At 41.3% G+C, this 72089-nt stretch overlaps 1 protein-coding gene across 2 annotated transcripts; it reads right to left on the bottom strand.

The window, feature by feature from the left end:
- Nucleotides 1-28502: 28502 nt before the first annotated feature.
- Nucleotides 28503-71156, bottom strand: LOC137272618 (nucleoside diphosphate-linked moiety X motif 6-like). 2 transcript variants are annotated; one of them, XM_067805011.1, is made up of 7 exons: nucleotides 71073-71156; nucleotides 70284-70490; nucleotides 67471-67677; nucleotides 66949-67007; nucleotides 65392-65443; nucleotides 57100-57147; nucleotides 28503-29926 (listed from the first exon to the last, which is right to left on the bottom strand). In XM_067805011.1, exons 2-7 carry the CDS (start codon nucleotides 70471-70473, stop codon nucleotides 29592-29594), a joined length of 891 nt encoding a protein of 296 aa, XP_067661112.1. In that variant the 5' UTR covers nucleotides 70474-70490; nucleotides 71073-71156; the 3' UTR covers nucleotides 28503-29591. The 2 variants fall into 2 exon arrangements, with proteins under 2 accessions (XP_067661112.1, XP_067661113.1); XM_067805012.1 differs by having other exon boundaries at nucleotides 71023-71139.
- Between the last annotated feature and the right edge of the window lie 933 nt (nucleotides 71157-72089).

The following is a 72089-nucleotide window of genomic DNA, read 5'->3' as shown; positions in this document are numbered from 1 at the left end:
TCGTAACTTAATCGTAAATCGAAGCTCTGATTGACAAAAAAAATCGGTATTTTATCTAATAAAAAATAAAAATCACAAAAAGGGTAGACCATGAATTCGACTGAAGGCAAGTCTGAAATTCACATCCACAATCATAGGATCCTTCAGATCTAGGGGACACAACTCTGGAGAGAGTTAACTGTGAAACAGAAACTTACAGCTTGAGAATAAAGTTTCCATCAACAACTGGGTCGATTTAGAAAAATAAATATCTACAAAAAGCAAGAAACTATTTTTTTATCTGAGGCATTCCTTGACTTGCGAAATAATCATCGACTTGAGTTTTATTCGTGTTTTAATTTATTGTCCAGGATTCGTGAGACTATTCAACGAACACCGAACTATCGCCAACGTCTCCAACGGCAAGAACAAAACACGTGTTCCCCTCGTACCTAACCCAAGCCTGCCAGGGTGCAACAGCACTGAGTGATACAGTTACGCAAACACCTTTTTTGTTGTTACATAATATGTCAATCAAATATCTATGAAATCGACACACCTCACACCTTCGCGGTTGACTTAACTATCTGTTGCCCTTCCTGCAATTCACACCCTTTTGTCACACCTCTTGTGCCTAGTTCTTTTCTTTTCTTTCTTTTTTTTTGTAGTTGTAAGTACTGCCCTAGAACATCGCACATGCACGTTCGATTTTCTGCTGATCGCAGAGACAGTGTGTAATAATGTGAAACAATTGCCCCGTCCCTGTCACACTGTAGAATAGGTCTTTCTTTGTTCTCAAAGGTGACCACATGTGATTATATTGCTTGGTCCAGGATCGGAAAGGGACACGAAGTGTATGTCAATGAATGAGTGAGTGGAATTGATCACGTCTTTGACGGTCACTACAGAGGATTGTGCTGACAAAAGGTACTTTGGTATTCAAACTATTCGAGTAGTGACGCCGAAGACCCGATTTGGATTCCTCTCATGGGTGAAATGTGTGAAGCTCATTTCTGTCCGCCTTCATACTGATGGGGAAAGCGGCGTAAAACACAATTCACTCACTCATTCGGCGTTATCGTTATTCATTGGACAACGGAAAATATACTACTACTGTAGTTGTCACAGTTCCGAGTCGTTTCACATGGTTCGTTTCACCAGGCCTGTTCAGATCCAAAGCCGGTCAATTCATCCCATAAAAGGGTTGTTTCATCCCAAATCCAAACCCGACCAGTTCATCCCATATAAGGGCTGTTTCATCCCAAATCCAAACTCGGCCAATTCATCCCTTAAAAGGGTTGTTCTGTCCCAAATAAAGAGTTTTTTTTATCCAACTAATTGAGTATACATGGAGAATGGTACTAATGCTTAAAGCTGTTTTCACCTAATTAGGCATTTTTTCGCAATCAGGTAAGTGACAATCTACAACATACTCCTCGGCATACTGGTCTCCCTAGACAACTCAAAACGCTACTCCTGAATAGTGGTCTCCCTGGACAACCGACAACATACTCCTCCTGCATAATGGTCTACCTGGACAACTCACAACATACTCCTGCATAATGGTCTCCCTGGATAACCGACAACATACTCCTCCTGCATAATGGTCTCCCTGGACAACCGACAACATACTCCTCCTGCATAACGGTCTCCCTGGACAACTCACAACATACTCCTGCATAACGGTCTCCCTGGACAACTCACAACATACTCCTGCATAATGGTCTCCCTGGACAACTCACAACATACTCCTCCTGCATAATGGTCTCCCTGGATAACCGACAACATACTCCTCCTGCATAATGGTCTCCCTGGACAACTCACAACATACTCCTCCTGCATAATGGTCTCCCTGGATAACCGACAACATACTCCTCCTGCATAACGGTCTCCCTGGATAACCGACAACATACTCCTCCTGCATAATGGTCTCCCTGGACAACTCACAACATACTCCTGCATAATGGTCTCCCTGGATAACCGACAACATACTCCTCCTGCATAATGGTCTCCCTGGACAACTCACAACATACTCCTCCTGCATAACGGTCTCCCTGGACAACTCACAACATACTCCTCCTGCATAACGGTCTCCCTGGACAACTCACAACATACTCCTGCATAACGGTCTCCCTGGACAACTCACAACATACTCCTCCTGCATAACGGTCTCCCTGGAGAACTCACAACATACTCCTGCATAACGGTCTCCCTGGACAACTCACAACATACTCCTGCATAACGGTCTCCCTGGACAACTCACAACATACTCCTGCATAACGGTCTCCCTGGACAACACACAACATACTCCTGCATAACGGTCTCCCTGGACAACTCACAACATACTCCTGCATAACGGTCTCCCTGGACAACTCACAACATACTCCTGCATAACGGTCTCCCTGGACAACTCACAACATACTCCTGCATAACGGTCTCCCTGGACAACTCACAACATACTCCTGCATAACAGTCTCCCTGGACAACTCACAACATACTCCTGCATAATGGTCTCCCTGGACAACACACAACATACTCCTCCTGCATAATGGTCTCCCTGGATAACCGACAACATACTCCTCCTGCATAATGGTCTCCCTGGATAACCGACAACATACTCCTCCTGCATAATGGCCTCCCTGGACAACTCACAACATACTCCTGCATAACGGTCTCCCTGGACAACTCACAACATACTCCTGCATAACGGTCTCCCTGGACAACACACAACATACTCCTGCATAACGGTCTCCCTGGACAACTCACAACATACTCCTGCATAACGGTCTCCCTGGACAACACACAACATACTCCTCCTGCATAATGGTCTCCCTGGATAACCGACAACATACTCCTCCTGCATAATGGTCTCCCTGGATAACCGACAACATACTCCTCCTGTATAATGGTCTCCCTGGATAACCGACAACATACTCCTCCTGCATAATGGTCTCCCTGGATAACCGACAACATACTCCTCCTGCATAATGGTCTCCCTGGATAACCGACAACATACTCCTCCTGCATAATGGTCTCCCTGGACAACTCACAACATACTCCTGCATAACGGTCTCCCTGGACAACTCACAACATACTCCTCCTGCATAATGGTCTCCCTGGACAACTCACAACATACTCCTGCATAATGGTCTCCCTGGATAACCGACAACATACTCCTCCTGCATAACGGTCTCCCTGGACAACTCACAACATACTCCTCCTGCATAATGGTCTCCCTGGACAACACACAACATACTCCTCCTGCATAATGGTCTCCCTGGATAACCGACAACATACTCCTCCTGCATAATGGTCTCCCTGGATAACCGACAACATACTCCTCCTGCATAATGGTCTCCCTGGATAACCGACAACATACTCCTCCTGCATAATGGTCTCCCTGGATAACCGACAACATACTCCTCCTGCATAATGGTCTCCCTGGATAACCGACAACATACTCCTCCTGCATAATGGTCTCCCTGGACAACTCACAACATACTCCTGCATAACGGTCTCCCTGGACAACTCACAACATACTCCTGCATAACGGTCTCCCTGGACAACTCACAACATACTCCTGCATAACGGTCTCCCTGGACAACTCACAACATACTCCTGCATAACGGTCTCCCTGGACAACTCACAACATACTCCTGCATAACGGTCTCCCTGGACAACACACAACATACTCCTCCTGCATAATGGTCTCCCTGGATAACCGACAACATACTCCTCCTGCATAATGGCCTCCCTGGACAACTCACAACATACTCCTGCATAACGGTCTCCCTGGACAACACACAACATACTCCTCCTGCATAATGGTCTCCCTGGATAACCGACAACATACTCCTCCTGCATAATGGCCTCCCTGGACAACTCACAACATACTCCTGCATAACGGTCTCCCTGGACAACTCACAACATACTCCTGCATAATGGTCTCCCTGGACAACTCACAACATACTCCTCGACAAAGTGGTCACTTTGGAGAACCCACAACATACTCCCTGGACAACATACTCCTCCTGCATAGTGGTCTCCTGGTCAAACCTCAACGTAGTCCTGTTTTAACTCTCTCGTATAAGCTGAGAGACACGCCAGGAACTATTACACTACCAGTCCAACCATGAACACCATTCTTCTAACTGTTGTTGCGACACGTTGTTCCGCCAAAAACGTCACATGACGTCAAGGCGAGATATCACGCCATGAGCACCAGGCGTTACTCCAGTGCGCATAGTTGCCACGTGCCAGACGCAACTTCTCGCCTGTCTCCAACATCGACGTGCTCAGTCAGAATAATTAGTTTTCTCGGCAAATACAGCTTCATCGACGAGAACGGCATCATGAGGACAACACCGTAGGAATTGTGTTCTTTAGATTGGAACAATGAACGTTGCAGCGACAACTGCTGTCTTTGTCCGACCCTTACTCGTCGACGGTAGGGATGCAAAGTCTCCTCGCGGTAGAGATAATACTGAGATTATGAACGATGTCTTCAGCTTTTTGAGGGAGTGTGCGCTAAATGTTAATTTAGTAGAAAGTATGGTAGTCTAACCATCCAAACCCGTGAGTGAGTGAGTGAGTGAGTGAGTGAGTGAGTGTATAGCACTAGATAGACACTACGATAGTGCATAGCACCCTGAAGACGTACGCTACGATAGAATATAACACTACTAACGACAGGAGCTACAATGGGTTTCCGGCAAAAACAAGAACGATCCTGCCACTAAGAGTGGTCTGGCATGGTACTCCTAGTAAGGATATCGTTCCTTTAGAACAGGGTTATATCAAACGAACTGAAGTCATCACTCTGTGGCTAACTGAGTCTGACGAGAACGCCCGGTTTAAGACGGACAGCAAGGGTATGGTGACCTATAGGCGGTGCTCCTACACTCCATAAGCCAGCATGAATGTACCACTGGCCACAGAGTACGTGCAGTCTACTGGAGCAGATGTCTTTGAGAGAACCTCAGCTTCAGGTACCTTCATCGGTCTTTGAAGTGGGGTGGTTGTTTATAGGCTCCTTTCACTCGGTCTCAGATAGCCTTGAAACCTTCAGGGAAGCGAGACTGGGTGATTGGTGCGTTAGAATACAAATGTTTGGCTCAGAATACAGGTTTATTTACTTGTACAAAGCCAATAGTTTGTGGTAATGGCGTGGAATACCAGCTGACTTTTGATTTTACTTCGGACCTGGGTGATAGTGGATAATATTCACTGCACGTGCTGATGTTAGCAATCCTCCCAAATTAATGTTCGAGTGTGATCTTCGCTATGTTATCCTCCGTAGACTCGTGGGGAGGTGTACTCACATATAGCTCACACGTGAGAAAGAAATCACAGAAGGGTATTTAAGTAATACGAGTTCTTTGTCTATTTTAAGTAATGTCTACAACAGAAAGTAAGTAATCATTATCTATATCTTTGTACTCAGCAACGTACACTAGAAAGGGGAGAGAGTTGTTTCTTTTCGTCTGTGGTTTAACACTCAGCAATATTCCAGCAATATGGCGACGGATTCCTGTTTGTAGGGACTCTTCTGACGGGTGTGGGTCTTGACGGTTTGGGTTTGTTTTGGGGTTTCATCAATATGTGTTTCAGCTTTATGAAGGAATACTGCTGAGTGCGGCGTAAAACTAAACTCCCTCCCTCACTCACTTTATGATGGCAGTCTATAAATAATCAAATCTGAAGCCGACAATGATGGAAAGCATGAGTATCGATTGACGCAGTTGGGATGCGATGACGTGTGTCAACCAACACAGCGAGTCTGATCACCCGATGCTATTTATCACCTCTGGTGCTCAGGACCAATTCTAACCTCGATCTTTATCGGCATGGTGGTTTGGGAGCGGGCTAGAAATACGTAAACATGTAGACTAAGTACTTACGACATTTGCTCATGAAACTACAAGGTACAGGGGAAAGAAATGTGACGTGCATTATATCTCCTTTCAGCAGCTACTTCCGAGGTGGATGAAACAGTTTTATCGTACCTCACACATAAATGTGGTTTTCTGATTGGCTGAACGCTTTTCTGTTATTTTCAAATTACCCCACTTACAGATGAGGTACATTGCAACGTACCCCGCGGCCAATGGCAACTCATTCGGTACTTCGTGGTAGCACGGAAATTACCGATGTTTTCCTTGTGCCGCCTGCAAAATCTATCGATGGCTGCGAAAAGATTTGCCTCGCATTCCAATGAATAAATTTTGACAAAACGTTCAAATGTAGTCCCTGTGAATACTGAGAAAGGGAATTACACCGAGGCGATTTTACTAAGACAGTACCTGCGGGAAAACGAGAAAGATGCAAGATCGTTGGATTCACACGGCTTGGCTGAAGTGCACGAGCCAATATCCATGCTTCAAACAGTTAAAACTTAACGCTGAGGTGTTGGGTAAGATAAATACGTTGTTCACTGATCCCTCGGGACCCATGGGTTGATGTACCCTCGATGTTTGTTTATCGAGGGTACATCAACCCATGCCCCCCTCGTGACCAGTGAACAACTTTTATTGTCGACATTGTTTCAGTGAATCGTGATTCGAATCCCAGGTCCACGTGGATGATGATCATTAGTTTCTAAGTTCCATTCACTAGCACCTGTGCGTAATGCTGATAATGATGAAATTGATAACACACCTAACCTAGCAATGTTTCAAACGCTAGCAACTAATGATATCCGATTATATGATGTATGTCAATTTACCTGTTCAAGGTATCCCAGGTAACGTACAGACACAGTCTCACTTTATATAATGGATATCAATTTACCTGCTAAGGATATCCCAAATAACATATATACAGACAATGTCTCATTTTATATGGTGTATAACAATTTATCTGCTAAGTGACAGAGTGAGTGAATTTAGTTTTACGCCGCACTCAGCAATATTCCAGCTATATGGTGGCGGTCTGTAAATAATCGAGTCTGGACCAGACAATCCATTCATCAGCAGCATGAGCATCGATCTGCGCAATTGGGAACCGATGACATGTGTCCACCAAGTCAGCGAGCCAGACCACCCGATCCATAAGCTGCCACTTACGACAAGCATAGTTGCCGTTTATGGAAAACATGGGTTGCTGAAGACCTATTCTACCCCGGACCTTCACGGGTCTTTACCGTCCTGCTTATAGGATATCCCCAGTAGTGAGTGAGGTTAGTTTTACGCCGCTTTTTAGCAATATTCCAGCAATATCACGGCACGGGACACCAGAGAATGGGCTTCACACATTGTACCCATGTGGGGAATCGAACCCGGGTCTTCGGCGTGACGAGCGAACGATTTTACCACTTGGCTACCCCACCGCCCTATCCCCAGTAACATCTAGACATAGTTTCTACTTACTTTATATCATGTATAACAATTTACCTGATTAGGATATCACAAGTAATATAGACAATGTCTCACTTAGTTTATATTTTGTTTTGTTTTAAAATTTTACTGCTAACTAATAACATCTCTAATGAGACTCAGAAAATCTCAAACAATTTTGGGATGTATCAGTTTAAAAGTTAGTTATGTCCCTTTTCACAGAGACAACGATTCAGTTTAGGGCTAAACTATAACATTAATCACGTAATCCAAGCCAGGTATTACAGAATTCAAACTGATTTGAGCTACAGGCATTGACTGCGCGCTGTCGCCCACCTAAGAATACGTCGTCAAAACACAATGATTACCATAGCGTTGACGATCTGCGTTCGAATCCCACGAGGTTGGCGATGGTAAAATTATGTAAAACTCTTCGGATAGACATTGTAATCTGCCATTCAGGTTCAACTCAATAGAAAATCAACATAGGTTATACCCGCATTCAGAAATCTACGGAAAGACATTCCTTATTAAGCTCAAAAACAAATCCCGACACGCTTTTCAGTAATCCTTGTGCCTGTTACAAACACGAACTCAAATCACCTGGTTAATTCTCATGATTGGAGCCGCCCATTTTCAACTTCATGGTCGAAAAGGAACTATGGACCAATTCGTTAAGTAGATTTATGCACAGTAAAGTCATTGTAACTGCAAAACCTGGAGCTTATGAAACGCGAGCGAGACACAGCAGTGTCCTAAGTTAGCTCGGTTCCAGGTTGATCACAATGTTGTGGTTGATTTGGCCAGCTGAATAAATTCCAGCAGATCGTTCAGGTTGTACCGTGTCCGTGAATAAGGGTCTTTGAACATAGACTTTGTGTCAGCGTGAATGTTCACATTATATAGGGAACTCATCGTAACAATAGATTTTTAAAGGCACTATATCATATCACATTTCTCTGAAAATAAGTAAAAGCATTTCTCCCAGTTTTACTGTCAGCCATCGGGGAATCTACCATGTAATGATTCCGAAAACCACTACGTATGTAGATTACAAAATTAAGTAAAAACGTTCGACTGGTTTAATGAAACGTTGCATTAATCAACGCACTCCCGCATCCTCTGCACCATCATTTCAAACAAACTCTATAGACATATGTTATGTCCCTTGGAGCGCTCTTTGCGAATACCCTACAACTTGTGCTTGAAACCAGTTCGGCAAACACCTACAGGACCGCGTGCGACAGTTTTCGATATACGGAGCAAATGTTTACGTTCCATACATAGCAAGTGTTCTATGTTTGGAAGCTGTTCGCCTCGAAGTTTTAATTATCGATTTCAGGCAAGTCGAAAGGGAAAATAAGTATTTTATTGCATCAATAGGTAGCTAAAGTGAGTGCCTAAGCCGCGACATATACAACATTGACCAAAATATTGTCCAAAAAATGTAACATTGTGCCTTTAAAAACAGAAATAAAGGCGCTGTTTCAAATGAGGTCTGAGACAAGGATCATGTTTCTGTAGGCCGTATTTTACGATGTAATTCTACACCAGCAAGTTACCTATTTAATCACAACCGTATACATGCTTCAACTCGAATTTCTACATCATTTCCGATAGACTGTTGTGTCTTAGACAATGTTTGAGCTAATAAATGCTCACATTTGCATAATCACAATGATGAAAAGAGGGTCGCACGTTAAACTCTTTGATAAAATGTTATCGCTGTTCTCAGACAAATGAAAAGATAAATAAATATACCTTTAAGTGTTTTGAGGGTGATATTTCAAAGGATTAGAATGAAGGTTAAAGAGAAACGTTATGTCCTTGCGGTAATTTGAATCTATACAGAGTGAGTAAATGATGATTTCCGTGGAGTGGGATGGCAGGTATACTATGTTTGGTGCAAGTAAAGAGATCCCACTGCTGTACCTATATCAGGAAGCGAACTAGGATTTAGAGGCAACGAGTGACCACTTTAACCGCTAGACTATTCGCACTATTTTTTCTTGTGGTGATTCTGCAGCCTGCAAGAGTGACGAGACGCCCCACCTCCAGGTTACACATCCCACAATTTTATCTCATTTGTTTGAAAACTAATTTACAAAATTATTTCCACCAAAACGGGGCTTTGGAAGTGACAGGGGTGTGTACGTATGCCTTGGTCTCAGTGGCAAATCACAAACACTATTATTCTTTCATCATTGGGATAGTGTTGACGCTGCCCTTCACCCTAAATACCTGTGTTCGATTCTTACATTGTGTCGAGTCCACTGTAAAGTTATCTTTTGATATTGCCAAATGTGGTCTAAATCGACCCACTCAGTTACTCATTCCATTGAAAGAAATGAAAACAGAAAACAAAACAATAATTTGAAAATTTATAGATCTGTCTAAAACCACACCTGTCGAAATGATAGTGATCTGTTGGGTAATAAAAACTCCATCTTGTTGTCATATGTAAAGCAAAAAAGTGCCATTAGAGTACATGGTCGTCTAAAATAGTCTGCTCTTTGACCCATATGTTGCGAAATTTCAATTCTTTGCAAGCCTTTAACAGACCGTTGAACAGCGGTGTGTGTACAGGTATTTAAATTACAGGTATGCCTGGAGCATGTCATCGCATAAATTGGACACGCATGCGTGTTTGTTCTTCACGAAGACACGGCCATGATCTTACATTATTCCTTGGATCAGAGAACCATTAACATTATTATAAACACCACCTTGCGTCAGAATGTCAATCGTAATGTAGGAGCGGACACGACCCGAGTCTAAATCTCACACTATAGGGACTTCGTTTCCAAATATAATATACATAAACGCTTCATGTTCAGAAACTTGTCTCGGAGCACGCGTAGCCTCGTTATGAGTTGTCGCGACTTCTAACTGTCATGTGACCTCTCACGTGACCCGTGTCTTCCTTGAGATGAAAGTTTCAACGGGCTGATGGAGGTATACGATAACTCGTATATAAAATGACGGAATTAACGTTTTCAAGTTTTCATGAAAAAAACGTAACATTCGATAAGCAAGACTGAACAAGAATTTAAACGTGTTCATATCTGGCACGCGGAACCATATCATCAAAGAAGCACGCAAGCAGATAGCGGGAAGAAAGATTAAAAACCTCGATCTATCAGTATACATATCCCGCACAGTGTGTGTAACCACGCGCTGATACACAAAGGAAACGCGGAACAAATATGAGTGAGTTTAGTTTTACGCCGCTTTAAGAACTATTCCAGCAGTACCACGGATGAGGACACCAGAAAGGGACTTCACTCATTATACCCATGTGGAGAATCGAACCTTGGTCTTCGGCTTGATGTCTAACGCTTTAACCACCCCACCACAACCAGAACATTTATTATAGCAAGGTTGATAGAAAATTATGTTCACATTAATCACAGCAAAAGGTTAGGACAATAGTTAACATTATGAAGTATTACATATGAAACTGTTGTTCCACACACTGCTGTGGGGTGAAATGTTCTTTCACGTCGAGGTCAAGGTCGCCGCTCCTCAAAGCAATCATAAAGCAACTAACGTTAGTTGTATGGTTGCACTAAGTTCGGGAGGTCCTCAGCGCTATAATAGCTTCGTCAAACGGGCCTCTGGATGAGGTATAGTTAGTACAGTTTTACGCCGCCTTTAACAATATTCCAGCAATGTCATGGCGGGGGACACCAGAAATGGAACTCGAACGTTGTACCCAAGTGGGGAATAGAACTCGGTCTTCAGCGTGACGAGCGGACACTTTAACCATCAGGCTACCCAACCGCCCCAGAGTGAATGAGATGAACTACGCGTTTCATAGACGCCGTTTACGCGCGAAGTTGTGACGCCTGAAGTCTTTGTCTTCAAAGCTCAATGCTTCTCCTAAAGGCAAGTAAAGTATTCACACGCCATCGTATCCAAGTTCGAAGATCGATACACATGATATCAACCACTGGATCATTTGTTTGTGTATTTATGCCGTATATATGGAAATGTGTGTGAGGCCCAGGGTCATTTCTGACTGGATCTCATCTATACCCACACCAACAATAGCACCAGTGTCGAGCATAATCGGACCGTCTACTTTACTTTTCCTTATATTTGACCCTTTCGGTTCACGGATGTAGCTCTTTTACAAAATACGTATTATTCCACCTTTCGTATAATTAAGTGACATGAAAGTGAACAGCGAATCACACCTGTTCACAATACATCAAACATTACTCATAACAATTCAGAACATTTGACTTCCGTCTCATAAATCGCCCGTACTGGGCGTTAACACAGTCATAGTTACTAGCCCCTTCGGCTAATTACAACGACAACAGACTGACAGGTACACGTGCGATCTGGGCACCTGATTGTTGATTTCACTCTTTCCTGGTTCGATTTGACACCGATCTTGCAGAGTATGACGAATCACGTGACCGCCACATATTAGATCACGAGCAGTGTAGACGAGGTGGCAAGTGAGCGTGAGGTTGAGTGCGACGTAGACTGAGAAGATACACCAAGCAGAATGTGTATACGTGCGAACAATAATGATTGTGTATTGTAAACATAAACCACTCTAACATCCAAACTCAGTTTTACTTTCCTGAATCACGCCTTCTTCTGCCAAACGTATCGTTCCCTCTCACTCTCACTCTTTCACACGCTCTCTCTCACGCACGCACACCCTCTTTCATGCACCCACTCTCCCGCACGCACACCCTCTTTCATGCACCCACTCTCCCGCAGATTCTCTCACACGCACTGTTTTTTTCACACTCTCTCACACTCACGCTCTGTCTCCCAATCGTTCGTTCCCTATCTCACACACACTCTCTCTGTCTCTCACATACTCTTTCTCACCTCACACGCACGTTCTCCCTCACACACACTCTCATTTTCACTCTCACGCACGCTCTATTTTCATCTCTCTCTCTCTCTCTCTCTCTCTCTCTCGTGTTTTTGTGTTGTATGTATAGATAGCACGTAACCACCACCACCCCGACCATAAACACGTCATAAACAAATATTATCAACATTTCAAAAAGTGCTATTCACTCTTCACTAAGTCATTCAGGTTCATACACATCCAAACCTTTCACCCCCAGTAAACACTGATCATGCAGAACTGACACAACCCGGAGTGAACCTCACAAATTAAAATTCCTGACCTATTTGAAATACGTTTGAATTGTTTAAAGTGAAAATATACTGTATTGCCTTTCTGCTTAATCATAATTTATTCTAACACAGTTTCATAGCCAATTTGAACAATGTCAGATCCACCGATCTCTATCTCAACTATGGCTAACACGTGGACAGTGTCGCGTGCCATGATATGATCTGATTGGTTACCAGCATCTGTAACCTACAAGCCTCTCGTCTACAGAGCAGACGACCAGATTTCGCGGGTCGCCTTAGTGAGGGGGTATAGCGTTCTTGTTGTCATAATAAATATTGCACGAGACTCAAATTTTCACAAATCAACACAACCCACCTGTTTCTTCTTGTCACTGGAAGAAAGAAACCCGAGGGGGTTGTTAATAGACCGGCCGGGGGCGACATTGTCACTCTGTCATACAGAGCATGCGGTGAGGAAAGCACTATCCGCATCTCAGATAATATTTTCCTAACGAATTTGCACCCAGAAGGAAACGAAATTCTTCCGTTTTCAGATGTCAAGTTCAGGAATATTTCATACCATTTTTTCCCTGAATCGTTAAGCGTAGACACAAGTGCTGACACCATCAGATATTTCTAGTTATATTATCAATAGCCATGTTTGGAATTTCAGTGTCAAGGACGTGTCAGAAGCGTCATCAGCCAGACACGTCGTCACAACAACATCGCGCATAAACAACTCTGGTCATTAATTAAACTGCGCGTTACACACACATTAAAAGATTTAACATGTCAGACTCAAAACTAATCCAACATCCCCAACCTTAACCCACTACTACCCACCCCCAACATAAAAAAATACAAACCGAAAACCCGGAAAATTACACGTCTTCCATTTAAATTCATTGTGAAAGATCTCAGTTGTGGCAGAGACCATATCGGTATATGGTCCTTGGTTGTTGATATAAAAGTCGTTATAACACAGTTATAACATTTACAGTGCCCAACACTTCTTTTCTTTTTAGTTTTAGCCCAAACTCAGAAGCCCATGACGGTCTGTTATGGGCGAGTGTGTAGGATCGACGCCTCTTTGAACAGGAAGTTTTCTCACCGTCTTTCAGACTGACGGGAGACTCTAGTAGACTCCAGTCTTCTACCGCTTCACTATAGAGTCGGTTACAAACCTATAAGAGGGATTCGACCCCACTGGACACATTACAGACACAATCATGGCGCCGAAAGATAAAACAGTAAAACATCGACGTTTATCAGTACTTTATTTTCTTACAAATACTCTCGAGAGAGAAATGAAATACTATACGTTCATTTGATTGCTGAAAGGCTTAAGAATGCAGAATATATTTCGTGCGTTTGTTTCGTTTCTTTGACTATATACTTTTCCGTAGGTTCATAACGTTTTCATTTGAGTTGTGGACTTTAGACATCAGCATTCAAACAATATTATGTATTAGCATGGGAATGATGGGTGTCAACAACCAGTCTCATCGCAGGTTCTGATGAACACTGAGTTTCTCTAAAGTGGAATAAGGCACAGTTAGTTTTGTTATCCTGTGGCCTAAACCTCTCCCATTCCAACACGCCCCGTACTCGGTTCATCCTCGATATTCACGGGTTTTTTTCTCGCCACATTCTTTCGCCATACGTGTCCTGGACCCATTCGCTGCCATAGCCTGGTATTGAGGGCTATGTCTGGACGCAATAATGGCCATCAAACCCAATTATCCATTTGAGCAAGAGAAGTTATCTATCTCTATCACAACAGACATTAATGACAATGAATGATTAGCTGGTTGGCTGGTTGGTTGTTCAACGCCGCACACAGCAGGCCATGGCGCTTCTTCCGAAAGCAAGGTTTACCTTTGGTCAAGTGTATTCCATCAGGACCGTCTATAATTCATGACTGGGGTAGGGTGCGGGGTGTGATGATGATTTGTACGGGGTTGCATGTACAATGCGAATGACAAAACACACACGCACGCACGCACACACACACACACGCACGCACACACACACACACGCACACACACACACTCACACTCCACACACACACACACACTCACACTCCACACGCACACACACACGCACGCACACACACGCACACACACACACTCCACACACACTCCACACACACACACTCCACACACACACGCACACACACACTCACACTCCACACACACACTCCACACACACACACGCACACACACACACACACTCACACTCCACACACACGCACGCACACACGCACGCACACACACACACGCACGCACACACTCACACTCCACACACACACGCACGCACGCACACACACACACACACACACACTCACTCACACTCCACACACACACACACACACACACACACACACACACACACACACACCACCTCCACCACCCCTGCTTGTCATGGACATAGTCAATGAAACCCCCTGCAGAACGTATACAAAATTGATGATCCCTCTACCAAGAAGAACAAACCCTATAAAAATGAACACCCCCAACCACCATAGACATAAATTGTGATCGGTCCCTCGTGGAAAAATTGATACTTTGTAGATTCCAGTATGGTAATAGATAGATTCTAGATGCGCGAATTGGTACTTCTGAAACCAACAGATTAAACTTTCTTCTCTGTTTAAAACCATGTTCAGGTCGACATTAAACTCTTTTTTATTTCTGCTTAATATCCTGATGTTGAGTCAGTTTTGTTTTGTTTAATTTTCGCAGGCTGGCTTACGATTTCCTGGTTCAGAATCGACTGGAACAAATGTGACGTCATCACTACAGCTTCTTCCTAACGTGATGACTTGATGCACTGGAAGGAGCCGAATGACATTTCCGGGATATGCAAAAGCCCAGGCCAGATATCAGTTGACGTTACGCAACGTTGAGTACAGAGTGTCTTTGGAGGTGACAGTGTTCGCAGCTTGGCTCCTGAGAGTTTTTAGCACTTCATTGCTGTCTCACAACCAAGCATATACATGATACATGTTGTCACGTATGCAAGTGAGTTTGTTAAAAAATGCCTCTGTTCACCCATCTGTGAATGGGTTCCCGGTGGGATAACTCCTATAAATGCCTCTGTTCACCCATCTGTGAATGGGTACCCGGTGGGATAAATCATATATACCTGTTAACCTTCTAGCGCCTTGCAGGCAGCTTAGGTCATATGGCGTAATGAAGTGCAACGCCTTGACCATGCACAGGTGCTTGGAAACACAAGTTTTATAAACAGCCATTATTTTTATATATTGATTATTTGATGTTTTTCTTTTCTTCCTTTTTTTTCTGTCTGACCATATATCCAGTCTGTAACATTGCAAACCGATATCAGTCTAATTTCACGTCAGCGTACTATGTGTAGAAAAAAATATAAAATGGCCCATTACTAGGATTTTGGACACCATTGTGTACCTTTACCACGCCATTACCGTCGCCTGCAGGGGTCAGCGAGGTGACGAGCGGTGAACGGTAATGACCATTCCTCACATAAACTGACCATTAAATCTAATGCCATTTCTCGGTCATCTTCACACGAACCAATAACACGATAAAAAACGGACAAACCTTGCATGTCTGACTCAAGGCGTTTGATGCGTTGGTTGGGTCTGGTTAAGGTGAATGCACCTTTATTTGAAACGTGAGAGGGGCCTCTCTTTCATATATGTATATAAGAATTTCAAGTGGACAGTATGAGATTTAAGGAGGGACTCAATACACCAAACAATAGGCCTTATGACCCCATTGTGTACGTACGGTGAGCCAATATCTCCTAGTATGTTTGACGAGACTTAATTTAGGGTCGACGGATAGACTCCACCGGCGTTAAATACGCTAGAAGCACAGCACTGAGTTGACAGAGGAGCTTTCAAATTTTTTTAAGTCTTTGTTTTACATACCATCTTTAAAACATTTGTCAAGTGTGTAAATATTAATATTCTATTTAATCAAAGACATTTCGCGGCAGTTTCGGAATGTTTCGTGAATTTGTTTTATTGCTGAGAAGGATTTTCAAAATGGGTTGGGTTTTAATTTAATTTTAAAATAAACCCAGGATGTTGTTATCATTGCGGGTTTTCCCATGCCGAGATACGATACATGCTTTGAAGATGGAGATTAGTCTGAATGTAACAAAGCTGTTGTGAATTATGGTAAACTTTAAGTGTCAGCTCTACACAGTACGGATATAGACACTGAGGGGTCAGGTTTACCTTGTGGGGTTTGAACCTGCTGACAGTAACATGTTTATAAACATAGCAGCAAGTTGTCAGGTGCCCTCCATCTTCACAGAACCTACGTCAGGTGACATGTGCAGTATTATACTCAATGTGGTGGAATATGCAGTGTTATCTCAGTCAGGAGAAATATACAGCGTTACAGTCAGGGGAAATATACAGTGTTACAGTCAGGAGAAATATACAACGTTATACAAAAGTATGCTAAATCGGAAGAAATATGCTGCGGAATACTAAGTCGGTTAAAATCTACAACTGCCAAATAGGCCATATAAAATATAAAAAACCACTCAATCTCACACTCAATCAGGTGAAACACACAGCTGTATTGCACATCAGGTGAGGTATATAGCAGTGTACAAAATCGTACAGAACTGTATATTCCGTCAAGTGAAATATGCAGTTACTGTATGATCACGTAATTAAACATTTATTGGGAACAGATACAGATTTTTTAAAAAAAAGTTAAGCATAACAGGAATCAGTACTAATAGATTTATTGGAGGCAATCAGTCAGTAATGACATGCCATGTGTCTGCTGTTCACAGTTCACATGGTATTACAGACACACGCACACACACGCGCGCGCGAAGAGTGTGCGTAATAACATAATTGTGTTCTATGAATTGATTTCCGCAGGTGTTTCAGCAGCAAATATATTAAAGATAAGTCCAGAAATTTCCTTTTGTCAAAACACAGAGACGGAGATTTTGTCTTTATACTGTCTGACATCAATAGGTGATATGCAATAAAAAGGTGTCACAACTATTGATATTTTATATCTCTAATGGCATGTATATAACAGTGTAACGAGGTCATCTGACCTGCACGTGCAGTAGTCGCTGAATGCCAAATGTTTGGTGATTTTGTTAGATGACTGGTCAAAGCGCCCATCTGTCTATCACGTCATTGACCACGATAATTCAAAGTCATTAAAGAGTCGTGTGGATCCTCCCCTATTGTTATGGTCTTGCCGGATTTAACGAGGCATGCTAATGATCAGACGCCAGGATGAGCCCACTGACATTCTTCCTGCTGGATCGCTGTCAAGTTCCCAAGTTCTTGGGAGTGGTCGGTGGTTTTTGACGGAGACATTCGCCGTCCAAGGATACCCCAAATATGATCTATGGATGACAAGTCTGTACTGACTGCTGAGAATTGGAAGGTGGTTTTCCCGAAACACGTGTTCCTCCAGAATGTTGTCTCGGTGGTACAGCTCAGTGATATGTGTCTGAGATGTAAAGGTCATGAACATTCCATTTGTGTAGTCGATTAGGAACCGCCTGCATGCCTGCAAGCTCTCGCACCAATATTCAGGCAACATCACAGCGGGGGACACCAAAATGGGCTTAACATATTCTACCCATGTGGTGAATCGAACCTGGACCTACGTCGTGACGAGCGAACACTTTAACCACCAGGCTACGGAAAGGTTGATGTCACGTATATCATCCAAACCATACACGTGTGGTCATCAAGCCATAGGCTGACCTAGAGATGGGGTGCAGGGGTATGCACCCACCCTTTTGTCCTGACATTTTCGAGGGAAAGTGAAGTGTGCATCCCCTTTTCAATAGTGTTTAAAAAGCCTGTATCCGCTCTTGCAAGCTGTATATATATTAATGCACCGATGCTTTGACATATTGTGTAATAAACTAAAAACTAAAACTCTAAAACTCACTCACTCACATACTGAGTAATGATACCAATACTCAACCCAAGGGCGACCTCTTCGTTCAGGACAGAGTAAAGAATGCCCTTTCACAATCTGTTAGTTTATAACCAAAGCAGGTAAATTTGTTGCAATGGTGTCGTATTCTTCACGTCAGTGAAGGTAATATATTTGACAGATGACTCCCCACAATAATGATAATTACTATACGGGAATGTGTAAACTCATTAACAGTGCCTTAAAATATGTTTTAAAATGTAATTGATGCTCAATGAACACCCGGTGATACTGCTTCTGAATACTCAAGCAGGTATGTCCAAATTGTATATATTTATTGGTACAATACATATATAATTCAGACTTAACCATTTATCTTCCACGGACTAACACGAGAAAGAACTCTGCAGAAAAAAATACTTTTAAATTTACATATTTTACTAAAACTCAGTCTCTGCTCTCCAGACGCTATGCCAATCACATGTTTCCAACGGAAACGAGAAGCTAAACATCATGACAGGGGACGGGTTGTAATTGACATCCCCGGTGACCAACAGCACGGACTCATCGTGGGATCAACCGTTGTTGTGACAGCGGGGAAACCCCCATCACCTCGACACGTGGCCGTTCAGGGATTGTTATGAAAATAGGAAACCACAATTCTGCTTATTCATAAAAAGTAAATATAAATGCATACAAAACATGATCTTAAGTTAACTTTTATTCCAGAAGCAAGTATTTCATGACAGAAACACAACGTGGTTTGGTTTTGTATCAGCTTGCAAACGTAGTTACTCTTACAATTCTTTGTTTCCTTGCTCATGGAAGATTGTCGTAGTCAACAGACTCGTTGTCACCATCGACCTTACCATTGTTACATCAGTAACTGATGAGACACTTTCATGATCAAAGTCTTGTTCACAGTCATTATCACCATTGTCGGTAGCGTCATCATGTATGTCGTTAACATGGTCATTATCAACGTGGCCCTACCTGTAATCATCGTCAGCGCTGGCGTCGTCATCAGCAGCAGCATCGTGATCAGTACCCTGTCACTTGCAACACCTTCCTGATCACTGTCATCATCACCGTCGTCGCCACTGTTGTCTTAACTCTCAGAAGCACCATCATCGTTGGCGTCGTCGTCGATCACCATCGTCATCGTAAAAACTGTCACTGACATCTTCGTCGTCGTTACCGTCATTGTCGCCATCATGGGTCGTCGTAGCAATAGCTACAACGTTGTAGTTGATGCCACCACTCACGTCTCCTGTGTTCTAACTGTCGTTGTCGTCACAGCCATCAAGTCGTATTTGTCTACATGACTAATTTTTATTGCTTTTTCTTTAGTGTGTAACAAAACATTATAGGCACGTTCCTTAAATGTTTGATCAATGCGGACGTACCATACGGTTCTCTGAAGGTTCAACCGTTATGCAAGATTTGACAAAATTCCATAACTCGTTGATATCATGATATAAGTATCCACCACGGTATAGAGTGCAGGGTGGATGAGTACTCGTGTACACCTGGCACATGACCTTCTAGTGATGAACCCACCCCTCATATTTATATCGACTTTTTATCTACCATGCTGCCCGACTTCCTTGGTCTTAGGGGCGGCGCGCAGTCTGAGCACCAAGATGAGGTCACAGTAATCAGTGATGGGGCCTTTCAAACTGAGTTCCAGCCCTGATCGAGTAGAGGCCCACTGCAGTCGATGCACCTTACGTTCATTGGAGAGTTGCACCGATGTCACCTGTTATCTAATCGTTGTGATGTACATACTCGACTACGAACGTCAAGACTCCGTCCAATCACCGTGAAATACTATCGTCATGTGACAGTGTTTGTATGTGTTTTCGTAAATATATGCGTTTTGGCAGAGCAATATTGCTGCTTCGAGTGTTGTTAGATAAACGAATTAATGCGCCTGACATGTTTTCAATATGATTTGAAATGTTCAAAGATTTGGGGTGCAATTATATTCAAGACAGGTGTTACTCTCTTAATGCTATACATTTGTTTTTGTTTCTTTTTTTTTCTTTCGGGTAAAATGTTTTTATTATAAAAGTTGAATGTTAAAGACAAAAGTCTACGTTTTCAACAGAGATAGATCTTAATTTGATGCAGTTTTAAATAAATAAAGTCCAACACCGTTGTGTCGAACTCTGATAACTCGATATCTCGGCTGTCTCGATATAATGTTTCGGTCCCGGCAAAATCCTTCGATATTTATCATTATGTGAACACTTTTATTTCTATACGGATGTCTCGATATTTCGGAGATCTCGATATGATTTCATGGCCCCGACAAGCAAACTTACCCTCTTAACTCGACATTTGCACGTTAAGTCGATATGCACCTACCTTTAAATTTCTCGAACAAATAATCGTCTGACCTGTTACTGTCTCCACGTGTTTACACACACACTGAGGCATGAAGGTAGCGGTGGTGTAAGCTAATTAAGGCTAACTGAGTTGTAGGTGTCACTTGTTTGTTTATCTAATTAGGATGTACTCCCATTTTAACTTTATGCATCAAAAGTGGCTGACCAGTATTGCGTCCATGCCAGCACCAAATGTCCGTCAGTAAAACTAATTTCTTCACTTCGTTTGTAAAGTAAATCCAACTTGTGTATATTTCAAAATGGACACTATGACAATATTATCATGTGTTTTTGCGATCTCTGTGAGGACAACTAAATAATAGGCATGCCCAGATCGGATGTGTCGATATTTGGATAAGTCGATATTTTTTCCTAGTCTCGTAAATGTCGAGACTACGAGGTGCGACTGTATATCAATGGCTGTCAAACAATAGCTATCAGTGCTGATTTTTGTTCTGAAAAACAATTTTCAGAGACTGGGATATAACGAGTACACAACCGGACGAACATCCCCCCCAATCTCTCTCTCTCTCTCTCTCTCTCTCTCTCTCTCTCTCTCTCTCTCTCTTTCTCTCTGTGCGTGTGCGTGCGGATTCGTGCATGACCACTCCAAACTACATCTGCACCTGGCCGCGTCCTGCCAGAAGACTTTAAAGATGGTACTTGTTGTTGTCATGTCTAACGCTCGGTATCAACACGGTAACTCAAGGATCGGTTGGCTCAGGGTCAGTATTCTGACAAAGAAGGGTATCCGTGTAAGAGTCCAACATGATACGGGTGGGTTAGGTTTTGTCTGTTTGTTGCTTAAGGCCGTTTCTGGTGGCGTTTTGTAAATAATAGAGTCTGGACCAGATAACCCAGTGATGAACAGCATGAGCATCGATCTACGCAGCTGGGATACGATGACATGTGTCAACAAAAGTCAACGAGAGTGACCACCCTATACCACAATTTTTAGTCTCTTCTTCGACATGCAAGGGTTGCTGAAGATCAACTGTAACCGGATTTTCACGGGTTATCTGACTAGCACTATACAACTGGGGACAGTCTAGCAAATCAGCCCCACATAAACATGAGTATAACATATTATAAGAGAACTGAAGGCGACGTTAAACGTCTAACCACTCGACCTCTTCTCTCGTATTGACAAAAGATCAGTAGAGAAGATTATTTGAAAAAAATCCCTTACTCCTTTACTTGGGTAAATAGGTTGACACGTCGTACCCATATGGGGGATAGAACCCGGATATTTGGCGCGAGAGGCAAACAGAGAGACAAGGGTCCTGCCGCGTATACCTGGACCCTCTAGGGGTCACCAGAAATAGGCTTCATACCCCTACAAGAGTGTGCCACTTTTAGAAATATTTCAGCAATATCCCGGCGGGGGATACCAGAAATAGGTTTCACACATTGTGCCCATGTATCTAATCGAACCCGGGTCATCGGCGTGATGGGCGAACGCTTTAACCACTAGGCTGCTCCTACAAGAGTAAGCGAGTATTTGTTTTACGCCACTGTCAGTCTTTCACTAGATATGCTTCACACAGTGTACCCATGTGGAGAATCGAACTCGCGTCCTCGGTTTATGAGTGAACGCTTTAATCAATGAGCTACCCAACAACCCCTACATGAAAAGAATGGCAATAGTGTTTTCAAATGACTTCGCTAATGCATGTCAAGTGACGTCGCGAAGTCGCCACGACGTACGCTCCTAATTATGCATGAAATCCTGCCAATAAACACGTCCCCATATCACAGATTAGACCCAGCTGTTTGTAAAGAAGATGGATTTCCGTCCCTGTCGCTGAACAACGCTGTTACTATGCGCAGGTTTGACCGTCTTTATTGATGAGACTGGGGATTTCGTGGTTCGCTGACTCCTACTGTAGGAGGGCCGAAGTGATTAGGGTGCATTATATTGAATATCAACAAACCTAATCAGGTAAAACGGGTTGTAAATATGGCGGGATGGGGGATATCAACACAGCATGTGGCTTTTCAATGTATATGAAAAGGGTCGGTTATGTTTGTTAAGACTGTGAAGTGGTGTTGAGGGTGTGGACGTGCATATAGAAATACGGCGAACACGTTAGAGAGGAACACAGGATTAACGGGAGTCCATTTGCACAGTCGACTGGTCCAATGTCATGGTTACTTCTGCGATTAACATACCAACATGACACGGTATGATCGCATGGCGTTGGGTCTGCACGAGGCATTTGTTGCTGGGGAACGCGGAATCTTTGACACAATGTTATTTCTGGTTAATGATTTTATACGACTAAAACGATGCTAGTAGTAGAAGTTGTGGCTGTAGAACTTTCAGTAGCAGTAGCAGCAGCAGCAGCAGCAGCGGCAGCGGCAGTAGTAGTAATAATAGTGAGTGAGTGAGCTTTGGTTTACGCCACACTCAGTAATATTTCCAGCAATATGGCGGCGTCCTGTAAATAATCGAGTGATCAACAACACGAGCATGGATCTGCGCAACTGGGAACCAATGACACGTGTAAGCCTAGTCAGAGAGCCTGCATGACCACCCGATCCGGTTAGTCGCTTCTTACGAGAAGCATAGTCGCTTTTTGTGGCAATCTTGGGTCGCTGGTAAATAGTAAATAGCATCTGTGACAACGACCACAGTTTGCTGAAATACTTTGGCCTATATGTAAGTATCAGCAGTGTCTCAATCTAAGAATAACACAATTCCTGTTTTTTCCCCTTGAAATTGAGAAATATCACAAGACGATAACAATTACTTTCAATTTAATGCCTTTATTGTTTCCGCTAAATTAATGCATGACAGTTAAAAAAATAGTTTCCTGGACAAATTCGAATGGCCTTCTCTAGTTTATAATATTATCTCCGGGTATATTTCGCGGTGTGACATTCCCTTGCCTTCATTAAATATTCGACCGATGGAACAGATATGCGCTAAAATGTGAAATAATAGAGTAATTCTTATATTCTGTTTGCTCTAGACCCCGCTCTTTGATGTGACCCTTGATGGAATGTACATGGAGCCCAGCTGACAAGTAGACCAATCTTCAAGCCAACAGGTGCGGGGTCACAATAACAGGGTGAAGATAGCCGGAGAAGGACAATTACCCGTAAATTCAAAGCGATAAACCTGCCTCTCCCTTACATATTGGGCCAAGGGTCGCCACGTTTACAAAAGCTTGACCAGCAGGTGCCCGGCCGTCTGACCACTGGACAGAAGAGTCAGTGCATGGCTGAATTCACTTTACACGTGAAGCATCCATTATGGAGGAGACCAAGTACAGTGTGTTTAAATTCCGTCATTGTGTTGGCGTCAGCTTCGTGTGTTTTTCAGTCGCAAGTTGAATTTGAAGCAGTTCCTTTGATGACTGTCACTTAAGAATATGGTCAGAAGAAACAGGGTGGCATTTTCCTTAATGTGATGTCAAGACGCGGTACAAGAGGCGTTGTAAGACACCTTGCTGAATAGGTGTTTCCATGGACGGGCACACCGGCGAGAAGTATGGCAATGCCACACGACACACTTACCCGTCTCACCCCAGGTAGATAATGGTGATGTCCGGTACCCACATCTATCTACTGATTTATGGAGGGAATGGACGCTTCATTCATTCAGTGAAGGGGGAATGTATTCAGGATTGATGAAAAGAGTGAAAGGCTCCTATAAGTGAGTCTTGTTAGGTTAACCATTAAAGATAGAGTTAAAGAGCCGTAGTCAGGTGTACATATATGTACATTTTCTCTAGTCTTTCTGTAAGTCCCTTTAAATATCAGTGCCAATGTATTTCCACAGTCGTGAAGAATCGTTGCTGAAAGAAAAAGTCGTTATCAATGGATGTGTTGATATTCATGAAAACTACTTCTGATAAAAATCCCAGTAGCGTGAAAACATATTTCTAAATTAGGAATCAATGCACATTTCGGCGCCACGAATTTTAAAACTGAAAGTTCTTTTTCAGCTTGTGACAAAAGTATATTAAAACAAAATTTGCTTTCGTTTTGCTTGCTATAAAACATTATATGGCGTAATGACAAGAAGCTTCCATGGATACATGTAAACATCTATTAAATATGACTGGATATATTATCGATGCATCGATGCATATTGGCGATTCTTGATTGTTAATTTTAATAGGGGATCATAAACACCTATCAAAATCAATCACAATTTCTTGCATAATTCTATAATGTAGACATGTTTCGTCCAACATTCGATTACATTACGAAAAAATACACTATTTCCACCTTGAATGACAGCAGGCAAAACAGTACATTACTGTTAGACGTGAGTGAGTGAGTTTGTTCACAGGTAAACTGCAGCGCGAATGGGTTGCGCAGCATGGATAAAATGACCAGTCTTCTTACACGCGAGCGAAGTGAGCAAAGGTTGGTAACGTGTTTTCCTCGCTTCGGTGAGAAAAATATTTTTCATGTCGAAATAAAATATCCCCACCATCAATGGTATACATCCATTTCTTCACTGGGTTGCACTCTCACATTTCCATCCCCATGTTGAACAATTACTCACATGAAATATTTTTTATTCAACATTTTAAGCGCAATATCAGACCGTTCTTCACGTCCATTACCCCTTCCAGCTTCCAGTGAAGGAACTGGAGGGTATTATTCCACATGGAATGCTTACAGTTACCCCCCTCCCCCCCTACTTCATTCGCCCATTACAATAGGAGCTTTTTTATGTAGAATAAATGTTACGAACATTCTAACAAATAGCGACGACATAAAAGCCAAATAAACTCCATTTCTGCTTATTCTTTTCCGTCACTCATCCAACCGGAAACTAACACGGGTAATGGAGGCGAAGAACGGTCTGAATACCACGAGTGGCGCTTAAAATGTTGAAGAAAACATATTTCACGTGAGTAATTATTAAACATGAGGTAGGAAATCTGCGAGCACAACCAAGTGAGGAAATGGGAGTGTACCTTTGACCACGGCCATATTTTACTTTGACATAAAAAATATTTTTCGATCGGTAGCGAAAGTAGTAATTTGCCAAACTTTGCTCGCTTCGCTCGCATTTAAGAAGACTTGTCATATTCTCTATGCTGCGCAACCCCATTTGCGCTACAATGTGCCTGTGGTTTGTTTTAATGCTGCTTTTACTAGTTTTAGCACAATTCCTGCAACATCACGGCGGGGAACACTAGAAAAAGGCTTCACACATTGTACCTATGTGGGGATCCGAACCCGGGTCTTCCACGTGACGAACGAAAGCTTTAACCACTAGGCCACCAATACTGACTGACTGAGTTTGGATTTACGCCGTTTTTAGCAATATACCAGAAACATCACGACAGGGGACACCAGAAGTGGGCTTCAACTATTGTACGCATGTGGGGATTCGAACCCGGGTCCTCGGCGTGACGAGCCAACATTGTAACCCCTAGGTTATCCCACCCCTACCCGCCCCTTGCCACACCTACGGTTAAACGTGTTCAAACAGACTAGCTAGTAATATCAGTTCGTAATAACCGTAGTTCGCTGTAAGCATTTTGAGTAAATTATATGTTGACGGGACCGAAAAACCATCCTATCACCATACCACCGATCACTTTTTGATAACCGAGTTCAGTATAGACGTAGGTTATTGTACAGGCTCACGGTGGTATCGATTACAGATGGCTTACAGTCAGCACAGAGAAACTCAATCCGTGTTCATCTTGTTTAATAGCTTGCTTGTGTCAGAAAACAACCTCTCATTGACTGGAAACATCTGCCTCTTGGAACATTCGACCTGTTGTCTTTTCATCATGGAGTTTCTGGGGAGTTCGACGTGATGGGAACCGTTGAATATCGAATCCTCCCACACTAACAAACCCCGTAACTCCTGTTAGCGGGGGAGGACAAATGGTTCGCGGGGAAATCCAATTTGTTTTGAAACAAATGTCGACAATCATCCTGCTTGCGTATTCTCTGAAGCCAGTTGTTTTACCCTTAAGTCAGGGTTGATGGGTTCGAGTGTTGATGCGGTCAACGAGCCGTATGTGCTTGGAATGTAACCATTTTGTGTATTTGCAAAATGTTGTTGTCCGTATTGTAGGAAATACAGCTGACTAGCTTCACAGGGTGTTCTTCACAGGAAGGATATGGTTTAACAATATAATGGATAATCGTGAAGGTGAAACATTAAAACAGATAAATGAAGACCTTGGAATGTTAACATTCTTAGTGCTGATAAAAGACAGACAGTTTATTTGCGTAAATATCGGCCTAGTGGCCTATAATACAGTTATGCGGTTATATAAAAGATATACAGTGGTCAACTGCATCCAGATCTTGTTTGGAATATATTATGCTGAAATAAAGCAGAAAAATATATGATCTGTTTCTTGACGATCCTGTTTGATGATATAACGTGGCACTTTACAATTCTTTCAGTATTCATGAAACATGAAGGTATTTTAAAACTTCAGTTGATAACACTGGAAGCTGAAAAGTATTCTGAAACAGAGATAAAGGAAGAATGTTATCAGTGTTGACGAAATACAGTTTAGAATTTATTTTCTCAGTATTCGTGTAACATCAAGAATATCTTCAGCATCCTTTGTGATACGTATTACTGATAAATTTGTCTGTAAATATTCCATGATCTTGATGTTTTGAGAATATTTTATCTTGAGGGATAAAAAATCATTCACCCCTTCGTGGAAATGGGATAAAAACATACAATTCGCTGTTTTTGCCTCAACTGAATGATTGCAGAGAACGCCTACCACTCTCTGTGGGCGGGAGCGTGCCCCGGAACTGTCAATGCCACAGATACCAAAGTTCTCAAACATTTCAATTCACGAAGAAAAGTAATATAACGGCTTGCCATTATAACAGACCAGCGTTATTTCGTATTGAGCGCAAACAGCTGAACTTGTTGATACGATGTTCGTCAACAGCTATCGAAAACAGGTTTAACCTCAAGACAGAAACGGTCAATTACATATTTAGATAAACACACGTAATGGTTTAACTAAACTGTCAGGCATTCTCTGAAATCAACACTTCAGTGGTCCATATTTTTTTTATCTTTAATGCACATCACAGTTAGCAACATTACAACTATATGATGTGGGTCTGTGAGCGATCGAGTTTGGGCGGGACAATCCAGTGATTGTCATCATGAGCATCGATGCATGCATTTTGACTACGATTAGATTCTACGGACTCACTGAAACTAACCATCCCATCCAGTTCGTCGCCACTTAGGGTGGCGGGGTAGCCCAGTGGTTAAACCGTACCCTCGTCACGCCTATGCCTCGGGTTCGATGAGTTCTTTGTGTGCAGCCTGTTTCTGGTGCCCCCGTCGTGATATTGCTGGAATACTGCTAAAAGCGGCATAAATTCAAACTTACTCATTTCCACTTTGTGGGACCTAATTTCACTGTCCGCAGTCCGCACTGGTGACATACCTGAGTTATATTATGTAATATTGACAGTGGGCTTCCCTTCCAAGTATTAATAAGAAGAGGATTTACTTCAATCGAGCCGTATGTGTTTGGAATGTTACCATTTTGTGTATTTGCAAAATGATGTCCGCACTTTAGCAAATAAACTGACGGGTGTATTTTCAGCACATCGTGTACCCACGGCCAGAGGATTTACGCCAATTACTCAGTTGTATGGAATGCTCTATCATCGTGGTTTGCAGACGCCCAGGCAAGCTCTGATACCAGACTACTCTGACAGTATATCCAGGAATGAGTATGTTCAAGCATAGTGACATAAACGATAACCATACACACTACCAAGGTCAATGGTAAAGGTAAAACTGTTTATTATAAATATATATACATTCACAATGCATTCAATACTCCCAGCCGCCCCCGTATACAAGCTCAAACAGTAGGTCTGCCAACGGCCGGTTACAACTTCAAAATATTTGTTTCTGTCACTGGATATCAATAATTATATTCTCAACTAAACCATGTTGCATGGGACAGATACTGGCTGGGCACCCAGTTGCATAAAAACTGCTTCCCGCAAATCTCACCATATATGGATTGCGATATCGCATCGTGTACGTATTAGGCATCACAGGAATGAGCTAACTGTGAAATCAACATGAAAGACGTACCCGTGACCCAAATATTTTACGTCATCGTGTTGTAAACCAATCAAAAATACACAATGCATCCTTCCTTACCCTGCAGACATAGTTTGTAGAAAGGACAATAACAAAACGAGCTTTCGAGGCACACTTTGTACTTAAATGCCAATCAAAATGTAAAACAAACCCTTTACCCTAATACTTCAAGTCATTGTGTCGAAAACTTTACACTCTCAGCAGTCCGTTAACACAGATAGCATCCTTCCCTGCCATGTACATGTGACTTGCATAAGGCAAAACAAATTATTATAATGCATGTCCAAATATTCCGTCATGTGCGAATTTGCGTCGGTTTCTGCACAATTGGGAGACCATTAACCAATGTGTCTGAATTAGCAAATTCAATAAAACCACTGAATTACTGAATTCAACATAATGTTTGATGCCAGTTAAAAGTAAACTATTCAACACTGTAGATATAACCATGATTACAAAACCTTTTCAGTGTTGATTCTTTGACTCTAAAAGTTACTTCACAAAAGACGAAGAGGCACCCCTGCTGTTCTTTAATTTCAGTCGCCCTCGAGACTACCAACACCCTATCGGAAGCAAGATATGATGCACAACTACAGATTTAAAACACATTCAAACTCTTGCATAGTTTTTCCGAATATAGCTCCACCCACAGACCTACGCCCTGATTGAAATAACGAAAGACATTAATTGGGAGTAAATAGGCTAATCAATGCCAATAATCAACCTGCTCAACATTGCTTCGTGCCTACAGGCATTACTGACGTCAAACCTTCCAGTTCTTCGGCAAACTTCGGTGGTACAGTTTATACGTTAACCCTTTATACACTGACGCCATCTGTTCCGACAAAATGTCGACGTTGTCGAACCCCTCTTCTAGTCCGAACCTACCGATGTCGACCAGACGTTTGGTGATAGGAGAGCGAGCCATTTCGTTCTGGAGCTGTTCCAGTGGCATCCATTGGCAAGCCTTCACCTCTGCGCTGCACGGTGACAGTTCAAAGGTGAGAGGTCGCAAACGGCAGACGACGTATATGTCGGAGCGACCGAAGGCTCCGGGTTGCTGATGTTGCTGTCGGAATGCCAGGATGGATTGGAATTCTGGAAAAAGATGCAAATCAAGGTGAGCAAGAGCGTAACTAGACCTTAGTGAGTCGAGTTCTGCGATGTCTTTAGTTGAAGAAAGGATGTGGGTAGAGAAACAACGCCTTAACCATCAATCTAAAATTAACACTTGTAAGGGTGGAAATAAAAACGTCCTCATGTAGCTTTATGACAGCACCGTTTGACCCATGGAGTTATCATACTGCCAGATCACCGTAAGCAACGGACCCCAGTTGCGGAGATCGATGCTCATGCTGTTGATCATTGGATTGTCTGGTCCAGACTCGATTATTCACATACTACCGACGTGTACCTGCAATATTGCTAAGTGTGGCTTAAAACAATAAACAAACCAATTCGTATATATAAGCTTTATAAAAAAAAATGCCTTCTTTCTTATGTATCCAAAGAAGACGCATTGGTCGATATGATAGAGGCCTGGAAATTTGATTGAAGAGACGACACCGACCACCCGATTCGTGTAATCATCTGGGACACCAGATAAGACCAGAAGCATTCTACCCGGAATCCTCTATATACTCGCTATGTCGGGGTAGTCAGGAGCATATATGTCGTGAAAAGCTATATTAATGGATTCAACATGGCGTTTAAGCGGTAGCTACTTAGTTAGACTGTTGACTCTTCACTGAAAACCCGTGTTCGGTTCCCCAAATGTGTACATTTGTGTTGTCACTTGTGTTCTAAAAGCGACATAAAACTACACTCATCTACTCAGCATATTCTGTACGGTGAGAGACCACCGATGAGGAGTTACGATCACCCGAGCGTTATTGGGGATCTAACGTATGTCGCACCTGTCCGCGCCCCTTGAATGATGTGCTGACGTAACACTCAACACAATCCCCTATCCCTAACCGTCATCCCCGACCACAAAACTTTCATCACGTCATAGTTCAAGGTGTGCACTCAGCAGTCGCTGTTTGAAGAATTGGGGCAATTGAATTAACATAGCGTCATTTCATACATAACAATTAATCACTTTCACTAATACTGTATCGTCGGTTGGTTGGTTGCAATATTCCAGCTATATGGCGGTGGTCTCTAAGGAATCGAGTCTGGACTAGACAATCCAGTGATCAACAGCATGATTATCAATGTACGCAAATGAGATACGATGACGTGTCAACCAAGTGAGGGAACCTGACCACCCGATCCCGTTGGTCGCCTCTTACACAACAAGCATTGGAGAAAAGATCCAGAGAACTGATAGCTACTCAATCTCTGATTTGCTTGATTCGGAATTATACCACCCAAATTAAGTAAAGGGTCACGCGAGTCTTTCTGTTACAATAGAGTCTCTAGACTAGACTCTAGTTTCTTGTTACAACACGTCCTGATTGACACGTCCTTGAATACTCTTAACTTCTTTTGAGTAGTAAACTTCCAAGATGCCACACCGTCGTTGTAATGCCACTGACGAGGATAACAATAAACGTTGTTCACTGGTCACGAGGCGGGCTCGGGGAACATAAACACACCTCGAGGGTACATGCGCCCATGGACCCCGAGGGACCAGTGACAACGTATTTATCTTACGGAACACCTAAATTTTAATTTTGAACTGTTTGAAGCACTTCTGATGGACGCCCTTTTGCAGACGACATAAGGTAAGCAGATTTAGAGTGATCTCCCTTCCATCGATTTCAATCGCAAAACATCGATAATTTCCGTGCTTGATGCGTGATTCAATGTTATTCGAGACAAAGAAGTACTACCACGAAGCACCAGGAGAGTTCGGAATTCCCAGCGGTGTACATTGAAAATAATAGTATCGCCTGTAAGCAGGGTACATTGAAAATAATAGAATAGCGCTTAGCCAATCGGAAAGCGACATTCATGTGTGAGGTAAGATAAGATTCATTCGCTCTGAACTCATAAGACTGTGGACCATACAAGCCTAACATGGTACGCCTCCCTTTACACTGATGACCATTGCAAATACTGCTATGAAGCCTCAGCATGCCTTCCTGCATAAAGCCTTGTGGATCGGGACCCACCGCGCTCCCACCCCCTCGTGATTACAGACAGTTCCCTAAAGGATTAGTATAGAGTTGCAGCCAGGTAGGAATATACCGCGCACCTGACATATATACCGGTACTGGATTAAAGGTCAGCCCATCTGGGACAGGGTACGCGTGACGTCATGGACCCTCCTGTGAGGCCTGATGTCAAACTGCGTCCTACAAACACATTCGTACTCGGCATTTCCAGACTGGGTGATTACCAATGGCTTCTGGATCAGTACTCTCAGTAACGGGTGTTCTAGGTTTATCGCAACGGGAAGCACGATAACAAGTATATATATTACCTTTAACACCGCAGTGGTTTATAATAGGCGATTAGGTGCCTGACTGTAATGAGGGTGTGGGTTCGAATCCCGGATGGCCTCTTTTAGCAGTATCCCAGCAATATCAAGGCGGGGAACACTAGAAATGGGCTCCACACAATGTACCCATATGGGTAATAGAACCCGGGTCTTCGGCTGTACTAGCGAACGCTTTAACCACTGAGGTACCACACCGCCCCTGTACTTTACTGAGATCCAAATGCAGAATACGTTGCTCCTAAACAAATGTTACAGCTACCATGGCGAGAAATCCTTCCAATTTCTTCATTTTAGGTGAAGAGGTTATCTTTTTCACTTCACTGAATTCAAAATTAACCGTGTCCATCATCGGAATACAACGTGTGTCTACTGCTGCAAAGTATCAGAGGTGCTTGTGACATTAAGTACGTATCAACTCTCTAGTAGGACGTAGCAGCGGTGAGGTTCCCTGGAGGTAAAGGTGTCATGTTGACAAACGTGCACTGAAGACCTCGGTTAGTTTCCAAACATTGGGTCACTCAGTCGCTTATCCACTCAATTATCAGGGTTGTGTACATTGACGTTATGACGCTTAGGTAGGTGAGTATGGTTTAACGCCGCGTTTAGCAATATTCCAGCAATATCACAGCTGGGGAGATCAGAAATGGGCTTCACACTTTGTACCCATGTGGCGAATAGAAACATCAACATATTTATTGCAAAAGCGAGTTAGCCTGACCACCCGATCCAATTAGTCGTATCTTACGATCAAATGAAGACCAATTCTAACCCGGATGTACCCGGGTCAGTGACTTTTGCTATGAAATTATAGACTATTACATGCACCCAATTATTACTCGGAATGGACAATAGAAATTAGGTGAGAAACAGATTTATGTTACATAGGTTATTACTCATTACATTAATGCTGAATTTAACTTTCAGGTCGATTTGTCACTGTGTTTGTCATAAAGAATTACATTAATAGCACTAGAATCATATATTTCACTAATTTGTGAAGTGCACTCGACGATAAGAAATCATACGGAACATTAGTTTACTATAATTTTATTCATAAAACGTATGAATCATTTTTCCAAGTCAACTTTTCAAAGGCACTTTCATAAAAAGATGTTCACGACCACGACTGTTTAACTCTGTTTGAAGCTTTCATGTTGATAGTGATATTATGTGACCAAGAATCTCTGAATAACGTTTTGAATGTCTGCAAATGTAGAACGTTGGGTCAAAGTAATACATAATTTGATTCAGGAACAGATTTCATTTGGCGTAAAGGACAAAGCAGCTGTCAAATCATATTCATGAACCACAAACGATCAGCGATGACACCGGGTGTTCGCAAAAGAGAAAGTGCATCCTGCCTTATCGTCATTAAGACATGATTATCACTTTGTGATTTTTACTCCATCTTCCTTAACTACCCACGCCAACCAGTATAACAGAACAGTCTAACTCCCACACTAATGTCACAGAACCACCCTCGCTTTTTCAACCAGTATGACAGAACCACCCTCGACCTTGTAACAGTATGACAGAAACACCCTGTCTCAACCAGTATGACATAGCCGCCCTCGTTCTTCAACCAGTATGACAAAGCCACAATGAAAAATTACAAGTCAACACAGCAAGGCAAAAACTCAGCTGACAAGTCATCTGATATGATAACAATCTTCACACGATGACCTCAGTCTCCGAACATGTGTTCTTACTAACATACCACAGACTAGCTAATACGTCTTCTAAATGCCTGTGTATTCTACATACTGAAACCTTCAAATGTTCCTTAGAGTATAGTCACAATGAACGGTACTTACGTTACCCGTGTGGCTACCGATATAAGCCAAAAGCACGAAGCTATGTAATCCGACTATGATTTGCCTAAATATTTGGATGACCTGGGCATATAGGAAATATTCTTATCTATAGATAAATTGATGTTGTCGAGCAATCGCCAGAGACCCTCAACTCCCAATACTGGGCCATGGCCAGAGTGGACTGGGCTAACGCCTGTCGGATCCACCCTCCCATCACCAGCGAATGCCCCGAACAAAGGGGGCACCATTTGTTAGAAAATTCAACAACAAGCGCGCGTGAGTCCATCAAAGCTGTAGGTGGGCCAGGAACAACTGAGCTGTTTGTTCGATATTGAGTTATTTGTCGTTTATTGTTAGACTCATGCTACTGTATGTTGTCTCGCTCGTTTGAATAGAGCAAAGGCTGAACCGCCCAGGAAGAATCGCAGCGATGATAGTGCTCCCTGTCAGTACTAATGTGGAAATTACTGCCAATAATAGTTTGAATATTTCCACTTCAATTTCATTTCTAACTGATTGTAACGCTATGCACATACTGATACAACATGTATTTCCGATCTTGTGAGCACTTGATTATTTGTTTGTTGTAATCGCGTCTTTAACGTCTTTACCGTGTTCAGTAACAGCATTGAATTCATTCAGTTACAGCTAAAGTGAATCGACGGTAAGTGAGTGAGAGAGTGAGTTTAATTTTACGCCGCTTTTTAGCAATATTCCAGCAATATCACAGCGAGGGACACCAGAAAATGGGCTTCACACATTGTACCCATGTGGGGAATCGAACCCGGGTCTTCGGCGTGACGAGCGAACGCTTTAACCACTAGGCTACCCCACCGCCCCGAAGCGACGATAAGACCACATTATATTTATGATATTACACACATAAGACACCCTCAACAAGGGGTTCCGTATTTATAGTTGCTTTACACCCAACATCACTGCTTCCGATAACATAACTATATAAATATCCATGGATCACAGAAACGCCACTATTTGATTTTTGTCATATTTACACTGTTTTGTTTACAGGCAACATTAATCATTATGTATTTTCTAGAACATAAGTTTAGCATTTGGTAGATACTCACCCTCTTCGGATGGGTTTTAACACGCATTGTCTCTAAGGTGACATAATCCCGTGCCGCAAATTAACCAACTAAACTTAAAAGGTAATGAAAATGAAAGTAGGGTAAGATGAAGTTAAATGCGCCTTTCCAAGATGAAGCTTTGTGATGAATAAGAAAATCCAGTGAACAGGTCTTGAGATATCGACAAGCTCAACCTGCAGGTGAACATGCTGAATCATCAAAGTGTCTCCGTGATCTTGAACATTAAGTGAAGGTCACCAAAATGTACTGCACCTTTCCTAGATGAAGCTTGATGTCGAACGTGAAGAAAATCCAGAGAACAGTTCTCGCTGACAAGGGTAAAAGGTTAAAATCCCCTTGTGACCTTGAAATGAAGGTAAAAGTAACCAAACCTGAATGATACCTGTCCTTTACTATGATGGACCTAGGTACCAAATATGGAGAGAATTTAGTAAATGGTTCTTAGGATATTCCAATTCGTACGTACGTACAGAGGTACGGACGGAGCCTAATACTATATCCCCCTCTTCGTGCTAAACGCGCGACGGGGTTTAAAAATAAGCTATTTAAATATATTTCACAGAATAGGACATGTAACTAACATTTGTTATTGTATTAAACTACCTATAAATGCCCTTACACACACGCCCCCCACATGCTGGAACTCCCCATCTAACAAACTCCCCTCCTTTGTCACGTGTGGCACCGCGTCAGTGTGTTGCCGCTAACGCTGCCGATGACGTCATCAACGACACCACCCCTCACGATAGTCGTTACAAAAAACACATTTTCTTGATTTTCTCATTTCCTATTCGTGAATGGTGGTGGCTTTCATGAAATGCCAGACGGAACTACCCCAGCCCACAGTCCAGCCGCGGTAACACATTACCTTATGTGTTTTTCTGCCGATATCGCGTTCCCCGCCACGAAGCACTGATATCATGGTACTGTGGTTACCATTTGAGTGTAGTTAAGGCGCCTGATTGCTGTAATATCTATAGATAGATTGCAATAGGATTTTGTTCATATCCTGGTAGTAATTATGTGTTTCTTATTCCATTTCTTCACAGACACCGGCAAGTCGGCCTGACGCACATATGTGAATGTCCGTTTGAATCAAATGTTGGTCTGACCTCTCGCTCACTCAAACCTATATGACCATCCGGACTCACTATATAATCTTCGGATAACGTTTTCTCTTAAAACAACGATGTGAGTTCCTTTAGTTTGTATTGACAGCTTTTCAGATATCCAAGCACAGACAGTTATGAAGCGACACTACTATCTAAACTATATTGCTATTGTAAAGTCGGATGTTCCCCGACAGGTGCTGAAGGTCCACTCACTGACAAATAATACAGTTCAACATCCGCCACCGCTTACGGCCTCACTGTCAGGATCGGTTACATCGGTTTGCTGCTCAAAACACTCTACACACACTTAATGTTAATCAAAATGTCCGAGCCAATAGCAAATGGTACAAAATAATTTGTTTCCAAACACCCAATAAACGCCGAGATGTACCCAATAAATGAGACATAAAAAGATGACAAATGTCAACGTTCGTCGGCCAAATGATGTAATCCAAAACACAATCATGCGATTTTATGATTTACATCAAGGTCTATTAAGATCTGAAATAACTAAAACGTCTAACTCTCAAAATTAGAGGCCGTCCTTCGACATTAAGTTGTTTTCGTGTTCTCTTTCTAAATGATCACAATCATTAATAGAAACATAAAGACTAGGTTAACAAACCAACACATAGGTTGAAATCAATAATACCCCCTTCCCCAGTTGTACAAGGGCCTGCGAAGAATTACACTACACTTTAAAAATTGAAAAAGTTGATGACAACCGTCAGCAGCCAACGCCTACCTCGATTCCAACGATAACGAATAGTTCTAACGCCAATTAACCCACCACTGATTGTTCAGGGATGCACAACGGTAGATCCCCATTACAATGTTAAAAGAAACAGAAAACAATATAAATCTAATTTACACATGAGAGTTGTCTTATTACGAATAAACAGAAATGTTTCAAAAGCTTCTAAGAATAGACCTTGGGGGAAAACACGTGCACAGGGGGGGTGGGGGGTGGGGGGGTGAGTGAGGTGTAGGTGGAACAGACATACACCTATGGGCAGACTGGACTGGAATCCGAGTAGGGCGGAACGGACTGTCATTTTGAAATGGATATTTCGTGATGTCCGACCGGAAACAGTGCTCACTTGGCAAGAAACAACTGTCAAGCCCGTCCCTCTATTATAAACCCAGTCTAAGTCACAACTGGGTGTGGGCTCTACTTTTCCAACAATACGAGCTGAGAGTACATGCCTCACGTTAATGATCGTCTTGAAAACACATTGTTTCTACTGCGATGCAACTCACACGTGTGAAAGCACAACATTGCAACAAAAGTGTGTATTTGTTACATAGAAACATGGCGTGTGTGCTGGGCATCTGGGATGTTAATTAGGGCCCAGTGGCGACAGTGAGTGGTGCTTGCCTGGTGGAAATATCACCACTTTATCTTTTCAAGATGCTTGCCCCGTTAAATCAAAACATCTCTCGAAGCCGAGCACGCACCATACGTGCTAACTTTGTCATCATTTTTCGGTGAATCACTAAAAACGGAAAGCAAGAAATTCGACCCCTGGTCAACGACAATAACCCGGCGATTACGAAACGGTTGTATTGAAAAGTTGAATTGGTAAGTGTAGGCGGAATGAGGCACCGGTATTTGTCGTAAACGGCCAAAAGTTGTTGACAATCGTCTAGATCGCATGTGGAACCATTCCTTGAGTGGCCTTTTTTGGTCCCATAAGCATGGGCGGGGATACACAGGCATAACGTGACAACCGGCAAACCGGAAGTACCACTGTGTTGTCGCGACAAGGACAGTCTATCTATGGAAGCAGAAGCTGTAATTAGATGGCAGACAGACACCTGTGACCACAGTTTGAAAACATCATGCTCCTTAACATCAAAACATCTATCTCGCTTTTGTAGTTGAGGCGAAAACATATTTGAGCTACAAATAAAGGTCTCAGTCGTCACGCATATCACTTCGTCCTACGTGATAAAGGTGTGTGTGGCAGTTAAGGTTTTACAAGGACTGTTGTCCTATTTTGGTGTTTGTTACCCAAAATATGATAAATCTGATTCTTTATATGGTGTTTGAAAAAGTACTCGTCAATATTATACTACGATCGTATGTAAATAACAGAACATGTGTTCGACATCATGAGCAACGAGGAAAACGTTATTGGGTGACGATGGCATATCATAAACCATGTCACCGATCCTGACCACCGGGCCCCGTTTCACATAGCTATCGCAGCGATACGATCGTTGTACAGACCCGTGCCATTTATATTCGGACACCTGACGTAATTTCTATAGACTTACATGTTAATTTAGTGTAACATAAATATTTTTCATGAAAGTCATTTTTGTAAGATCCAAGTTGTTAAAATAGGAATCGACTTGTGACAATGTGTAATCTGATTGCAATGTGTCATGGTTTACCAGCAACGTGAAACCTGCTCATGCTATCACCCTCTGTCTGGACCTGGTCAGCTCCTGGCTGCGGTATATATAACATCCTACATCTACTTCCGTCTAATCACATGTACTTGCTCTAAGGACATGAATCTAAATTGAAGTTGGGTAGAGCACTTAAAAGAGTGTTGAATCTTCCCACTTGATTTTGTTTGTTGATTGTTTGTTGTCCTGCACTGAACAATGAACTGCACTGCTATTTATTGGTGTTGCTACTCCAGAAGCAGCCTCACACATTGAACGTCGGTCTATCGCGAACACTGTTCGATCTCCCACTGCTGTCGACTCCGACTGATGACCTACCAGCAGTCATATATTTGGGCGTGTACCTCAATGCTGGCGACGATGGCACATGTCTATACTCGATGCCATTAAAAAGGAACTATACATGACAATATTTAGTGGCAATAATTGTGACAGATGAGTCCCAACAGGCAACCGCCGGCAGTCTTGTGCAACCGGGTATCAATCATTGTAAGTCACGTGACTGGGCTGTCACACCGCCAGGCGCGATGCCCTGTAAAAGAATCTATTCTGACAATGCCCAGTAGTATATAGCCTTCGGACAAATCAAACGTTCACAAACCAATGAATGATTTCAAACAGGAACATGTGGTCCTGATTAGATGTGTATGAAATTTCACAGGGTCATATTTCACGATTATTTGATTGACAACGGTGGCATAAAAGTATGTTTTGACGTCATTATATTTTGTTAATGAACTAATGGCTTGAAGCTGAGCAAATCACGTCAAAACAATACGTAGGGAGCATATCAAATATACCGCAGGATTCCGCACATGTTGAAAAATGAGATTATTCAAACAGCATGACGTCAGCAATACACATATAAACCACACTGGCGACAGTCACTGGAGTGCATTCACTTCACAGCTATACCACCGCTGGCTATTTTCATTTTGCGCTTACATGTGGCTACCGCTATGAGGTCGAAGTAGACAGAACCAAAAGCTTTGTTAGATATGTCCTATAGGGATTACACTTTGTCAGTAGAATAGTGCTATTACGTTTGAGGGTTGAGTCCTATCCGGGATTCGAACCGATCCTCTTGGAGTGGGGGATCTAATCGCCATCTTACCCTTTCAACCACTGCACCTTCAACTGGTAGTCAATGTACTTTATGAACACTAAGACATGTGTCAACTGTCCAGCTCCATGGGGCCGAAGTCATGAATACATAATGCCTTGTTAAAAAGGTCAAATACAACATGTCACATTTGGGATTACACTTATTTAGCAAACTGCAAGTTTACAAATTCTAGTATCTTTTTTCCACAACATAAATCTTCTCTGCTAAGAGAGTATGGTTGTACGGTTCCGACTATATCCCTTCAATCACTTTCAAACAGCAATGACACCAGGTGTTCACAAGGAGTCGATGCCAAGATGTTGAAATTGTTCGACGTGATATGACACCATTGGATATACACAACTACTTAATTTGATTAAAGGGATTCTTGATGAATTTCATATGATCTGAAGACAAGCCCTCTGGGTGTTTGATTTAAATACTGTCGGTCGTAACCACCACTGATCTCCAGGGATTAAGCCATCACTGATGTGCATGAATCAAAATATGACAGATGACACATAGTTCCTTAAAAACATCGTTTTCCCAACAAAACCTTATTTCAAATCGTTGGTAACTAAGGTACAAGAGCTAACCCTCATTTCCTGATTTTTGAGGAGTGGGAATGTTCCAAACTATATAATTTTTAAGAACACAGAATGTATATATACATGGGTACAAAACTTTATTTCTTAAACTTGTGGTTGGCAGATGTCGTATCTCTGTTGCGCAGATCGACGTTCATAATGTCGACCACTGTATTGTCAGGTCGATTATCTACGGGCAGTGGCCATATAGCTATAATATTGCTGAACGGAGCAAACGCCGTCAACAACAAACAGACAACAATCGAATGACCTCACAGAGGTTGTGTATGCTGAAAAAGGGATAATGACTACAAAGTCATTTATCCCTGATGGCTGCAGTCTCAGTTAAATTTATGAGCGCAAAGACTTTTTCTCTTCTGACTGACACTAATGTTAGATACTGTTATTTATACTCCTCACAAAAAGTTAAGCAACATATGTATGTGGTCTCATTGCATTTTCAATTACTGAAATTGCAAATAATGCAATGTTGCAACAAAAAGGTGAAACATATGTACAAACGATTAACAGCATGAAATGAAATGGTATGGGGCAATTAGAGACTTACAAATCATCAAAAACATGTTCTCGCGAAACAGTCGTGCAAAATATGCTGCACTGATGGAGCAAAATGTTAACATTAAGGTTCAAGTCAGATAGGGACAGTGAAACACTGTTCGGCAACGCGTGTAACAATCATGGCAAGCTTCTACGCGTCTTTGCATTGACCAAATGAGCCTGTAACGTTGTTGTGGAATGCTCTGTCGTTCTCTCTTTGACGCTTGCTCAAGGCTATCCAGAGTCTCGGTGTGAACATGGAGACCGTATTCACAACTTCTAGTAATGTCCCAGGCATTTCCAGTGGGATTAAGATCAAGTGATTTGCAGGTTAGGCCATATGCGTGATGCTGTTGATCTAAACAACACCGTTAACATCCATTTCTCGGTCATATCATCCATGGACGGGCATTGTCATCCCAAACACTGAAGTCAGGACCCGCTCGTTGTGCCAGAGGAATGACGACAAGTAGGTTTACACCTGTCAGGGTGCATGTGTGAAGAGTGGAGCACATTCATGCCACACACGTTGCATGATGTTTCTGAGGGTGAATGTGTTCGGGTGATGTTGTCCGTGTTATCAGATAAATCAATTTGTCAGTCACTAAAGGTCATGTATTCTTTGCATACTTGCCTTTCAGTATCATGTCAGTAAAATCGCTATCGAAATTGTTAAAGATATTACAATAAAGTGACAGCCTCGTTATAGTCTTTTCTTAGCATCATATTCACTTGCACTTTTTACGATTAGACTGCGGTGGTAAATATGATATACGCCAGTCAAATAGAGAAACATGTAACTTTCGCATAGTATTGGAAATAGTTCAGAATACTGAAAGTCAATCTGATTGTAGATGTAACTAGCACTGCCACTAAGGCGACATAATCCCCCACCGCAAATTATCAAATCAAACTTAACAGGTAATGAAAGTGAAGGTTGTACTTTACGATAACGTCAACAAAAGCATGATCAGTCAACCTGTACGTTACCAAGATGATGCTTTGTGTCAAGTGTGAAGAAAATACAGCGAATCGTTTGTGAAATGTCTTGCTGACAAGGCGAACATGTAAGTTAACAAACTGAAATATTCAATGTGTCGCTGTGACCTTGAATAACAGATAAAGGTTACCAAAATCAACTGTGCCCTGTTCCTTCCTTTGATGAAGCCTGGTGTTGAATATGAAGAAAACCAATGGTTCTTGAGATACGTCGCTGACAAGGGTAAAATGTTAGAGGGCCTGTGTGACCTTGAAATAAAGGTCAAGGTCGCCGAACCTAACAGTGACCTTTCTCATAATGCGATGAAAATAGGTGACAAATATGATAAGAATTTGGTCAACGGTTCTTAAAATATTCCAGTTCGTACGTGCTGACAGACGGATGTACAGGCGGATGAGCCTAATACTATATTCCCTGCTGGGGGGGAATAAGTGGATTATTAACACTGAATCACTGTATCTAGGCCAAGAACTCTCGTCTAAACCAGTGTACGTGTCACCTAAAATACTAGTAAACATCCCGTAAAGTTCCGGATCAGAGTTTTCAGCGAGCTGTGCTTGTGGTATGAGATCGGGTGGTCAGGTTCATTGTCTTAACGTTGATGTCATCTAATGTCAATTTCCATCATGACCATTGCGTCAGTCATTGAACAGTCTAAGTAAACTTAGTCTCAGTACTTTTCGTTACACTCCACTACTCAACCAGGTCAGCGAGCCTGACCACCAGATCCAGACATGCATAGTCGCGTTTTATGGCAAGCATGGGTTGCTGAAGATCTGTTCTTCCCCGGACCTTAACGGGTCCTGTATACAAAGGGAACCATATCCTGTATTAACCTAAGAAATGAGTAAGTGAGTTGAGTTTTACGCCGCTTTAAGCAATATTCAAGCAATATCACGGCGGGGAACACCAGGAATACCTTAACACACTGCACCCATGTCGGGAATTGCACAATGCACACACGTGGAGAATCGAACCCGACTGTTGACGAGCGAACGCATTCACCACTAGGCTACCGCCACATCTGCGCTTGAACCCTTTGCGATGTCAAAGCTGTCTCTTTAGAGAAGATATTTCACAGTAACCACGAATTGTTTTAAAGTTTCTTACTGACACCTACGCAGCTCTGGCATAGACACTCAGATGACTAAAGTAAAAAATATGGTATTGAAAAAAAACCGTCCATTTGTACATAAAGATATGTGCCCTAACTGCACGTATTCAACGCTGAACGCACACGACAGCACGCTTACGTGACAACTCCGGGAGCGAGTCCCGCACGCGACAACGAAGTTGGAAATACAATGATGGAAGAATCGACACTTCTCCTTCCCATGTTTATACACATGTACGATCTTGAGGAGGAGGTGAAGGGTTTTATTTTTCTACAGTAGTATCCTTTTCTAGGTTTTGTTTTGGCGTGTTGCTGAAGTCGGGGGTCAGGTAGAAACAACGTCACGATCGCGACGGGGCCAGACATGAAGAAACACACGCGATTGCATCATAAAGGCAGGCGGTGCACCGTGCATCCAGCCTTCAACTCGTGGGGATGAGGCGCTCCGATACTGCTGATGTGTAGACTCCTGCCTAACGTGTTCTTGGTGGGTGGGAGCGGCTGCTCAGAGAGCATGGAATAGCAAAATAAGTAGAGTAATTATCACTGAACGTATCTGAACCAAATGTTTGTGTTACTATACACCGTGGTTGTGGTTGATCCTATTAAGTGTATTTCCCACAATGCATCCACAAACCTGATCACGTGCCAGGGGGTATAGATCTTTATCTAACCAACAAAGTAATTACACGTTAACACCAAGAGTCCTGCGAGATAATATTGAAACCAATCGAAAAGATTGATGAAAAAAGGCCAAAGGTTGGAAAAAAATAAGCTATCTGTGTATTGGATTTAATCTGGAATCTGTAACATTCCGGTTTCAACTGCTTCGCACGTGTCTCAAAGGAGTGCTCAACCATGATCACCATCAAGGACATCAAACATATTGTTCCCGTCTTACGGTCCGACTGGCGGTACACGATTATCCCAATTGCGCAGGTCGATGTTGATGATATAAATCACTGGATTTTCTGCTCCAGATTCAACTATTTACAGACAGCTGTCATATACAGACATTGCTGAATGCGGCGCAATAGAATACACGTAAACGTAACTGACGTAACGTAACGGCTCACAGGGTCGTCGTTCCACGAGGGCTTGGAAGGTTGGATAATGCACCAGCAAGTGGTTTGCCGGTCCCTACTCCGATCATCTACAAGCCATAGTGATTTTGCTTGGGATAAGAAAATACTGAGGTAGTCTGGTCATAACCCGATTTCAGAACATGTGTTAATTTTCTGTGGAAGGGGAATAGAACAGTTATTTATAGGGCCGACATTTCCAGCGAACATGATTGCAGGCAATAACCCCAAGATGGTCGCTCCGTGTGTTCAATAGCCATTGTGACCATACGTTTCTCATACACACACACGTGCATGTAATGCATGTACCTACTCTCCAGGAATACCTACAAAACGTTCCCATGAAGACACAAGCTATCTTAAACCTTTCTGTGCCTAATCCGTACTAGCGAAATGATGATAATCTGTTGATTCTACTTTAACAGATTCAACGGATTTCTCTGACTTAAACCATGTAATAGCTGATGTCTAGTTTCTCAAATGATCGTAATGATGTTAATTTCAAGTTCTTCTTGTCCGTATGGACTGCTTGGTTCTGACGTGATATGCTTGGTCGTTAGCGCCTACATAATCGTTATCTGGAAGGGTCAAATGGTGGGTTTGAACTAGACTGTATGAGATAATTTGCGAGTGAGTTTAATTATATTCCATCAATAACACGGCAGGGGACACACAAATGGGGCTCAGAGAATCGAACCCGGATTTTGGCGTGACGAGCGAACGCTTTACCCAGTCAGTCGCCCCTTGAGTCTAAATAAATGAGCTAAGTAGACCAGGTGCTCGGGCCGGTAGATAACGTCTAGGTCACCAAAAGAGGAAATTATCCGTGCTTACGACTGTACTGGGCAAGCAACCGAACTGTGAAAGTACAAAGTGCTAACGACACAATGAAAAACAAGCGCAACATACACTCACAGTTTGTGTCAATCAAAACATCTGATTGACATGTGACATATCAGTGTTTTTTGAAGACGGGAAAATGTTGAATGACAGGTCGACCCCATTGATACCATCGTGTACGATGATACAGCAATTTCCGCTGGTTGACTGTCTGTGACTTGATGGGTGGTAGACGAAAGTTCGAGATTGATAGCATTCTATGGGAAAGCAGCCATACACCATTTGCAATATATCACAGAGGACATACGCCCTTTAATTCAGATTTGGGGACGTGATATCTTACCTTGTCACAGAGCATTCATTCTAAAGGTTAGGGAGTGTGAGTTTGTCCTTGTGAGTTGGGCTTTGGACGCTCTATACTGTATTGAAGTCATATCACTGCGTGTGAGCGATTTATGGATATAGAGCGTACGTAAGAGTTTGATAACATGAACAACGATAAACGCGGTCAATATGAAATACAAATTCCATACAAACTGCTCGTTACATCAGTGTGTGAGTATGGTTTTACGGTGCTTTTAGCAATATTCCAGCAATACCACGGCGGCGAGACAAGAAATGGGCATCACACATTGTACCCATGTAGAGAATCGAAGGCGAGTGTTGGACGTGACATGGTAACGCTTTACCCACTAGGCTAACTCGCCGGACAAGCTGGCAGTGAGGACCAGTTAGTAGACCAATGACTGAACGATCTTCAGGAAATTATCATTCAACAATACACACAGTTGCCTTGGTGAATGGCCATCAGCTATCTGTTGTGAGCTTGTAATATGTAAATGTGTGTACGTGCGCGCGCGTTTTGAATGTGTTTTTGTTGTGCCTATGCAATGCGATGAGCAAGCAGATTATAAGTGATTTCACTAAGCGTATAACGTGCACTTCTTCCAATCTCCTCAAATGTACTAATAACACCATACCAGTGAGTGAGTGAGTGAGTTTAGTTTTACGCCGCACTCAGCAATATTCCAGCTATATGGCGGCGGTCTGTAAATAATCGAGTCTGGACCAGACAATCCAGTGACCAACAACATGAGCATCGATCTGCGCAATTGGGAACCGATGACATGTGTCAACCAAGTCAGCGAGGCTGACCACCCGATCCCGTTAGTCGCCTCTTACGACAAGCATAGTCACCTTTTATGGCACGCATGGGTTGCTGAAGGCCTATTCTACCCCGGGACCTTCACGGGTCACCACCATACCAATACAGGGCGATAGGGTAGCCTAGTGGTTAAAGCGTTGGCTCGGGTGAGACGGGTTCGGTTTGCCACAATGTTTCAAGCCCACTTCTGATGTCCCCGCCGTGATGTTGCTGGAATATTGTTAAAAGCGGCGCACAACAAACTCACTCACTCACCTTACCATTACAACGTCACTGAACCAGTATGTACTCGATTTCCTTTATCATCTCCCTGGGGATTATACAACCCTAGCTGGCTGTGAGTCGCCTTTAAATGACGGCACATAAATAAATGAACGAACGAACGAACGAACGAACGAACGAATCGAGGAAGGCCACAAACTAAGGGCGACACCACGACCTGCTTAAACGCCACCTATGTAGAGGCTTACACCAAAGATCACGTGCCACCACCATTGACTACTGATTAGGCCATCAAGGGTGTCCGCTGCGGACAGACAGCTGTACCGATCGAGGGAATCCAGGGGTCGCATGCACAAAACGAAGTCAGCTCATCCTTACAACAGGCGACACTTTGAGCTCGCTTTGCGCATACTGGACCTTGCACAGTTCAGCGACCCTTAGAACAGTTGCCCTCCGGGAATCTTGGACAGGTATGTGCTGTCTGGACGTTCTTATTTCATAAGTTCAGCTTCTTTGTTGGCATACACAGGGTGATTGATGGCTACCTCGCCACTCATTTATTCTAACAGAGGCACGTTTAGATGAAACTGAACATCATGTCAGAATCAAAGTTTGCTACGTACATCTAGTACATTATGTGTTCTTGAGATTGAAAAACAAACAAAAAGAAATTATGTGTGCAAGGCAGGTATGATTTCATATTTCCCGGTCAAATTTTACAAAGCCACATCCTAAACTCAGTTCAAGAAAATTGTTTATGCTACACTGAAATAAAATGTAAGTATATGGAAATTACGTCAAATATCCGAATATAACAGGCACGGGTCTGTAGCTGGAATATTGCAGAGTGAAGTTTTAGACAAACGAACAAAAATAATCATAGTTTTTCATACAGACCACCACGCATACCAAGTTGCATTTCCATGACAGCACAACTATGCAAACATTACATTGTGAGGGGGGCTGTGATATTTCTAATTAATATCAATATTTTAACCAAATTAATATGAACAAACCACGTCACTGTCGCTTGAAACATCACCCATGCAACGTCATATTTCACCAAAGTAACGACGCCTACGGTAAGTTTGTTCCTCTCTCAGTGCAAGTCGTCTGAAAAGATATACACCCCGGATTAAGCGTTCAACGTTGATGTGTATGTCGTTGACGTTTTCGGGTCGATAAATCTTCAGAAAGAGGTTTTTAAGCCTGTTAATGTTGTAATGTTAACCAGATTTTATGAAATAAAAGTTATCATCACCAGTATTCGTCTCAGACTTATATATTTTAATTTGACTGGTCCTGTCAGTTTTGAGTAATCACATACACTAGCTGAACACAAAGTTTTCGACAACAGTGACAAAATTTTATGAGCACTTCGCCGAATTCCGACATTCAGTATCATGCGTTTCGAAAGAAATGCCAAATATGACATAACTGGCGCCTGTTATCTATTACTCCAACCTTGAAACATATAATCATCTTATGCAAAAAGAAAAACATACATAACAAAGTTATTGCTTTGAAATATATCATCCGTTATAAAATGTTCAACATAAATGTGAAAGCCATGCTTGATGGCGTCCGTGGCATAACATTTATTAAAAATGTTAATCTCAATTTTGGTAAACGTGAAACATCTGAAGAAGTATCGAGTCTCGGGTATTTTTGGCAGGTATTTTTCCACATCTTTTTAGGAAATTATACCGCTGATTCAATCGGCATTTGTTAACCGATCTGGCGCACTGCCCATGTCTACCAGTCAACAATCACGTCGAACAAAGACGCATCTATATCATGATCTACGGACTTGTTAACGTTAGCATACAACACTTAAGGACTACCAAGCAATTCAAGGGATTTTATAGTCTGCTTGACACGTGGACAGATCAGCTGTTTGCTGACAAAGCCAGATTTTACCTACCACAGGAGATAGACTTTCTTTGTCTACACCTCGCCGGATCTTCAACTATACAGTAAATAATATTCCTGTCAAGTCGCTTTACAAATTCGACTGAGCTGAATTGGACAAGACGACCATTGGTGTACACCGTGACAATATACGTGACACAACATGGCCACATATCTTTTTGACCTCCATATATCACAGAAACAGTTCCACACCCGTTACCTGCCGATGTATAAGTGCGGAATCTTTACCACGCGTTTAATGTATTGACTTAGGCGGTTATATCAGCCCTCAGCAGGGAAGTAGCGTACAAGACATCCTCAATGTACGTCTTAATTCTTTATTGGGTACTAAAGGTGCCATAACTGAGTTCAAATGGAAAACATATTACATTTCCTGCGTTATAATGATACCGCACATGTGATTGTGTTCTTATACCTTTCAGGTAAGTCGTAAATGAGACGCACCTCTCCATCAAGTTCGTGTCAATACAATCATTCCTAAGGGACGGACAATGGCATTTTCCGGGAAAGATGATGACTTAGGAAAGCATGGCGTCCAAAACTTGATCCCCATGCCCAGTCCTGCCCACACACAGAATAACTTACATAGGAATTTTCTTTAACAGAACGAACACCGATAAAAAATATAATGTTAACAATACTAAATATGCCTATTATGAAAGGTAAATTAGATAAATACATGCCCTGTAGATCAGTGCGCTGATTCATTGAGAAATAGCAACTCACCTGAATGGAGTTATGATTCCGTGGCTTCTAATCAAAGAACCGTCAACGTATGCCCATTCGAAATATGTGCCTGATGAATGTGTTTTTGTCAAAATGGTTTAATAATGCAAATACTGTTTCCTGTTGGGGTGTGCAAGTATTTAACAATGCATTCTCAATGACTAGACACGGAGAATTCATGTTGTTTTGCATTTCAGTTTCTGACCCTTGGCAAGGGGTGTTGTAAACAGAAACTCATATTGCTCCTAGCTGTGTTAATGTGTGCCGTGACACAAGATCTAAAGTAGCGACTATTCAGACGAAATAAAGGATCAATAAATAGTTCCAACTGTGACTTAAGATATGACGACCGATGTGATCATTATAAAAAGATAGCACAGCATAACAATTAATTATAGCTCAGGAGTGAACACTGTATGCCAAATTTCAGCCTCACGGGTATTGGGTATCAGACTTGCCTACAGCATAATATCCTGGCCCATTAAGCCTCAGGACTGTTTGACTTCTTTTATGAACGAAAGGTAGGTACAACTATTAGGTCGCTGCCTCCCATGGATTATAATGACATTCAACCACATACCTGCATTATTCAGTCACACACCTACACCTAAATACTGCAAGGTAAATTGCCGGATTGGAGCATATCACGCGTGTATCTGCACACCTGAAAAGTGCGCGTGCGTGCGTGCATGCGTGTGTATGCTGTCTGTTCAAATAAATATCAGAAGCGTGGTCTGACTTGTACAGTACTGTTACGTGAATGTGTGGGTGAGTTTTATTTTTCATTTTAATATTTCAGCTGTATGGCGGTCTGTAATAATCGGGTCTGGATCAGACGATCCACTGATCAAGAGCATGAGTATCGATCTTTGCAACAGGGATACGATGACGTGTCAATCAGGTCAGCGAACCTGGCCACCTGATCCTGTTAGTCGCCTCTTACACCACGCATGGTTTACTGAATATTAGTTCTAACCCGCATGTTCTTCACGGGATACTGTTAAGTGAAATAACAGATGTAAGAATTATAAAATATATCTCTCATAAATTAAATGTATCCTGAAAATATGACACATCGACAAATACCAAAATTGGCATAAAAATGCCGTGAAACTGTGTGGATGGTCGCAGATAAATACTAATGACACAGACGGTTGTCATTATTTCGCTATTAACTTCAATTTCATCAATCTCAGTGAGATATTTCATAATTCTCAAATGCACGTGCTACTAAGTAATGAATATGTGCTGCAAGGTTGTATGTACTATGGTCAATGTACATCTGTAACTCGACAGAAACCGAGAGTACACAACCTTTGAATTGTCAAACTGATCTGCTAAAGTCAACGTCCCTTCATGTTGACTTGAACTGTGCACTTTTTTAAAAGGGCCTGATACATTTTATAATCATATTTTCTATAACAATCTTTCCGGCTCAGACGGTGTAGAATTACCGGACAGACTCCTCGAGATCGTTAAGGCTAATTTACACTGCCTCCATGATCATAAAGATGAAAGAGACGGAGAGTAAATGTTGCAATATTTGATAGCAAATGAAGCACATGTGCTCAATGGGAAGACGACTGGGCAGCCTCAGACCGCAAGAACAGGATCAACCCATGACGCTCAAATGAAACAAATTTACAGAAGGATTGGGCTAATTTGGCTGTATTAAGCAAACGGTTTGCTAGATTACGCTGTTGGGCTACTTTAACAAAGCAGGGAGGGACCCTTTCTAGCAACACTGAGCGGGCAGCTTCCAGGTGGGCACACCTTGTCACAAACACATTGATTACACATCAAAGGGGGCGCTTTTAGGCAGGTGTTTAAGACTTCATTGTAGTTGATTTTCAAAGTCAACAGTGTTTTGAAAGAAAAATACAAGTTTTTTTCTCTGACCTTGGCAAAACGGATTGATCAAGCATTGTAGCTGGTAATCTCTGAGGAGACTTTACGTTGGGTCGTGGTTCTGTTTCCCGTCTTTCCTTGCGTTTGCGAGAGAAGGAACTGTTACCAACAACAAACACTGCTTTTTGTGCTTTGAACTTTTTATGTTGTCGTAGCCGTGTATCAACACTCCGTTTACCTTGCATGTGCAAGTCTGTGAGAAACAAACCGTCTGGGCTAATAAAGTATTTGTTGATTTTAATATTGTTTTGTGATGCCACAATAAACAGTGTACTTACATCGTTTGAGTCTGGATTACTGCGCTGTAAGATTTGCTTGCTCGGGGACATCATCATACTTTTACATGACAAATCGTTCAAAAATACATGTCGGAAATAAAACTAGGCATATCGCATTCATCATAGACTATGTTTGATCTGTCATAAAGTAGACTCAAACTTTAGAGACAGTTAACTCAAAACTAGGGCTATAAAAAGCCACATTTTGTATTTCACATCCTAGCTTTTAACATTAGAGCCGGTCCTTAATCAGGACAAGAGATTTAAATGTCACGTTAACCTGTGTACTGTGACATGACTAAGTACCCCTCTTTGGTACATATGACATGACATTTGCATAACTGCGCACCTGCCATTGTGACCTCGACCTACTTGTGGAGTGATTGACAGTCCGACAAACGTACATGTCATCGACGTGTAGAATCTATACCATAGGTTGTGGACCGACCGCAACGCATCTTTTGTTACGTGGTCATCTACTTCGGGAGACCAGCGTACCTAGCGGCCTTCAGTCATCGACGTCAGAACACTAAATGCCCTTGTTCGAAACAGCGCATTCCCTCTTTCAAAATAACAAAATGTATTTCTACTAATATAATGATACAGAACTGATTATCCAGTAAGATTATCATCAGATGATTAGTGCACGGTTACTGACGTGACATGAAATCATTAAACTAGAGTCTAGGCAGTGAGTATAGTTTTAGCTGTTTTCAGCAGTATCTCAGCAATGCTATGGCATGGGCACCTGAAATGGCTTTACCCATATGGGGAATCGAACTTGTACATCAAATACATCACGTCAGCATGAACGTACGCTGCCTCGAGCAATATCCCTGCTTAAAGCATATGCAGGGATTCAAAGTCGAAAATAAAATGATTTTGAGGTGCGTTTGAACTCCGACCTGCGGGTAACGCTCCACAGCCATGTATCCATGGTGTCAAAGTCTACGCATGGATTTAGCCCGCCGCAGTGATTTGTGGCTAGAATGCTTTCCCGGACAGTTGAGTATCGGGGGTTCGACCCACGGCTGCGTCATACCAAGATACTATCCTAATCGATAATGGTCCTTGTCCTTACCCTGCCTGACGCTCAGATATAAAAGGTCTCGTCAGTGTATGATGTCTAAATGACATGCCTCATTGCTCAGAATTCGATATTCAGTAAGCATTAGTAGGGAACTAAACGCATCTTGGGCACTGAGCTCATTTCAAGTTCAGTGAAGTCAGCAATAGGCAACCTTCCGCCAATATTTTAGACTTTGCATGTAGAAATTCAGACAAAGTCGTGTCAAGGCGCTGAGATGTTTCTTGTCAAGTATATCTTTCAAATATGTTTCGAGTCCAAGCAACAATACATAATAGATCTGTTTGTTGTAATCATATGTACAAACGATGTCCACATCTCTATCAAAGCTCAGGTTAAGAGAAATGTGGGTATCCACCAGGTTGAACATAATTAATTTCAATCCGCATCTTCGCGAACACAATAACCACAAGCCCAATCACCACCCGCCCGTCTGGTATGCTTTGGGTCCATGTGACCAGTTGACTTGGTCCAATGATATCCATATAACGACTTAAGAATATGGTTGCGATGAAAACGCATTGCTCTACGAAAACGTCCTGCACTGATCAAACCGTAACTTAAACTTCGAGGTAGTGATCCACAAGCGTTCGTAGGGCTACGACATTCATACGTTTATGATAAACTATGGAGTTGCGACAGGTCGTAACGTCACGAACGCTTTGAGGATCGGCTCGCTAATCACATGTTATTTTGTTGATGCAGATATTCAGAGGCATTTCTGAGACAGGTTTTCAAAACGGTCGGCGTAAAAGTCACACTACTGTAAAATTGAAGGATGCTCTTCACAAGCACATTGGTGACAGTCACAGGGTAAGCTAGGAAATGATGTCAGTATATTTGACCCGAGAACCCCGACACATGTCCCACATCACTACTTGTTTGTGACGTGTCCCAACTGCACATAACTGCTTGTTTGTGATGATCAGCTGGATTATGCTACGAATGTCTGCGATGGTCTCGAAAAAAAGTTCAGGGTCACAAAGCTGGTACACTACGAGAAGGGTGAGGGTCGGCCACAATCCAGTATCGCGGTCGGAGTTTCGAACCCCGACCTTACACCAAACCTGAACGAAATAAACCCAGGCAAGTGTGTATCTCCCCACAAGGTCACACATGCAAAATCTGATGAGTTGGATCCTCTATTTTAAGCTCCAGTTACTGGTGGCAGCTGTCCTCCCGACCTGTGAGTCTGTTTATAAAATACTGAAAGTTTTTTTTTCCTGTACAACAGTTGAAAGACATTTAGAACACTAAATCCATTCTGTCCGTGGAACTTGAAACACCGTACACCTGTGACTGTCGTAAACTCAATCTGAGAAACATTCATAAACACAAAGAAGGCTCTCAATCCAGATTTACAATTAATTTACAAACATTCATTTGTCTTTGCAGATTCAGGATACTCCAACCAACAGGAAAATACCAAAGAAATACTTTTTAGATTTTCAGTATTTCACCAACCCAAAAGCTGAAAGAATGACTGGACAATCCACCATGAAACTATATCCTTTCCCCACTATGTATACAAACTATTTAGAAAGATCGAATTTGGAATTTGATAAAGAATACATTACTCTGAGTTAGTATGAATGGTCGATCACATGATCGCCGATATTGAACTTCGGATACAAACAGCCTCAGATCGGCTCAACTTGTCGGCTTATACGCAATACGAGTATGGGAGCGGCAATGCGTTGATAGGTACACTACAGCTTACAGTATTGTTCATTGAAAAGAGCTCGGGAGACACGTGCTTGGCAAACAAATTCCGACATTTTATGGCAAACATAATGTGATTTAGGCAGACTCATAATCCCTACAGTGAAAATAAAATATTCCAGACTCGTTAAATACACCTCTACATACGTATAAGCGCTTGATATAGTTTAGCCGGATATCATTGGCTTGACGTCTTAAATCTTTCCAACTTGGACATAGAAGAAATTTATTGTGAGCGCGTAAGAATACACGTTTGAATCTTTGTGTCTCTAATAATGCGACTAGGTCAGAACATTATGTAGATAAAATAAACATTGAAGTGAGGGAATGAATGAAGTGTATATATGAATGGGTCGAGCCCAAGGACGAACGTTGCACTGTCTCCGACTTTGAAGTTGCTGAATATTACAGCCTAAATGGGAGTTGTCTCCCCTGTAACTTTCACACGTTTCGTACGGTGGGTTAGTTCCTGCATTGACGATAACAGTAAAGTGTGAAGTCTGCAGGCTGACAGATCTTGTCCTTGGTATATTGACTTTTCTTATCGAAAGTTGTTGTATATTATGCTCGGGGGAAAAACTAGCACACGTTTTGACGGCGCACCCACGTGATATCTGGAGACCATAATAGACCACACGTAATGTCAAACCCTGTATATGGGGCTGAGTGGCGTGAAGGTGAAAGATACACTACAGTGCATATGTCAGTACCCTTGGTTTGATAAAGACTTATGACAGAAAAATACACACGCACGCACGCACGCACGCACGCACACACACGCACACACACAAGTTTTCCCTTCTACTGAAAAATATGGGTGGATTTACAGACAAGTATTCTTAGTTCTGGCAATCATGCACATGGCTAATACAGTCCTGTGTAACAGAGTGCACATAATTTTAGTCTCTATTGGAAGGTGGGATACAGATAGATGTAGTAAGTTCATTTAATCATGCACAAAGGTAAAATATTCATATATCAAAATTGTACCGGTACACGTTTCCTTTTGCTTGAAAGCTGTTTACAGGACGAGAGATTTTTGGCCTTTGGGATATCACTTCCCTGTATGGGAACATGACTGTAAGTGCATATACTAGTAGATGTTACATACATACTCAGTGACATCACTGTGACAGGTGCTACCATTATCAATAGTATTTCAGTAATATCACAAGTGTCATCAGTAATATCACAAGTGTCATTACAAGCAATGTCACAACAGGTGTTGTTATTGGTAATGCCACAACAGGTGTCATTATTGGTAATGTTACAACAGGTGTCATTATCAGTAATGTTATAACACCTGACATCAGCACAACAGGTGTCCTCAGCAGTGATTTCACAACAAGTGTCATCATCAGTAATGTCACAACAGGTGAACAGGTGCCATCAGTTAAAATGTGTGTAATCATCAGTAATGTTACAATACGTGTCAATATCAGTAATGTCACAACAAGTGTCATCATCAGTAATGTCACAACACAGGCACTATCAGTACTGTCACAACAGCACAATCAGTATTATTTGGAACATCACCACTGGAAATTTGGTCATGCCATCATGAATTGTGTCAACATCATAAAGGTAATTAAATTTGGGTCATCATGAGACATTAGGAAAGCATGGCTGCCCAAGTCTAGCTCCTTCCCCACACAACATGTAGAGAGCCCATGATGGTTCAATGCTTCTTGAAGTGACTGGCATGGAGCAGAGGTGTCAGTGTCAGTGACAGAGGTTATCTCATTAAATGATTAAGTTTGTGCTGATTGGTGATTCTTCACTTGGGTGATGTCTCTCCAACTCTCCATCCAATGTGACAAAACAAATTATCCTGCTAAGCATTTTATTGTAAATATCCTTCAGGTGTAAGTAGTTTTCTCATAACAACTTAAAGATAACAAATAGCATGTTCAGCACAATCAGTACTGCCTCTGATGTGTGATCGACAGGCTTATCAACCTGACAGTAAATCAAAGGAACAGTTCATTTGTTCATTTTCAAAGACATCTGTAATTGTTGGGACAAAGTCTTTAGAACTGTTGGTGTGAACTTTCCCAAATATGCAAAACACATATTTCTAAACAAATATCATACTAGACTTTCTTATCTGTCTATATCAGCCATATCTTAGGGAACATTTTTGTGCAAAATATTTTAAATCTAATTGAAGTTTTCTTTTCAAAAAAAGTTTTGTTTTATAATAAAAAAAAAGTTATTTTCCACATTATTTGCATGATTGCTTAACTTCTACTTGAATAGATGTTTTATCGTAAATCAATCCAGTGACACTTGCTAGTACTTTTCTAAAGAGTATTGGAATAATGGCCTCAGAAACAGTCCATGAAACAAAAAAAAACAATGATCTGCCTCAGTGGCGGTGGCAGGGTAAGTTAGATGTCTGAATTTGTAGGCTGCTGATTAGGTGGGACTCTATGCAACAAAAGTACTAAGATCTGTGCTTTACTGAGAATATCCTGAATATAACATATGTTACATTTGACCACTTTGTAAATGTAATTGTGTGATCATGGCCTGTCTCATGACAAAATCTCATTGAAATACTTAATATTCACAAAGACCAATATTTTGCAAAGATTGACCATTTTCACTGTCACATGACTAACAATCACTGTCAGGATGCATTTTCTCTCAACTGCAACCATACTGACAAATGGCACTTATGAGTGTGAGTCACCATGTTCTCCAGGTGTTCATTGTTTCTTGGGACAGTGGGTTGTACCTTGCATGGATTGCTCCTCAAGGAATTTATTCAGGGTCCTCAGCCCGTTGCACAAAGCTCTTGTATGCCTAAGATATCGTAACTTTCCTCATAGCCTACACACCTACACTGTAACATAGGAAGCTTCAATGCTACAAGAAAAGTGATGAGATCATAGACTAACGAGAACTTTGTGAAACAGAGCCCTGATCATAACATTACTATACATATCAGAACTCTATACTTCATCATTGGCCTATGAATGGCATAGTGCACAGGTTTGTGGATCGTGTCTCAGAAGATTATATATGCATAATTGTGTTACCTGTTTTAACACCTGTTTCTTCAAATACCTCTCTTACTGCTGTATCACCTACAACAAAAAACAATGAGTTCATGAATGGGTATTGGAAAATATTGAGTGAGTATTGGTAGTAGACAAGTGCGTGAGCAGTGTGTTTATGGTTGACCAGTTGAGGGACAGGGTGAGCATGTGTGTGTGTTGTAAGTGGTGGGCAAGTTGAGTAAGTGAGCAGTCCCTGACTTTTGGGTCAGCTGTTGAGTTTATGATTACATGAGTGTCCTTTGGTTGATGAGTGGCCAAACAGGGGGTGTTCAGCAGTTGGGAAACACATACCAAGTACAATAAATAAATTCACAATACCTGGGATCACAATCCTTTTATCTAGGGGATTTAGAGAGAGTAAGTGAATGACTTTAATGCCACTTTCAGCTATTAGCTATTTCAGTAATAAAGTGTTAGTTCTGAAGGGCCTGCTAAATGTGGGTGTAATGCCCTAAAGTGAGTGTGTTAATTTAGTCTTATGTCACTTTTAGCAATATTTCAGCAATATCTTGACTGGGAACACCTGAGGTAGACATCACACATTGTGCCCATGTAGGGAAACAAATCCAGGTCGTCAGGTGACGAGCAGATGCTTAAACCGTAAGGCTACCCCAGCGGTCCCTCTCAGTGAAGCACTTTATGGACATTGTTGAAACCCAGAACCTATGTATAAATCAGCTGAAGATTCAAACTCTCCGAAATGAGATACAGTGACTTACACCAACAGGTCACACATGCCCCTTGCAGCCCCACAACAACACCAGTGTTATCAATTTTTTGTCTGCCCCCTCAAATCTCTCCACCCCTCCACTAGGTGATAAGTCTTGTACAGTATTACCTTCATGCCAGTAACTTAGCTATCCCCTAGACAAGAAATGGTAAAGCTTTATAAAAGAAACACAATTGCCATTGATTATTACATTAACAGCATAACTTCTACTCCTAGGAAAGGGAAAAAGAATATTACATTTGAGATTAACTTGAGTATATATGTTTGTATATTCCTTTGATGTTGGTTTGTATCAAGTAAGTACAAAGGTAGGTATGCACACATTCAATCTAGAATGGCAATTACATGTCAAATTGTCACTGTGGGTATCTTAGAGTACATGGAAACAGGCACTTAGAAGAGTGTAATTGAGATAGACATGTTTCATAAAGCTTGGGACATGACACTGGATCAGAAACGTGTGAAATGTACAGACATATATTACAGTCTTTAGTCTTCCCACAACAGACAGGCCTTGAAGATTACATTGTTTATTTCCAATACAGTCGCACTTTATCTGTCTGGCCAGAAGATCATCCTTCAACTGAAAAGTCTGAGGATCTTAGCTTCGACATGGCCTCCTTCAAATTGGGTTATTATCACAAATGTCACACTTAACTCCTATGACTACAATACTGGAGAAAGTTTCAACCACACAAAGCGGGCTTTCTAACTAATGCAATCATATTGTTAGCACAGTATCTTTATTATGAAGGAATCATCTTTCCATAAATCTCGCTGTATTAGTCTTATCATGGAGCTGGCTTGTTTATTGTATATATCTTGTCACTTTGATCAAGTGACCATTGCTATCATTCACTCAGCTGGTCACTTTTCTGTGAAAGGGGATTCTCAGTGGTTCAGACTAATGCTTCATCTATGAATATTAGTAAATTTGATAGTAACAAATAAACCCATTTACACTGAAAAGGAGCCCCTGTCAGATGTGAGATTCAGAACTCAAGAAATCCAGACTTGCGTCTTTTAGAGCTTCAGCACTGCAGGGAGGGATAGGCAATAGGGACAATAATGTGCTTAGGGACTGTAAGACAGACTGTCAGTGCTGAATGAGGTGAACATTTAACTTGTGCATTCAGTGTTTGCCCTTACCCTGAAAAGCTGCAAACGCTGAGCAAAAACAAAACGTCTGGGTCCACGTGGTTTTCAGTTGGCTTTGGGCCAAAGGACCAACATTAATTTCGAATGCTAGGCGCATCCAAAAATCATTGTCTACATTTCACTACATATTTTGCACAAACACATCAAGTAAGTAGTCTATTTCACTATATAGATACTATAAATTCTCGATCAATCTTAAATACTATTTTCATGAAAAAAATGTTTACGAAAAACTTCAATGGAAACACTTCAGAACAAGTTAAACAACTGTTTTACCTCAGTAAATATATACTTCATTATTGTAAATATGTTTTGCATTCCCTGTAACATTTTTTGACTGCTTGTACTATATATAGTTAACAAATGTACATATGTTTTCTGAATAATTAGTCTTGTTTCTGTTCAAGACATGTAACATCTGTTACTAGTTTATCACAGACATGAAACAATTTCATTGCTAAACAGATCATTTTTTAAATTAATGGGTGGAGCAAATTAAGGGTGACAGCATGATAGATTAAGATAAATAGTCTATCTATATGGAGTTAGGTGACAAAAGTAGCATGTTCATTCATTTTTTCCCTGTTACAAACATAATATTTCAAATAGTTCCTCATTAATGGATCTCCATTCACAGTACAGACAAATCTGTCAAGCATGTATACAATTAACATAAGTTTCTAATCCTGACCTGCCACTTGTGTAGTCAGCTGCCACTTAGTGAAACAGACATTCATACCCTGCACTTCTACAAGGTGTGCAGTATGCTTTACTGCTGTCTGCCAATCATTGAGATCTTGTATACGCTGAGAAATGTTCTACCTCACTTAACTGAGCATATTATGACGAAGCCATAAGCATAAAAAACAGCTTCATATCTACTGCAAAGCTTATCTTTCAAAAAGAATGTAAATCTCTTTTGCCTTACAGAAAAACTGCCTGTATTAGCCTTATCCAAACAATTCAATGTGTAGTTTATTTAACAGAATATGTTAAACCCTGGTAAGGATGTCTGATATTTAGTTGGATATCATCAGAAAAGATAAACTGTCATTGCATATTTCACTTTTAAACACAAAAATGTTGGATAAGCAATATTTGTTAACTGAGATGATTTGTCATTACCATTCTCAGACAGATGATCGTGCCAGCAGATAATCATATATTGAGCAGCAAGGTGCACTTTTTTGAAAGCACTGAACACACTTTTGTTTAATTAAGTGTGCACATGTTTATTTGGATCTATTTAACAATTCATTAACCATTATAATATCTGCTGGTGTGGTTTGGTATTCATTACAAACTGTTGTGTGTCCAGAGTCTTATAGCAATTGTCAAGTTAATCTTTTGCCTGTATGAAGAGATGAGTGAGTAAGTGAGGTTTGTTTAATGCTGTATTCAGCAGTACCATATTTCCTCTGATAAGCGAGGGTCTCAAATAAGTATTGGGGCAAAGCAGCTGTTTAAGAAATAAGCACTGGGTACTTGTATGTAATGCTCACTAACAGTTCATTATGGTACATCCAGTAAGTGCAATAAGTGCCATGTCTCTAACAAGCACCAGGCATTTAAAATCAAGTTTGTCAAATAGATATAACTAAATCACTTATTATCACAAAAGGATTTTTGTACCGAGGACTTTTTTCCTACAACCCTAATAAGCACCTGATCTGTAAGTTCCTTGAAAAAGTAAGCAGAAAAAATTAGAGAAAAAGGCATACTGGCTATATCACAGCATGTTATATACATTTGCAGGTCATCTCAGTTCAGGGACATATGTACCACATTACATTCTAGAAATGTAGATCTTACGAAAAAAACAAACCAAAACTCAAATCTGTAAGCTAACAGCTGTCATAAACATCACAAAAAATGTCCCTCTAAGGACAAAAAGAATTGATTTTTGCTTGAATGTCAATTGTGAATAATGCAAGACAGCCAATACATAACTTTCCTTCACTCACTGGTTGAAACAAAAGCTTAGTTTAAGTGGATGATTATCTCCCTCTATCCTGTTTAAGAGGTACGAATTATCTTCCGATACACCCGCAACTAACAAGACTTGAGACGAACACGTACGTCAAAACAAGGACTATGTTACCCCAACATTGACCTGGTCCTTGTGGTACCCAAAATGCCTTCAACGCTTTGTACATCAAAGAGGAGAGTTCCCTGTCTTACATGCGTCTATTGTAGATTGGAAATTATCTATACTAATTCTCTACTTGAAATGTCTGAGTGGCTAGGCTGAGCTGTGGAGTTCTACTCACACCTTTGAAGTCACAAAGAGGTTTGATTAGGAACTATTTATCATCATTAAATAATAGTTGAAGCAGTAGACAGGGATTTGGGGACTTACGCTGTCAATGAAGAATGGACAAAGTAACAGTGTTTCTGCTATGGGTGAAGATGGAGTCATTGAATTCTTTTCAAATGCTGTGGTATTTTTATAGGGCATATGACAATGGCATTTAGGTGCTGTGTGATTAATAGAAACATGGCTCAATGGAGGGAGTCCATTTGTGAGGACAAAGAGTGAATGAATGAAATGAAGAAATTCAAAAGGTTCTGTGAATATTGTCCTGATTTTTATTGTACAGGTCACACACAATGGCAGTGGATTACAGGTTACATTCGCAACAAGACAATTACTGAGCCAGTCAATCCTAAAAATTCTGAAATTTTGATATGGGGATTTGTTTACAAATTTCAGTTACATGTATACCTTTACAATGTACATTTTGTCTCCATTTGAGCATATCAGTGCTTGAAATAAGAGTTTAGCAAATCATCGTTATCAGTTTCCTAAATCTATGCCACTTAAGTGCAGTGTTAACGAATGGTGTTTCACAGTCACAGGACATTGGATCCTTTCAGATGTCTGTCTGACCCAGTGAAAATTCACAGGACCCACAGGATAAAATTAAACACACACTTCAGATTTCACATTTCTCATTATTGGTTTTGAAATTATTAACATTATATAATGACAAACATTATAAACATAAATTTAGAAACAGTGAACAAGTATTACATGCCACAAATAACAACTTCAGACAAAAGTTATTGTGACATATTCAGTCAGACACTGGGGCCAGCAGGTTGGGGACTTTTGTCTGACCGTTGGCAAATCTGCCAGATTTGTCAGAGGGTCAGACACTATTCGTGAACACTGTAAGTGCACTCAGAAGGCACATGGATGTCACAATTTTTACTTCTATCAGACTACAAGAATAGATAAGGACATGGCTCATTTGGATCGGTATTATTTCAAGCACTATGTATTTGTTTTTAGCAGTGAATCCTCTTTCAAAGAAACCATTTACAATGATATTTAACATTATCTCATTCTTTATCTCAATTTAATATTGCCAAGAATGGTATTTTATTTTGTTTTTTTGGTTTTCTTTTTCTACTTTTCAGTGTGGTGGATTTGCAAACCACCAGCAAAATTAAACATGGAACCCTTCTTTGACAACTTCTTGACCACCCTACATAACGTTAACAGCTACAGTGTCAAGTGAATTTCTGCTTCACATTCTGCATTTTCTGCATTAACACTCATTTTTGAAGCATAAGCATGAATTACTGACTGAGTATTAAGAAAGTTGTATTGAGTGAGTGAGTTGGGTTTCACTCTGCTTACAGCAATATTCCATCAATATCATGGCAGAGAACATCAGATTTTCACACATTGTACGCATGTCAGGAATCGAACCTGGGTCTTCAGTGTGACAAACAAATGTTTCAAGCCCTAAGCTACTCCACCATCTCTATAAAATTTGCAAATATTTGTAGAAATATTTATCCTTTTTAAAATTCATTAAAACATGATCCATCTCAATGAAAATTATATATGTTGTTTTCAGACATATGTTTGTAGCATGACTGCGCAGATGAGCTATGTGCTCCTGCCTCTAACATGAGATTCTTTCACATAAATAACAGTATTTTTATTGTAACATCTTTTTGGGGTCTTTTATCTCCAGACTCATTTGAGAACACTGACAGTAAACCCTTGATATACTGGCACAACACCACAAACGTCAGTGAGGCTGAACAAGACCATGGCAAATTTTGCAGATTTTATGCATGCTTCATAGACCAGCATCACTAATCAAAATTGAATGGCATGAAATAAAGAATGTAAGGATTACTGTTTCTAACACTGAAAGTTTAGTGATTTATATAAAATATTATGTTTGATTTTAATTTTCAAAGTTTCCCAAAACTGTGCATTTGAGTCAGTGACGGAGGAGTGTGAGTGTTGGATGGTACACATTTGTCATAATTCGAGTGTGTGTTGGGTAATTCACTGTACTCTGAAATGTTAGAGATGAAAACAAGAATGGTTTTAATCATAGTTATATCAAATAATTAACTCATATTGACAGCAAATTGTAAATAAGTTTTGTAACATTTTGCTTATGTTCTGTGGGCCGAATATATACAGTTAGCATTTTCTTCTTTGTCACATTTCACATTTTGAGACTTGGCTAATTCATAAAAAAAGTTTTAATAATAAGTTGTATGCTTTCCTCAAGGGTAACACATTTTGATGTACTCCTCTTTGTAGCAGTGTTAACCAAGCCGGCAGGCACATGATCACACTGCTACAATGAGGGGTACATGAGACCATACACTCCAAGGGATAAGGATACACACATGTTTACCATACAACCATGTTATATGGAAAAAATACCTTTTTATTTTATTTGGAATATCACTACTGACTATATGTAAACAAAATGCCTCTCAACTTGATTTTTAAAATGAGTGGAATATATTCTGACAAACTTAAAACTGCTATAAAAATGTTTAATAATGTTTAAATTGAGTGTGCACACAATTCAGTGTATAAGATAGCTTACTTAAATTAAGCAGTGAAAGTCAGTCAAGTAAATGTGTACACAGTGAATTCACACTCCCCAGAGTGAATAATGCACCTGCCTTTGTCAGCCTGGACCATGTATAACAGTCGTCTCAGACAGTCGTTTCAAGATTGTATCACATGGTTACACCAAATAATCAGAGATGTGTATTGTAAATCCCCGGGCTGTGTTTTGTAAATCCCTGGGCTGTGTATTGTAAATCTCCGGGATGTGAATTGTAAATCCATGGGAAGTGTATTGAAATCCCTGAAATGTGACTTTGCACTGACAATTTCTAAGTCTAGGTTTTGAAATAACTTTGTCTTGCTATCACTGTTAGTAAAATATCACATTATCAGAAAGTTCCAATATACCTGGTTTCAAACCGGCAACCCATTCTCTCTCAAGGGTAGCGTGTGCAGAGCATATGCATTCCGCAGATAAAGACTCCCACTAAGGTTTACAAGAGATTGTGAACCCTGAGAGTCGGAAACCCTTGTAGTCGTGGTTTCTCCTACACAGTTCCTCCCCTAGAGTGAATAATGTACTTTCCTATATACTCCCCTAGAGTGAATAATGTACTTTCCTATATACTTCCCTAGAGTGAATAATGTACCTACCTATATCCTCACCCTAGACTAAATGCTGTACGTACCTATATCCTCCCCTAGGGTGAATATTGTACCTGAATGTATTCTCCCCTAGAGTAAATGATGTACATATCTGTTTCCTCCTCTAAAGTGGATAATGTAATTACTGATATCCTCCCCCTCAAGTCAAGAATGTGCCTACCAATTTCCCCACTAGAGTGAATAATGTACCCACCTATATCCTCACCCTAGAGTGAATATGTACCTACCTATATCCTCACAGTAGAGTGAATATGTACCTCCCTATAACCTCACCCTAGAGTGAATAATGTACCTACCTATATCCTCATCCTAGAGTGAATAATGTACTTACTGATATCCTCCCCACCTATATCCTCACCCTAGAGCAAATAATGTACCCACCTATATCCTCACCCTAGAGTGAATATGTACCTACCTATATCCTCACAGTAGAGTGAATATGTACCTCCCTATAACCTCACCCTAGAGTGAATAATGTACCTACCTATATCCTCATCCTAGAGTGAATAATGTACTTACTGATATCCTCCCCACCTATATCCTCACCCTAGAGCAAATAATGTACCCACCTATATCCTCACCCTAGAGTGAATATGTACCTACCTATATCCTCACAGTAGAGTGAATATGTACCTCCCTATAACCTCACCCTAGAGTGAATAATGTACCTACCTATATCCTCATCCTAGAGTGAATAATGTACTTACTGATATCCTCCCCCTCAAGTCAATAATGTACCCACCTATATCCTCACCCTAGAGCGAATAATGTACCCACCTATATCCTCACCCTAGAGTGAATATGTACCTACCTATATCCTCACAGTAGAGTGAATATGTACCTCCCTATAACCTCACCCTAGAGTGAATAATGTACCTACCTATATCCTCTCCTAGATCTGACAACCCGCCAGGGAATTTCCACAAATTGAACTGAAAAGAGCAACAGGGTCAGAAAATCACAAGGAAAAACAGGCATTAGACTTATTTTACTGGAGCTTCACTCATTTTGACCTTATCCTAGATCCTTGCTGTTTTCCACACAAAGATCTTAGTTAGAACAGGTCTTTAGTCACCAATGCTTGTTGTAAGAGGCAACAAATGGGATTGGGTGGCCAGGCTTGCTGACATGGTTGCACATGTCTTTGTGTCCTAATGACATAGATCAGTGCTCATGATGTTACTCACTGGAATGTCTGGTCCACATTTGGTTAATTACAGACCACCACTGTATAACTGGAATATTGCTGAGTGCAACCATAGACCGCAAACCAGCAAATCAACGTTTTCAGTAGGACTTTGAATGTTGTTTATATATTTCCAGCTATGTGGTGGCAGTCTGTATATTGTGGTCACACTTACCATGTCAAGGCCTGACAATCCAGTGATAGATGCAATGAGCATCAATGCATATGATTGGAATACAATGCATCAAAAAGTATCAGTCACGCCGTCTAACCAATCAATCCTAGTCATCACCTTGCACAACAAACCATAATCTATATATAATCTAGTGCCCGTCTTAGTCAAGATTTATTAACTACTGGTATTACCTGTGTGAACATTCCCACTGTCTCTGTATTAGATGTATAACTTCTGAATGCCACTTTCAAACACATAAGATTTGAGTTAACAGTTAAAGACTGTTCTTCCTGTCTCAAATAAAATTAACTTGACTTACCACTTCACTTGAACTAAGTACAATTTAACATAAAAGTTTCAAAATGGAAAAAAAAAACTATGATGACACATTTCAGCATGTTTATTTTTCAGTTTTAGGTTTTAGACAACAAGCCACAATGACAAAGAAAACTTGCTTTGATTGCCTGAACACTTCATCTATGATTGATTAAATTAAATGGATAAAACCAACATGTAAGTAGTAGTTGCGCTGGCTACTACAAGCTTTCTGAGAACATGTTACTGTAAAAGTTTGACACCAGTCCACATTCAACAGTAGCAAGAAGTCAAACAAAGGCAACCAGCCTAAAGAACTATTTTCCCATTAGAGTTATCACCTACCGAGCTCCACATAAACTGTTTGTTTGACAAATATCAGTAAATGGTGTAACAGAACTGTTATTGCCTAAACATCTTGCACCAAACAAGAAATAGTAATATACTGATTTTTGATTTATCAATTAGTCTACTTAATACATCAAATCAAACTACTTTTGCATTAATCATTCAGAAAAGGAAAATTATACTCTTAATTAATTGTTATTAAACAATAATTGGCAGCAACAAAAACTGACAATGACTCAAGCCCCTTTTAGCATTACCATGAACATAAGTGTCCTAAGATTTGACTCCCCTTGATGTTAAAGTCTTTGCTCAAGTCATTTCATGAGCACTGATTCAGCATGTGCAATACTTTGAGCACAATATATCACTAGCAGTGCAATATTTTTCTTTATATATTAACTTTTATTACTTACTTTGCTGTTTTTGTCTTTTATGACTAGCACCTGTTCAAGATCTTCTCTGACAACAAACCCTGAAGTAAAGAGTTAACACACATGATATATGATATTTCTAAGAAACCCATTTGAAAAACATATAAAGTTCTCCATTTTACTCACATATCTACATAAGAGGTTGAGACCTGATTAAAATAGATAAAACAAGTAAACTTTTAACAGTACTTCTTTTGAAACTTTTACAAGTCTACTAACTCAAAAAACATTTTATGTGAAAACAATTCTTACTTATGGAGTGAAAAAGCATGGTCTTTTTTCACTCTGGTCACCAGAAATTATGAAAAATTATACAAAACCTTTTCTGGTGTCCCCAGCAGTGATATTGGTGCAATATTCCTAAAAGGCGTGCGCACGCGCACGCGCACGCGCACGCGCACACGCACACGCACACGCACACGCACACGCACACGCACACAGAGAAAATGAGGTCTTCTGGAATACTGCAACCTTTGGAATATCCCTGTGTACTATTGGAGATACCTGAAGCTCCAATTTGGTGGGTAGCAAACCGAGGTGTTCTGTCAGACTGGGATGGGTGGAGCCACAGTTTCAGCATGGCCTTGTCCCCCTCTGCATGGTGAAATGTGAAGCCGTGTTCTACTGCAGCAGCAATCAGTCGACTGTGTGTGAGAGGCACCTGCAGCCATACTGCTGACCTATCTTCCGCTTGCCAGGACTGCAGGCACTCTGTGTAATGATATAGCAAAGGCACTCTGTGTAATGATAGAGCAATAATGTGTAATAATATTTCAGTAACATCCCATATCTGTAGGCACTCAGTGTAGTAACATAGCAACAACATCCCAGCTCTGTAGGCACTCTGTGTAGTAATATGGCAGTAACATCCCAGCTCTGTAGGCACTCTGTGTAATAATATAGCAGCAACACCCAAAGTCTGTAGGTACTCTGTGTAGTAATATAGCATTAACACCCCAAGTTTGTAGGCACTCTGTCTAATAATATAGCAGGAGCATCCCAGATTTGCAGGCACAGTGTGTAATAATATAGCAATAACACCTCAGGCCTGCAGGCACTCTGTGTAATAATACAGCAGTAGCACGCCAGGTCTGTAGGCACTGTGAGTAATAATATAGCAGTAACAAGCAAGGTCCGCAGGCTCTTTGTGTAATAATACAGCAGGAGCATCCCAGCTCTGTAGGCCCTTCCGTGTAATAACATAGCAGTAGCACCCAAAGTCTGTAGACACTGTGTGTAATAATATAGCAATAGCACCACAGGCCTGCAGGCGCACTGAGTAATAATGTAGCAGGAGCATTCCAACTCTGTAGGCACTCTGTGTAATAATATAGCACCAACACCTCATGTCTGTAGGCACTCTGTGTAATTATGTAGCAGGAGCATCCCAGCTCTGTAGGCACTGTGTGAAATAATTTAGCAGTAACACCTCATGTCTGTAGGCACTCTGTGTAACAATATAGCAATAACACCCCAGGTCTGCAGGCACTCTGTGTAATAATATAGCAGTAACACCCCACGTCTGTGGGCACTCTGTGTAGTAACATAGCAGTAACATCCCAAGTCTGTAGGCACTCTGTGTAATGATGCAGCAGGAGCATCCTATCTCTGTAGGCACTCTGTGTAATAATATAGCAGTAACACCTCATGTCTGTAGGCACTCTGTGTAACAATATAGCAATAACACCCCACGGCACTCTGTGTAGGCGCTCTGTGTAGTCACATAGCAGTAACATACCAGCTCTGTAGGCACTCTGTGTAGTAATACAGCAGTAACATCCCAGGTCTGTAGGCACGCTGTCTAATAATATAGCAGGAGCATCCCAGATTTGCAGGCACTCTGTGTAATAATATAGCAATAACACCCCAAGTCTGTAGGCACTCTGTAGTAATTTCTAAGATGCTTCGGTGAAAGATCAAAGGCACCGACAATACTTTATCGCACCATAATGTACACTTTTTGCATTACATCACAATGTGTTGACGTCGCTGCGCCATTCCAGTCTGCCCCCTCGTAATCGAACTTTTTTGCATTACGTCACAATGTAACCAACGTCACAATGGATGTCAGTTGCCATCCCCTCGTACAGACTCCCACAGTAAACTGATTCCCGTTTTTCGGTTTGCAGCTGCATCACACAGCTAACATCACCGGTGGAAACATTATGTTTATGTTTTCAGAAGGATAAAATGCCTCATAGTTCAACTCAAAACTTTACAGAGACACGTTCATGTTTGCAATGTTTACATTCCCACAATGCAATCGTGGAATGTTGCATGACTAGTCAGCTTCAGCTAAATGTACTGATCTAAACTTTCGTTGGTAGCAGAAATGAGACGGTCATTTTGCCTTGTATGGTTTAAGAGAATCACAGATGAAATTAAAATGATCTAGAGAAGATATTTAACCTGAACATAAACTTTCACCAAACTGTTCATCATTTGTTTTTCTAGTAACGTTTGTCTTAATGTAGGGGGCTGACACGTCAAAAGAACAGCGCATCAGTTAGCCCTGTGCGAGGATTCTTAATTCAGGTCACAGACACCGTCGTTTGTTTTCTGCCATAGATTAATAGAAATTAGGCTTAGAAATTATTAAATACATCATCTTAGAAAAAAAATACAATTCGTTCTCTGTGTAATAATATAGCAGGAGCATCCCAGCTCTGTAGGCCACTGTTTGAAATAATACAGCAGCAACATCCTGTCCGTAGGCACTGTGTGTAATAACATAGCAATAACACCCCATGTCTGTAGGCACTCTGTGTAATAACATAGCAGTAACAACCCAGGTATGTAGGCACTTCATGTAATAATATAGCAATAACACCCCAGGACTAAAGATGCTCCAACAATATGTTGGTAATGTTACAGGACAGCAGGCGCTTTAACAAGAATATGATTTTAATTTTGACAATACTACAGGCAAGCAACTGTGTCCATGTTACAATGCACAAACTGATGCCTTGGCATCGTGTCATCCTTGCCCATGTCATCAACAGCTATATTTTGTGGCCACTTTAATATAACATGGAATTTTCCTGACAGCAAAATTTATGCATATGAAACTAACAACATTTTGTGCCCTTCAGGCTTGCGGATATGGTTGACACTTGTCATCATATCCCAGTTGTATAAATTGATGCTAATGATGTTGATCACTGGATTGTCTGGCCAAGACTAGATTATTAACAGACAGTCACCATATAGCAGTGATACTACTTGGCATGGTGTTAAACAAACAAACAACCACCCAACCGTGGTGTATCTTTAAGTCCTATGGTACTTTCAAGTTTGTATGGGGAACTGTTCAGTACCTTTTAGTTGTGTGTGGAATTGTTTCTCTGTTGTGTTGGATGGAAGCTGGGCAAGGTTGACAGTCACACCATTGTGTTGATCCTTCTCATATTCCAGACTAGTAACTCCTCGCCTGACTGACGTCAACAATGGCAGCCGACATCTCATACATCTTAGGACATGCATGCCAGCTGTCTTACACAGTGCCATCTTCCAAACAGTGAATGCTGACAAAAGACAAACAGGTAGTGACACTGGAATGCATAACAGTCTTGTTTAATTTGATTCAAGATATTACTGAAATATTCCACAGTGAATATTGACTAACGTTGGAGATGATTGCCAATGTTTTGCGACTGAATTATTGGGATCTGGATCCCCAATCCCAAATAACACTTATAAATTAATATATCCTAAAATTATTAACAAACCAGGGCCCACAAACCATTACACAGCAATCACTAGAGAACTCGCAAAAACAACTAAAAGACCCAAAATTAAATACAATATAATATATAGGGTCATCGTCTAATTAAGTGTCACCTCTTTCTAGGGATCTTTCTGAATACAGTGGCATGCAACTAAAGATGAGGGTTGCATTCAACCATATTTTCCATTGATTCAAACTTTGGAGACGTCAGTAGCAGACGACAATTGCGATCCTTGTATGGTACGTACAGGTGGTTATGCAACTCGGAAGGTTTTCGTTGTCGTGTTGTTATTGCTTAATTTGAGTTTTAACAAAATACGACTAATTACCTCCTTGTTCTGTAACTAAAATACTGCTCGTGAATATGTCGTCTTCTTACCTGTCCGGGACGTGAACAGTCGAGTTGTCAATGACTCGATCAATATCCCTATCAGCTGTTAGGGAATATTAGAGTTATCTGCCCTTGAATGGTATGTTTCATTTTTCTGGTGAACGTTTCTGAAGCTAGAAAACGAAATAAGAATGGTTGTCTTTATATCCGTTACATTTGGTTGGTTCCTTTCCAAATATTGTTATGTATTTCCTTGTAGTACCACATTTCATTTTGGCATTGTTATCACATTTCACAATTCCCTGAATGGGAGTGGTTTTTTTTATCACTTAAGATAGCCTAGCGTATTGCAGTATCGTTTTTCGATTCATTAGTTCTGATCAGCATGTTGATGGTCTTGCTTGCTGTTTAACGCCTCACTCAGAGAAAGCTATATGGCGACAAACTAGTGATTGCTAATTTGACAAGAACGATAGCTCTGCTGAAAAATACACGCACTGTATTTTGTGTAAATAGATGGGGATAAGTAAGTAATCGAGTGTGGACTAGACAAACCAGTGATCAACAGTAGGAGCATCGATCTGTGCAATAGGATACGATGACATGTGTCAACCAGGCTAGCGGGCCTGACCACCTGATCCTGTAAATCGCCCCTGAAGACAACCATGGGTTGTTGAAGACCAATTCAAACTCGGATCTTTACAGGTCCGTTGGAACATTGAGTAGATGTAGACTACATTGAACAATGCCACGAATAGTACGGAACCCTTAATGGTCAGACTGTGTAGGGAGACTTATAGCCCTCATAATAGTAAGGATCGTTATAGCCCTCATAATAGTAAGGATCGTTATAGTCCTCATAATAGTAAGGATCGTTAATACATTAATAAATTTTCTTCGGTTTTGTCGTCTATATGTTTTTAATACACACACACACACACACACACACACACACACACACACACACACACATATATATGTGTGTGTGCGTGCGTGCGTGTGCGTATAGGTGTGTTAGGTCCTTCAATTAATATTAATCACTCTCTCTCTCTCTCTCTCACACAC

The sequence above is a fragment of the Haliotis asinina genome, chromosome 2 (assembly GCF_037392515.1).
Source record: "Haliotis asinina isolate JCU_RB_2024 chromosome 2, JCU_Hal_asi_v2, whole genome shotgun sequence".
Classification (NCBI taxonomy): domain Eukaryota; kingdom Metazoa; phylum Mollusca; class Gastropoda; order Lepetellida; family Haliotidae; genus Haliotis; species Haliotis asinina.
The sequence above is the reverse complement of the archived record's forward strand: the minus strand, read 5'-3'. Positions and strand labels throughout refer to the sequence as shown.

Excerpts from the sequence above, each read along its gene's own strand:
- LOC137272618 (XM_067805011.1), bottom strand. The coding sequence starts at position 70,473 with ATGGCACTGTGTAAGACAGCTGGCATGCATGTCCTAAGATGTATGAGA. Across the intron at positions 67,008-67,470 it reads CCACCAAATTGGAGCTTCAG|GGTTTGTTGTCAGAGAAGAT; the intron begins GTATCTCCAATA and ends TCTTTACTTCAG. Across the intron at positions 29,927-57,099 it reads AGAAACAGGTGTTAAAACAG|AATTCCAATCCATCCTGGCA; the intron begins GTAACACAATTA and ends ATCTTTTTCCAG.